Raw genomic sequence first — 72,089 nt, 5'->3', positions numbered from 1 at the left:
ATTGTGTTCAAGTGCCTGCATTTCATCAATCATGGCTTGTCGCCATCCAGGATGACCAAGTGCCTCATGAACATTATTAGGAACCTTAATGGAAGATAAGGAAGAAACAAAAGAGAAATATGGAGGAGACAAACGATGATAACTCAAAAAATTATAAACAGGATAAGGATTACGAGTAGAGCGAATACCTTTCCGAAGGGCAATAGGTCAATTATTATCTGAGTCAAGAGAGGGTGAAGAAGATGAAGGATCCATGGTTTGGGAATCTGATGAAGGAGGATATGAGTCTCGAGGATCTTCAGTGTTTGGAGTTTAAGATTGTGTCCGACGCTGATATGTGAGAAGAGGTGGAGGAACAATGTCATTTACATTTTGAGTTTGAGGTAAAGAAGCAAGAGTAACCAAGGGATCACATGATGGTAGAGGAAACATTTGTTGAACAAATGAGCGGTCCTCCATGGAGGACAAGAAAAAAGGTGTATCTTCAAAGAATGTGACATCAACAGACATATAATACCTCTTGGTTGAGGGAGAATAACATTTATACCCTTTCTGAAGGCGAGAGTATTCCAAAAAGACACACTTAATAGCTTTTGCAGAGAGTTTATCAAGACCCGGAGAAACATTATGAACAAAACAAGTACGCCCAAATATACGAGGAGAGACATGGTAAAGAGGGTCATTTGGAAAAATGATAGAGTGAGGGACTTTATTCTCAAGAGAGGAAGAAGGCATCCTATTGATTAGAAAACAGGCAGTAAGAACTGCATTACCCCAATGATGAACAGGAACATTAGTATTCAACATCAAGGAGCGTGCAGTTTCAATGAGATGCCTATTCTTTCTCTCTGCAATGCCATTTTGTTGTGGAGTGTGGGGACATGTTGACTAGTGTAAAATTCCTTGGGAAGATAAGAATGAAGAAAATGCTGCAGAAAAGTATTCCTTAGCATTATCACTTCTGAGGATTTTAATTGTCTTCCCAGATTGGTTCTTAATTTCATTAAAAAAAGACACAAATATTGCCAAAAGTTCAGATCTCTTTCATTAAATAAACCCAAGTACATCGAGAAAATTCATCAATGAAGGTTACAAAATAATTAAAACCAAAAGAAGTAACACGACTCGGTCCCCAAATATCACAGTGAATATTTGAAAAGGCAAAATTACATCGCGTCTCAGACTTTCTAGGATAGGAAGATCTAACATGTTTTCCTAACTGGCAAGACTCACAATCTAAGACTTGAATGTGTTTGAGACTTGGAACCATCATCTTCAACTTGGATAAGCTTTGGTGACCCAACCGATCATGCAAAAGTTTTGGGGATGAAGTTGCAAAACAGGAAACTGAGGAGTTGGGTTTTAAGAAATAAAGTCCTCGTGACTCATGTCCTTCTCCAATCAGGCGACCCGTACCATGTTCCTGTATAACAAAGGAATTAGCAGAAAAGGTTACCGAACAATTTAAAGAACGATTCAATCGACTTAAAGAGATTAAATTGTAAGGACAATGAGGAATATACAAAACAAAATTCAATTTTAGTGAAGGAGATAGGGAAACTTTGCCAATCCCCTAAGATGCAACTTTGGATCCATTGGCAACAGTAATGAAATGAGGAGTTTTCGAAGAGGACATGGAAGAAAATGAAGGGATGTTACCAGAGATATGATCTGAGGCACCTGAGTCAAGAATCCATGGACTATGACCTTCCACAGATTGAGAGATGCAAGCAGTTGACACATTTGGCATTGAGGAGGATTGGCCAAGATTAGAAGTTTTTCCAGACTTGTACCTCAAAAACTCTTGGTACTCTTCATCAGAAATTCTAGATTCTGAATTATCTGATTTAGACACATGAGCAACTTTGTCTGGAAAGCCATGCAAGGAATAACATTTATCTTGGGTATGACCCATTCTCTTACAATATGAGCATTGAGGACGTCCACTTCGACCACCACGTCCTCCTTGATGGCTCCTACCTCCTCCTCTTCCTCACGGTGTCACCATTGTTGATGTTTCATCAATCCCTTACTCCGTTTGTTTCTATTTAACGGAAGGGACTTCGTTGACGCATTAGTGAGAACACATTTGACACTTTTTTCAAAGGTTGGAGTAAATTTACCATCTAAGACATTTTATATAGGTTTAATGTCTCGGTAGGTCTCTATTTTCGAATAGAATCTCAAATAGGTGCCCTCCTTTTTCGGCGTCTCAATTGGGTCCTTATTTTTGTAAAATTGAATCAAATAGACCCTTACCGTTAAATTGAGAAGTCGCCATTAAGGAGGGTGTTACGTGGCATGCTGATAGTGTCTTTTTGAATGATGTGGCATTAAAAATGTGTGTGAAATGTAATTTTTTAATTAAAAAATGGAGTGCAAAAAGAGGAAATAAAATTTAAATAAAGGAAAAGTGGTCATCTCATTTCATAGAACACATAGAAAGGTCCAAAAGCACTATCAGCACCAAACATTGCTCCTGGAATGCCATCCTTCATATTTTCCAGTAACTAAATCACGCTTCCATGACAGCCACCATAGACAGAACTGCCCAACATTTTCACCACTGCGAGACAAAATCAGAACCTGCAAAAATTCCCAAATCAAAAACCAGAAAAACCCCTAATCACGAAAACTTTATCTCGCACAGATGTTCAACCCCAAATTGGCAGACCTTAATCGCGAGTTTCTCCACTTCGTCGAACCACCACAGCTCCTCCATGTAAGCCACTGTAAACAATGCCTCTCGCACCTTTATCTTCTTCGCACTTCCATGGAAACCTTCAAAACCAAAAACCCAAGATAAACCTGCAGATTCGCACAACCCAAAATCACCTAAATCAACCACCACAAATTTGCCTCAGGATGAACGCGAAGTGGAGAGCAAGATGGCAACCGAGTAATTAGAGTGCAGAATGAGATTATTAGTGTGAAGGCAAAGTGGAGAGGAAAGTAAGAAATGGGAAAGAAGAAACAGAGGGTAGTTGATAAATCTCTATTTTTATACATTTTTCTGTGTTGACAGAGAGCCTCCATCATTTTTGCATCCAACAATTGTAATACGCAATAACAGTCTGAACCCTTGTTTGCTGAAGAAAAACCTTCGAGACCCACACCCCATAAGCTCTTCTTGTTAACTCCACCAAAATAGAAAGAGTTGGGTAAGAAAAAAGAAATACAGAGCAGAAGTTTAACCTCCAGGTCAAAACTTTGAAAAGATGCAGAAGTACCTGTTTAAGCTCAAGAGAACATTTTCGTTCTATATTTATACTATTAAATTTAAGGTTTAATACGTATTTTGGTCCCTCTTTTCGTAGGGTTTGTTCAAAGTGGTCCTCCTTTTTTTCAAAAGTTCACTAACATCCTACTTTTCGCAAAAACGATGCACGTTAGTCCTTTTTGGTTACGGCGTTAAAAAGACTAACGGCACAGCTGCCCAGCTGGCACAAAACTGATGAGCTGTACATTTTTCGTTGAGGTGGCACTGTGAATTGCTTTTTAATTTGGGAAAAACAACCATGAATCCTTTGCCGGTGGAGAAAAAAAGGAAGGCGAGAAATTCATCTTTCCCGGTGGAGGTACTATGTTCCCCAACGGTGTTGGCAAATATGTTGATTTAATGCAAGATCTGATCCCAGAAATGAAAGATGGGACCATTCGAACTGTCATTGATACTGGTTGTGGGGTGAGTTTATTTTTTTGGGTCTTACTATTTAATTGCATGTTCTGCAGACAAGTATGTTTTCAAATCAAATTAATTTTTCCCCAAACCACAAAATTGATTAATTTTAACTGTGCTTGTAAAACAACTACTAAGAGGGTTGACAGTAATAAGAATCAAGAAGGGGAAAAAGGGATTAAAAAACTTACACTGTATTCTTCTTTTATTGTGCATCACTGTTCTTTCTGATACTAAACTAGGCATTTGGTATGGACCAGTAACAAAACTCCTGCAATTTGCTCTGGAGCGTGGTATTCCTGCAATTCTCGGTGTTATTTCTACTCAGAGACTTCCATTCCCTTCAAACTCCTTTGATATGGCTCATTGCTCCAGATGCCTTATACCGTGGACAGAATTTGGTACCTTCTCCCATGCATTTTGAACTTTTAGCATCTAAAAAGAATTTATTTCTGTTTATGCAAGACGCCAATGATCCTCTTGACTTTTGAATTTCAAACTAGGTCCAAATTTGTTTCAGACTGTAAATATCTCCCTAATCTTACTGCTTTGATGATTTGTTATTAGTTTTCTGCTAGTCTCTTTCTGCTTGGAGCTGAGATGTTGGCTTGAATCTAGATTCTCATTCTTTCTTACTGGCTATCTGATTTTAGGTGGAGTTTATCATCAACAACCCTAACTTTGCTTTTTAATTTGGGAAAAACAACCATGAATCCTTTGCTTTCAGGATGAATCACCAATTCACAGTGCCACCTCAACGAAAAATGTACAGCTCATCAGTTTTGTGCCAGCTGGGCAGCTGTGCCGTTAGTCTTTTTAACGCCGTAACCAAAAAGGACTAACGTGCATCGTTTTTGCGAAAAGTAGGATGTTAGTGAACTTTTGAAAAAAAGGAGGACCACTTTGAACAGACCCTACGAAAAGAGGGACCAAAATACGTATTAAACCTAAATTTAAGGAATGTTTTTTATCTGAATGACAGAATCGTAGGAGAGGGAGATGTCTCCGGTGGAACTTTAGGGGAGAAGCCTAACTTGTGAAAGAAGAAGCTCTACGGTGGGTGACGACCCTAACTGTGAGTCTCTCAATTTTTTAATTTTAAAATAATCCAAATCCACATCATTCAGTCACGTCAATTAAAAATATAGTCCACCGTGCCACGTCAAGTATACATTAACGTCGTTAGGTCCAATTTATCGGTAAGGGTCTATTTCATTCAATTTTACAAAAATAAGGACCCAATTGAGATGCCGAAAAAGCAGGAGACCTATGTGAGATTTTGGACGAAAATAGGGACCTACTAAGACATTAAACCTTTTATATATTAATAGCACTAAAAATAAAAATTATGATTAATTTAAAAAAATACTTACTACATCACTTCCTGCCCCAACCAATGCAGTAATTCTGTTCAATTCCTTTTATGCTTGAGGTACCTTACTACATTGTTATTATGCAGTGATTTGTCTAAACAAAATTTTTAGTAATTTTTAATACTACAATGGTTAAAGAATCAACCAATATAGATTATTGAATCTGACATATATTACATGAATTCCTAAAAATTAAAAAAATACTACCATATATATATATAATTGCATTGTATTTCATAAAAAAAAACCTTATTGGAATTATCAATAGTTTTGATATACATATGTTTGAAACATCAATCAAATGATATTAAATATATATTTATGTGAGCAATAGTCACCTCATAAGTATTTGACATGAATAAAATGTAAATATTATGTTTAAGAATGTCAAAAATCATATACTCAAGCTTTATAATAACCAAAATCATATAAAGAGATATATAAAGTGATAAAAAAAAGTCAATAAAAAAGTCCTACCTACTATACCTATGGGACGAAGTGGTCAAAGAACATAATTCTTTCTTTTGCATCATATTGACACGATTATGGAGATCATTTGGACATTACAAAACCCTCATTTGGATCATATCGAGTGTAAGGGCTAGTGTACTCTATGTATCCAAGATCATCTCGAGCTACATACTCGAGATCATCTAAAATTGCATGAATGTTTGTCTAGTATCATCTCATTTTATGTCAACGATGATCGATCTCATATCAGAAGACACCACATCATGTTGGTAAGGACATTTCAGCCAAGGTTGTAAGAATAACTGTAATTAGCAGAGGTTAAGACATAAAACATATTAGTGGAATCCTAATCAAATTAAATGAGGTAATCATCTACTTGATCCAGGTCGAATAAGGTAAAAAACCATAAAAACCTAATATAAATAACATTTTTCATGAAGTAATAAGTTACGTTCATGATTACATAATCTATTACCATTTGATGCACACTCCTAACTTAAGGATTGAAGTGTCTTTTGCATGCATATCTTTCTCAAATTTGAACGATATTCAAAGACTGAAAAATGAAGAAAAGAGTTTATTGTGAATTTTTTATAGTGTGATTTTGGTCATGTAAAAAAACTTACCATTTTAAAGAAATGAAAGTTACGAGTACTTACCTCAATAAATAATATATATATATATATATATATATATATATATATATATATATATATATATATATATATATATATATATATATATATATATGGGTTAAATATGTTTTTAGTTCCTAAACTATCAAGTGAATTTTTTTAGTCTCCTTTTCAAACTAAGCTACATTTTGATCATTTTCCTTAAGAAAACCATAATTTTTCATCCTCCAAAATTAACAGCGTTAAAAATAAGCTAAGGTGGCTAACGGTGGTGTGCCACATCATTTTTTTTCTATCACCAGTTAATCTTTCTCAGCTCCTCTCCCTCCGACTCTACCACAGCCACCTCTGACGCCACCTCGAACACCTTCGCCACTATCAACCGCGAAAACCCTATGCGCAACCATCCTCCGCCACGCTCACCTCCATGGCCAACGTAAAACCTCCATCTCCACTGCCTAGAAAACCCCCAAATCGCATATCAGTTCATCTCCTCCCACCACCATAAAGACCCAATTCAGAAAACTAAAATCACCCAAACCTTCATCGCGATCTCTTCCATCATTAACCCAATTCGCACAAGAATCGCAAACCTGCGAACAGAAACTGGATCGAACCATCATACTCCTCGCGCATCATAAACACATAAATGAAACCACTAAAATCGCCAATGAACCATCATCTCTATCGTGAAACCCATGGAACAACAATCGTGAATCGCATTAGCCATCGCACACCACTGTGTCTTCTCCTCCTTCGTCAATCGCACCAACTTGCATCAAAAATCAGAACCAGAAAACCCAACCACAAACTTCGCATAGCCATGGAAAACCTAGAAACCACCCATCGCAAAGCCTTCCTCGCATAATCCCGAAATCCGTCGACGACGCCTTGGGCCAAGCAAAAGGACCATCGTGGCAACCGACTCAGTTGGGAGAACGAAGGTCACATGTCTTTAGTGTCACCGGCGGCGTCTTCGGCTAGCGGTGGTTGGGGTGCCAAGTTGTTAGGGTTCACGATCGGGAGAGGTCGGTCCGCCATGAAGGGTGCGGGTTCTTCCGTTGGAGGCACCGGTGGCGGCTGGCCTCGTCGGTGGCTGGGAGAATGTGTCCCGTTGAGTGAGGGTGTTTCTCTCTCGCGCACGAGGAGAAGACGCAAAAGGAGGGCTTTCGTGGTCGCCGACGATGAGTCTGTCGACGAGCGACGTCGCCGGCGAAGATTTTGGCCGACCGGAGTGGGGTGCTGACTCGATGGATGTTGTTGTTCTCATGGAGAAAGAAGAAGGGATGACCCCTGTTTTTTCCAGGGAAGAAGAAAGGCAACTAACGTGAAGGAGAAGTTAATGTTTGCATTGAAAAAGATCCAATGTGGTAAACGATAGAAAGAAAAGATGTCATCACACGTGGCTAGACGTTAGCCACGTCAGCTTCTTTTTAACGCTGTTGGTTTTGGAGGACAAAAAATTATAATTTTTTTAAGGAGAAGGATCAAAATGTGGCTTAGTTTGAAAGATGAACTAAAAACAAATTCTTTTGATAGTTTATGGACTAAAAACATATTTAACCCTATATATATAAATAGACGTATAAAATATAGTTAACAATATATTTTATTAATAAAATTAAAAATTAAACATAAAAGCAATGATATTTAAGAATTTAGATTTTGAAAAATTTTCAAAATCAATTAATTAATAAAATATTTTTTAAATTTATATTTATAGATATAATTATTTTAAAGAATGTTAATAATATTTAAAAAATAATTTGGTTAAATAGTTAATTAAAAATAAAATAATAAGAGTTAAATTTGGTAAAATGAAAAAGCAGTAATATATTTTCAATTACTAAATTGGTATAAATTTGTTAAAAACTAATTATGTATTTAAAGATATTTTGAGTTCAAGTTCATTAAAGTAACATTATTATGCTCAAGGTGATGTATTATTTCTTTTAGAGTTTAATAATTTTGTCACAATTTTATCCTAGTCTTGGCATGTTAAAGGAAATATGCATATTAAGAAATTAAAAAGTGAAGATTCATTATCCTTAACCCTTGACTCGGGATTTATGTTCCATTCCAACACATTCAAAAACTTCACATCGTTTGAGTAAAAGTCACTGAGTTATATACACTTTCCTCCTTTAAACAATCAAAACATTTTTTAAATACAAAATTATGACTAAACCATCAAATTCCAAAAGAGAGAATATTTCAAATTTATTAAATCTTGTAACTAATCCTAACCAGACTATTTTAGGATGCTTAGTTTCGAAATAAAATTATGGGAAAATTAAGTGTGCGTATATATTATTCTTTAGAGGAGTGGTGGGTACTTTATTAAGAATTAAATTAAATCTTAATTTGATTTAGAGAAAAAAATAAAATTTGATATTTGTAGATACGAAAATGACTGAAAATAATTATCGATAAATGAAGTTAATTAATACATACTATTGATAAGATGGTAAAAAAGATTTATTTGGTGTTAAAATAAATATGTATTAATAAGAAAAAAAAGATAATTAGGTATTATATGTTGTTTTATTTTCCTTCTGTGGTCCATTATTGTTGAAGTTCCAAACGCGTGGTTTTGGGGTTGGGCTCAATGCAATGCAATTGATGAAAAAACAAGGAGCCGCGCACTCTTTCTTTCTATATTATTTTTACCCACAGTTTCAATTTGGAAACAAACGCCATTAAAAGCTTGAAAAGAAATGCCACAAAAAACATTTAATTTTAAATAAAAGAAAAACTGATGTGTACTCAGAAGATCAATCCATGGTTGAGTACTTCCATTGATCAAATTCAACAACTTCACGTTTTGACAGCTCACATGAATTAACCTCTTCCACCATTAAAATCTCTAATAAACTAAACAATTACTTCAAAGAGTAGCACACATGAATTTTATTAGAACCTTTTTTCTTTTTATAATACTTCTATTTTTATTAAAAAACAACAATCCAATTCAAAAACAACTATAATCAAATACAAAACATTTAATCAAATATTTGTATCTTATTTGTCAAAGACATGAAAAAAATGAAAAAATGTAACATCTTATCAAATTTATAATAATTAAATATGTTTTTAGTCTCTTAATTTTGATGCAAAATTGGAATTAGTTCTTGTCCAAAACTTTAATATATTTTGGTTTCTCAATTTTAAAATTAAATTAATATATTCTTCTTAATCCAACTACATTCAACTTTTTTCATTTGTCAAATGTGTTTTCTAGTAGATATTGAAATGAAAACGTCTCAAATGATATAAACAATCTAAATGCTATCATGAAACGCGTTTGACACAAAATATAATTGGATTAAAAAGGATTATATTAATTCATTTTGAAAGTTTAAGATCAAAATGTATTAAAATTTCGGACATAAATAAATTTTAATTTTGCATCAAAGTTCAGAAATTAAAACCATACTTAACCCTAATTAAAAAAAGTTTATATTAGATTTTAAGTTGTAGCGATAATATACCTATCAAGAATTTATATTTAGTGAAAATGTCTAACTTAAATAAAAGTATATAAAAGAAGAATATTTGTTATTTTTCTTATTAATTGAGAAAACTTTACTTTATTTTGTCACATTTTTACTTCAAGCCAGAACAATGCACTTAAACGAAAATAATAGAAAATATAAAAAAATGAAAAAGTTATGCAAGAAGTTCAAACAAATAAAATTTAACCAAATTTCATATCATTAACAATATTCTTAACAAGTTTAAATTGCAATTCAGACACTTATTTTCATATACTTCCTACTTTAACTATTTCAATCACTAACAATGTGTTCCTTTTCGTGGATGTTACTATTCACATGGATATGTGAAGATGAATGTGCAAGGATTTGAGTTGTTTGTTTGCGCTGATTGTAGAGCGAGTGAGAGTGCGAATTTGAGGGATGTGTGAGGTTTTACAATCCTTCAAAATTGCTTCGATTTGTGTGGATTGGTGAGGAAATTCCGAAATGACCCTGCACCATTACCATATTTACTTCAAAACATATTAGGTTAAACTGTGTAATTGATTCCAAGTGAGGAGGAATCAATTCCACTAACCTTTCTTTGCTGCCAGGATGAGTTCACGTGTATCTTTTCTTTTCCATGAATAATGTTGGTTTTGCTTTGAGCTAGAATGGCAGAAATTTTTGAACGAAGAGGAAAAAGATTCATGAATGTACATTATGGAAAGTTTGAAAAATGTTGACTTGTTGGACTCCTTCACATAACCATTACACACCATTAACTATTGGTAGGTAGCATTGCTGCTTTATAATAAGTGCTTTACTCATATATAAACTCCCTACTATGTTTGGAGTGTGCATCGTGCATATTAAAAGTGTTATTGAGAGTGTTGAAGGAGAAGCTTTGAGTTTCGAAGAACAACCCAAGTCAGTATGTTGGAAGACAACCTAAGGTGAATGTTGTGGGTTTCATTGGAAAAATGCCTTTTTTTTTCTACAAAAGAAGTTGTTTTCCTAAATTTTGTAGTTAGCTTTAAAGGAGTGCAAGTTGATAAAGAAAAAGTCAAGGCCATCAGGGATTGGCCCACTTATAAGAATGTAAATGAGGTGAGAAGTTTTCATCGCTTGGTTGATTTCTATAGGATGTTTGTCAAGGGTTTTAGTACCATAGCAGCCCCATTAAATGAAATTATTAAGAAAGATGTGGGGTTTAAGTGGGGAAAGGAACTAGAGGCTTTTGATAGTCTCAAACACAAACTCATGCATGCACTTATCACTAGTACAAAAACAACGTATAACGTCACGCATTAAATGTCCAACCATTGAAAAGCTAACGTTAAAAATGACCGGTGGCATTTTTGTAAATAAATACAATTATTAGACGTCGTTTAGAACTGTAATTCGACGTCAATTTTTTATAAGACGTCGAATATTGAGATGTTTGACGTCCTACTGGATAAGCTTTGCAAAAATGTTTGGCCCGAAGGTAAAACTATACTTACGTATGACGTTGAATGCCCTAGCGTTAGACGTCAAAAGGTTATAAAACGTCAAATGCCCTAGCGTTAGACGTCAAAATGTTAGTGAATTCAATAACAATTTAAGCGGGAGATTGAAAATTCATTCACTTTATCTTAGCGCGCGAGACCTTTTTCTCTGCTCAAACATTTCTCGAACGAAGTTTGACGACCATCACATGTAATCTTTCCTTCATTTGATACAAACGCAGGTTAAATAACTACTTTAGGTATTATTTTCATTTGTTTTGACTAATTATTTTCGTGTTTTTGTCCTTCATAGGCGCATTCTGCTTTCTCTTTCACGGGTGACAACACTTTATTCTGACGAACACACCTTTTAAAATAGTTTTCGTTTTTGTTTTGAAGAACTTATTTGTTAAACTTGTTTCTTGTTGTTATTTGATTGAACTTGTTTGTTGTGGTTGTTTGGTTGAACTTGCTTGTTGTTATTTGGTTGAACTTATTTGTTGTTGATACTACATTGCACGCTCATAGTTCGTACTTTATAAAATACCAAAAACTGAAATTTGTTGTTTTTCTATTTTTGAGGTCTTCGTAGAGTTGTAAAAAAGTATCACAAAGGATCACAATTAATTAAAAAAAATAAAAAAATTGATTAATGTTGTATATTAACAAGATTTGATGTTAATTAAGGTAACGTCAAATTTTTTAAATTCAACGTCATTTTAACGTTTCCTTATCTGACGTCGGCCTTAATTTCGATGTGAAAGGTCAAAAAACACCGACGTTATATGATATATTTGTACTAGTGTATCTTAGCTTCACCAAATTTTGAAAAATATTTTGAGGTAGAGTGTGATGCTTCAAATGTAAGCACAAGAGGTGTTATCTTGTAAGAAAGACAACCTATAGCCTATTTTAGAAAATGTTGAAAGGATAGTGAGAAACTATTCCACTTATGAAGATTGTGAAAAAGGAACTTTTAATGAATTTTATAATATGACTTTCCTTTTAAGACAACTAAATTATGTGTGCCTAAAGGGTCAATGAGAGAATTATTTGTCAAAGAAGCTCATTAAGGAAGTTAATGAAACACTTTGGGATTCAAAAGACATTGGATATATTACATGATAATTTCTTTTGGCCTTACATGAAACATGATTTGATTTTCTTTTGTAATAAATGCATTACTTATAAGTGTGCTAAATCTAAATTTATGCATCATGGAATATTTATGTCATTACCTATTCTTGACTCTCCTTGGACCAATATTTTTATGGATTTTGTTTTAGGACTTCAAGGATCCAAAGGAGGAAACAATTATGTTTTTGTTGTGGTAGACAGGTTCTCAAAGATGGCTCACTTCATTAACTGCCATAAGAGTGATGACGCCAACCATGTAGCAAATTTATTTTATTCCAAGGAGCATTATGTTAGATAGAAATATAAAACTTATTATCCAATTTTGGAAGGTATTGTGGGGTAAGTTAAGTACAAAACTTCTCTTCTTCACAACGTGTCATCCTCAAACAGATGGACAAACTGAAGTAGTAAATCATAATCTTTCTCAAGTCCTTTGATGCTTTATAAATAAAAATTTGAGAACTTGGGAGGAATGAATACCTCATGTAAAATTTGCTTATAATGGGGTAGTTCATTCTATTACTTGTATGTCTTCATTTAAGGTAGTTTATGGTTTTAACCCTCTAAGTTCCTTAGACTTTTTGTCTTGGCATAATATTGATTTTATGACTAACAAAGATGGTCTTACCAAAGCTACTTTTGTTAGGAACTTGCATAAGGAAGTGACGGAACAAATTGAAAAGAAGATGAAGAAATTGACTTTTAAGGCTAACCAAGGGAAGAAGAATATGAAGTTTGAGCCCGAAGATTGGGTGTGAGTACACCTTAGGAAGGAGAGCTTTCCTTCCAAAAGGAAATCTAAGCTCCTTCCTAGAGGAGATGGACCTTTTCAAGTTCTTAAGAGAATTAATGATAATGCTTACATAGTTGAACCATCTAATGATTATTGGGATGAGTTTTAGTTTCAACATTAATGACTTGTCTCCATTTAATGTAGGTACTAATTTGAGGAAAAATTCACTTCAAAAAGGAGGGAATGATAGAAGACTATCCCCTTATCCTATAGAAGAAGAACTTGAGAAAACATTATTGCAATTCAAAAGACCTATGACAAGGTCAAGGAACAAAGAGTTGGAAGAACAAATCTCCTCGAGACTCATGATGCTCAATAAAGATTGGAATTCAAGGGACATGAAAATCATAACTTTGAGCATAAATATACAATAATTTAGACAATTAAAAATATTTATAATTTTCTTTTAATTACAAATAATTCATTTTTTAAAATTTTCAAGTTATTTTTCGGGCATGATATCCTTAGGCTTTCTTTTAAGATTTCTTAGGTACCTTAAACATTTGTACCTATATATAAGGGCACCAAATATATATTTAGACACTTTTGAGTCATTATATCCATTTGAATTCTTTGAGAGAGGATTCTCTTGGTTCTTGGATTATAACTCTCATTCTTATCAAAAGATTAACATCTTTATAGCGAATCTACACTTAACTTATCATCTACTAGATTGTGGCATCCCTATCTCGGTCTTATTTCACATTCTTCTCTGATTTATATTTGTTGTGCCTTTTAAGGATTCAAATTCAAAAATGACCGTACTCTTTCCTGGGCAGGATTATATCATAATAAAGTCTGGATAATATTGTTAAGAAATCTCTATTCAATACACATCCTAAGCCACACAAGAGAGCACTTCCATGGAAATACTTTATACATATCACATACACAAAACATTTAATATCTTATTATATTCTAGCCACTACCCAAGCTCTACTCAACCTATAACACTTTCTCTCTTTAAAAGAATATCATTTTCCTTCCCAAAATTCCCCTCTTTCGTAAAGCGATCTCTTTAGCTTACCCAACAAGAACAATGGGAAGTTTTCCAAAAAAAAAAAAACAGGGTCACCCATTGACCTCTCTCACTCACCTAATGACTACCTCTAGGAGGTTCACTCACTCAGTGAGACTTTAGGTTGCCTAGCGACTAGTTCCTTGAGAACTCTTTGGATTTTCTAAAATAAATTTTCACTCAACACGGAATGGGTCGTCCAAAAACCATCCATTAGTGACTACTCTCTATATTTTTCAAAATATTTTTCGTCCATCGATAGTTCTTTTCACCAAGCAATTAAGGCTTTACGAGCTCGTTTCACCAAGCAACCAAGGCTCTACGAGCTCGTTTCACTAGGCTCGTCGAACAAGTTATGATTGGCTTAGTGAGTGAAATTTGTCACTGGATTTTAGAATTTTCATTTTCGCTTAACAATGGTTTGGCTAACCCAACGAGTTTGCATAAAACTAGAATTATGTAGAGTATATCAATTTTTCATAACTGATTCCATTAGGTGTTTTTATTTGTTTTACCAACCACAATAGCTATAAATCAATTCAAAATCAATCACCAAGAATCAATTTATTTGAAATTGATGTACCTATTATCACTTTGGTCCTTAATCACATACAACTTATTCCATTCACATCATCAAGACAATAATTTAACATATCACAACACAACCAACATTACTATACTCCTATCATCACACCACTTACATATCATGTATCTTTAATTCAACCAATCATAACATAAAAAATCATATAATAATTTAAATAACTAGCTTCTGTTACCTATATTATAAGTTATTAACACAAAAATTCACCTACTTTTAAATATCTCTACTCATACAAGATGCAATATCTTCACATAAAAAACTTAGATGAATTATCTAAGCACCTCTTAGCAATCCTAATCGAATAAAGATTCATCTTAAGTTTTTGGATGAAACATGCAACAATAAAACATGCCACATTTAGACAAATTCACCAAAGACTAAAAAGAAAGACAAAAGATGAACTTACTATATTTAATATTTTGATAAGATAGGATCGTAGCACTCTTTACCAGTACTCCAATGACAAACTCCAATATTTAAATAGACAAATAAATTGGTAAAAAACTAGAGAATATAAAAGAAAAAAAATACTTTGAGAAATAATAAAATTTATGAAATAAAACTTGATTAATTAATTTTTATTTATAATTCATATAATAAAATAATATAATGTCTTTTATAAAAACTATTTCTAATTTTAAGTATTTTCTAAATGACCTAAATGTTATTTGATAGAATTGTACTGTTAAACTTTTGCTGAAAAATTATCTTATTATTAATAATTTATTTTAGATATTAACTAATTGACCATAGTAATGCTTAAATTAAACCACGAAATTACATTGTATTAAACTTTATTTATTATTTTATAAATTAATATTTTTTATAATAAATTTATGTAATTATATTGGATTTGTGTAATATTTAAAAAAAAAAAAACTTTTAATGCATACGTGATCAACCCAACAACCTAATATTTCAACTAGATCAATGTGATCAATTTTTACAACAATAACACAGTACATGTGTATATATGAATAACAACTAAATTACACGTATGTGAATGACAAACAACTAAATTACTTATAGAAATGAAGAAAGTAAACTTCTTAATTTCTTTAAGAATTTAATTTTTCCACAATTTTAATAATGTTTTGAAATTTTGGCAATTATTGTTAGTTTATGAATCATGTACACCCAGTCCTTTTCACAGTGAATAAAGTGGACACATCACGGATATCCACCTTCTTTTAATAGTGCCACTTAGCTTTTCCTTTATTAATTTTTTATTAAATAATCTTCACCATTATAATTTTCCATTGATGCGATTGGATAGCAAGAATTCATAGTCTTTTTCAGTTTTTCTACACACTTTTCTCTCAACTTTTATTTATGCTCTTCAACTTTTGCAACAATTTGTCTAACCTTTTCTTTACTTTTCAATCTTGCTTTCTACCTACGTGTCTATGTCACGGTTTTTCTAATCCTCCTACTTTTCCTTCTGCCTACTCAAATTATATCTCTTTCTAATTCTTTTTTTCTACTGCTTTTTAAAAGGACATTTTGCTCGAGATTTTATAACATTAGAAATAATAGATTTAAATTATACGAATAAATGTAAATATTATTTACAAACTAATTGTATAAAATTAAATTAGAACTAATGTTCAATTTTCAAGAGATTCATCATCATATGTTATGAGTTCTATATTTAAGAAATCATGACATTATTTTCAAACTATACAAACCTTAAAATTTAATATTTGTAGTTTTTTTCATATACATTATTCAATTTTCTTCTTTATACTTAATATTGGACTTTTAACTCATTTATAACTCTATCAATCTTTTATTCAAATATAATTAGAATTTTGTTACACATTTCCGTCACAATAAAATATTTTACATGATTATAGATTTTCCTCATAACCATACGAATGGCATGCACAACAAATATTAAATTCGTAAAAGTTTTACACTTTCAACTTTAAATAATCTTAAATCATGTAAATCACAGGAGCGGATCCAAGAAGTTTAAGAAATCATTGGCCCATTTTTATCTTTTAAAATAAAAGACAGTGGAGGGGTGGATGGCTCCATATTCTCCTTTTTAACATAAAGAATTAGGAAAAAGGAAAAGTTGTCTTACTAAAAATTGAATAAGTGATGTAAATATTCTTATAAATAGTCCACGAATATTTATTTGTTGTATAATAATGAGTACATGCTTTTGAGAAATGAAATCTATGGTAAGATATATTATGTATTTTTCTATGATGAGTTTTGGTATATAAATATCTAATATCTATGAAAAACAATAAGAGACATAATTGACTTTCTTTTGTTTATTAGGAAAGGTTGATAACCAATTAAACAAGAAGAGGAGTGGAAGATATAACATGATTGGGTTTTAGTCTTAACTTCATTATAAAGAATGTATCTTTCCATCATGCTTCATGGACATTATAGCATAGGAGTGGTGTGCGTCATATATGTAAAATTATAATTTATTTTCGATGTTTTATTCTAAAAGTAGTACATTTTAGAGGTGTTATTATAAGCATAGGGACATAACAAAAAATACATGCGAGTTGGAGTTTTCCCAGGTCTAAGTATTTTTGAAATATCTGTAAATTGTTTGGTAAAATACATGTTTGTGTTAAAGAATATTTAACTAAAGAAGATTAAGAATAACAAAATATCCAATAGTTTTGGAGATTATATTGTACCAACTTTGCCTCTTGCATGCGCTGTTTGATTAGGGTGGGGAGTCACCTATACCTATGCCCTGTAAAAGAGAATGTAACCTCCCACACTACGTACCTTTTCCTTTTATATACTATTATTTTCATTTTCCTATTCACTTAGACCTTCACTAACTTTTAACACTTGTTTCTTTCTTAGATTACTTTGATTGAACATTTCAATAATCGATAAAATGAGTTCATAACACATTCATTACATGTATTGTATAATTTTTTTAAAAATATATGTATAATTGTCTTTTTTTTCACTTGTATAAATATATAAAGAAACTTAATTCACCTTTTAGTCATTATTTATATTCGTTTGGGAAACACTTTCTTTTTTACTTTATTTTCTTATTTATATTATCTTTCTCTTAATTTTTCCTTTGTCAAGGAAATAAATTAGAAAAAAGAATGTCTTACGCCATGTTTGATGTTTCCACCAAAACTTAAATTAGTGTGATTGCTATAAGGTATCCCACTCTGGCTTCTTCATCAATTATGCGAGTACAAGAAACCATTACCCAAAGCCTAATCGACAAAGTCACCATTAAAATTGAATTCTTGTCCCCTATGCATATTCCATCTTTTCCTTCCTTCCACCATGCTTTTTGGCCAAAACTTTCTTCCATAATTTCACATTTAGGCAACACAATGTTCTAGGATTTTTAAAATTGAGGTCAACATCAATGAATAAAAATGGAATTTGAATTCCTTACTCTTTTCTTTTTATTGTTATAGAAACTAATCACAACTTTATTTTTCAGTATTCTACAAGTTTTCTCTTTTTAAGTGTTTTTTTTTTAATTATGAATAGAACAAATTGTGTATGGTCAGAATCAACGACCAATATTCTTAAAAATATAAATATTTTCTTGTTAACGTAATTTATTTCCTAGTTAAAATATCACTATCAAATTCAAAGGCTACCTCTCAATTTATTCCTTATGGGTATGTGTGTTTTGATGTTTGATTATGGGAAATAAAAAAGATATTAAGTGGTTCACGTAATTGTTATTGTACGGTGGAAGTAGATACCACGAGACATCTTAAATTTGCACTATAATTTAAAGTCCAACCACCATAAAGCACCAACCTCATCCGTATTCAGGCTAAAACCTTTAATTGCCATAATTCTATTTCAAGCAACCACCTAACCAAAATAACAATCACCATCTTCAAATACCTCCAAAGATAACTCTTATGCTATTCCTTCGCACCACCAAATTTCTATTAAAACCTTCCACTACTTTGCACAAATTTAATCTTTTAACAAAATTCTGAAATCACGTATTGTATGTCAACAAAATATTGGTTAGGAGAATAAGACTGTCTATTACTTTTAAAAGTTTTAAATTGGAACTAATGCTATATAAATGTTTGTAATTTATTGATGTGCAATCTTTTTTAGGTTTCTTTTCGTAAATAGTATATTTAATGAAAAATTATTTGGTTCACTACTTCAAGAAAACTTTTGGAGGTATAAAATTAATAGTTAAATCTCTAAATTTTGATTTGAAATTAAAATTTATTTATATTTTAAATTTTGATATAATTTGATCTTTAAATTTTAAAAATGTAAATATATAATCTTTTTAATCCAATCATCTTAAAATTTTTGGTGTTAAAAGATGTTTTAGTCTTAAGTTTAAATTATTAATACCATTTAATACATTCAAACTCAAATGTCAACTTGAAACGTCATTTAACCTGGAAAAAAATTAATATCGTTAAAGTAGAATGATTATATTTATTCATTTTTAAAACTTAAAAAAAAATATATTAAAATTTAAAGCAGAAATAAATTTAAAATATATTTAATATTATAATAAAATATTTTTACAATATGAACATAGAAGGAAGAACCTTTTCTTAATAACATATTTTATTTTTGGGAAGAGTAGAAAAGTAAGATACATTGAAATGAAACTTAACTTAAATATGGAGGAAAGTAACAGGCCCATTCGATGGGGAGAGCCCAGTAAGAGTCCAACGGTAACGTGACGTAAAAGGTGACACTTTTGAAAAACCTTGTTTTCTTGGAAGCTTCTTTTTTGTCTGAATCAGCCCATTATCACTGCATGTAACGTTAAGCCGAAACAATTGAAACTTCTTCAATCAAAATATCTGTTACGTGTTGGGCCTCACTACTCAACCCATCATCAAAACCATACTCACATCAACATCATTCTTTTTTCTCTTTTTTTCTTTTTTTTTTATAATTATATTTTTTTACTTCTTCACACTAATTGAATCATTTAACTAATAAGACTTTAATTCAAGTTCTCTCATAGGGTGAGATGTTTTTCTTAGATTTGTTGAGATTTTACATTATGAATACTTCTAAAACAAAGAAAAGTTTTATGTTATAAAACCATTAATAAAGTACTAAGATAGATAAAATATATATCATCTAATAAATCTTATTCAATTAAAAAGATTGCATTAGATAATTAAATTTTCAAAATTTGATATGAAGCTGGACTATCGAATTTTGGTGGTAGAAGAAATGCTCTAGGTCATTATGACAAAATTATAATGCTTCCAAGACTATAAAAATGAACCTAATGAACTTCAAAATATTAATTAATTTAATTGATAAAATTATATTTAGATTAAGATGTAATTATGTTTTGAGTTTCTTATAAATTTGTATGTTTTTGATTAAATTTTTATTAAATATTTTTTGCTTTATTAGAACATTTAAAATGTTTTTTTTTTGTTTAAATATTTGGACGTTTAATGTTATTATCAACGGAATATTATGGTCTTATTATCGTTTTTCTATCTCTAATTTTTCAATTAATTAATTTTTTTATCTCTAATTTTCTCTAACATATCAATCAATTTACTCTTTTTCGAAAAACTGATCTAATTGGAAGATATTAAAGAAAATATAAGCAAGTTTATAGGTTTTGAATTCAAGACGAAAATATAAAAGTAGTTATGTTATGAATAATATACATTTTATATATTATATGAAATGAAAATTTGTAATAATAACTTAATTAAAAATATTTAAATTTACAAAATACTTAAAAATTAATTAAACCATTATAATAGCTAAGTAATATTTATTATAATTAAATCCAAAAAGTGATTAGAAAGAAATGAACTGAATTATATAATAATTTAAGAGAATGACATTATTATGATTTGAGTTAATTAAATTATTTTGAATTACTGTATATTACTTATTCTCCAATTTAGTTTAAACAGATATATTTAATAATAGTTTAATTTTAAAAATAAAATTAATATAACAATTCACTGTAACTCTCGCTAAACAATTTAATATTTTTTATACAATCCAAATATAACATTGAAAAATTTAGGTCCAAACCTGGTAGTCCATTTTCAACGGACATCATTTTAATAGGAAAATAGGAAAACAAACTCTTGCGTGTTACTCCTATCTTCGCTTCTTTTTCTAGGTTTTGACCTCACACACTCTAAAACTACTACTTACAAATTTCTAAAATCAATTAGATTAAAACTCAAAAATTATTATAGGAAGAATATATAATAACTCAACAAGAAATTAAATTAGCTGAAAAACTATCAACATCATTATTAATATTATATATCAATTATTTCTGATAAAGAATAGTTTATATATATATATATATATATATATATATAGGGTTTGCTAACGCGCATAAGCCTGTTTTTCAGTTGGTATATTTTAGCAATGTGTACCGGATTTTAGTAGACAAAAATACCTTTATATATCATGGATTCTAAGTTTTAAGGTTAAGGTTATTTTAATAATTTTCATTCTCAAAAGTAAAAAAAAAAAAAAACTCCCGAAACCCTTACTCACCTCTTTCATTCCCCTCAACCCTTTTTCTTTCATCTCTCACACTCCAACCTTTTCTCGGTCATTCCTACTGTAGCCCAAATTGAAAAAATAAAAAACACTTATCGTTAAACAATTTGCCTTTGTAAAGAGTTGAGTCATTGACATATTCACTTTTAGGCAAAGGTTCATTCAAGATCTCTTCAATTTCATCATCATCTCTAAAAAAACCTTCCAGACCAATTACCAATTCCTTCGGATGTCATTATGCTTGTGAAAATTAGATAAAATTATATACAACAAAAATTATAAAATGAAAACTCATTATAAAATCATTTTTTGTAAGAAATTGTTTAACAACGAGTGTTTCTGATTTTTTTGCAGGTCAATTACCAATTCCTTTGATATTATTATGCTTGTGAAAATTAGATAAGACAAAAATTATAAAATGAAAACTCATTATAAAATAATTTTTTGTAAGAAATTGTTTAACAGGAAATATTTCTGATTTTTTCCATGTCAATTACCAATTCCTTTATGCTTGTGAAAATTGGATAAAATTATATAAGACAAAAATTATAAAATGAAAACTCATTGTAAAATCATTTTTTGTAAGATTGTTTAACGGTCAGTATTTCTGATTTTTTTTTCAGTTGGTGCTACCATAGGATAACAGAGAAAATGTTGGAGTGAAAGAGATGAAAGAGAAAGGGTTGAGAGGAATGAGAGATGTGAGCAAGGGTTTCAGGTTTTTTTTTTTATTTTGAGAATGAAAATTATAAAAATACCCTTGACCATAAAACTTAGAATCCATTATATATAAGGGTTTTTGTCTACTAAAACTCGATACACATCGCTAAAATGTACCAACTGATACGCACATTAGCAAATCCATATATATATATATATATATATATATATATATATATATATATATATATATATTTAAATCTTTTAGAATATATTTTTAAGAATAAAAGACTACGGAGTTTCAAACCTAAAAATTAACCGTACTTTAAATTATTGTGGATTTAAGAGAGAGTTTAAATTTTATATTATATAAAAATAAAAAGTTAAATAACATATATATAAAGATATAATTTATAATTTATTTTTTAAAGTTTTAGATTTGAATGATGTGAATCTTTTATACAAATGTTCATATTTAATGGTATGATCATATTTGTGATATTATACTTCATCTATATTTAGTATTTTATTTTAGTAATACATAGTATATTCTTTAAAAATGAAATTACCAAAATAAAATTTGAGATTTGATGAAAGACAAAAACTAATTGTTATCAAAGTTTCGTTTAGCATTAAACTATTGAGATAATTAATATTAGAAACCTAGTTTGTGGCGAAGAAAATGGGAAAGAAAGACCAAAACTCTTGTATAGACATGTTGGTAGTCTTTTATAATGAAATGAAACACCACAACACTTTCTTTTCTGCCACTAGCTTCTTGAGTTTATCCAATTCCAGCAGTTACTGTTCTTAGCCTATGTCCAAGTATGTTGAATTTGGTTCTCAGTGTTGAAAGACTTTGAAGTGTTGACTGAAGAAAACAATGACTAGTCGATGAAAAAAGCACAATAAAAGATCACAAAAACTTCATTTGATTGGGGAGTTTTGGGCATGAAAAATGACTTAAGTTATGCATTTATGTTATTGAGTTGTCTGTAGTTTTAACAAACATGAGACATGTTAATAGCGAAAGCTTGACCAATTAACCAGATCGTATCAACAACTTTGTCATCACCCATAAATTTTTACTATGAATAATGCTCTTCATTGTGTCCATTTTTGACATTTTAGCATGGGTTTGTCGGCAGAATAGACCTATTCTATTCTTTAATCGATTCCATACTTCTTAAAGTTATCCATACTGAATCAAAGTTTCATTAAAAATAACGTAACAGTATATCTTCATAGCACGAGTTAACATTTGTCATGTGTTAATGGTGAGTGCTGTAAAAATGGATTTGAATTCCGTAAATTAATCTAGCTTATCACAAATTCGATTTGAATTGAGTTTAAAAAAATATTAAAATATTAATATGGATTAATTTTGAATTCAAACTCTTAGAAACTCAGGTTATTTGGATTGAATTCGCAGTGAATTAGATTGCCTTACAAATTCATTAAATTTATTATTTTTAAGTTATATTATTAATATAATTTGGGTTGAATTTTATATATATATTTCAATTAAAAAAATTATCTTTTTTTTAGATTGAAGAAGAAAAAATCTTATAATAAAGTGAAATAATGAATTAATTTATTTAACCCACCAATAATGTGTGGAGAGTTCAAATTTAAAGTTTTTTGAATTGGTTAATAAGTGAACAAAGTTTGATTCACTCATTAAATTATTAATTGTGGTGGGTCGAACTAGATCAGGTGAGTTGATCTATTTCTACAATACTATTAATTATCATGACTCTTTTTTCTTAAAAACTTTTATTTATTTTATTGTAGATTTGTGTTCTATTTCTTAAATGAATATCGGATTTTGACTTCTAGTTGAGACTCTTAGTGTAAGTTGTTTCTAGTGATTTTTGCAACGATGTCAAAATAGACATAGGTTTATGTTACGTGTTAACAAAATACACTTTCTACATAATTCTTTTTATAATTGGTGTTGTATTATTAAATATACTCAACGTATTCTATAAATTATATTTTGATAATGAATATTAATTTCTCCGTAGGATACAATCAATTTAGAAAATTACCTTTTTATTGAATAGACTGTTTTGGGAGTATTTTCAACCTATGAAATAACCAATCTCAAATAGAATATATTTTAAAATTTGAATTCATAAACAAACATGAAAACATAAATAGTTATATTCTACAGTTACATTGTGTACACTTTTAAATAAATTTGAATTGTCTAGTATCATTCTAAGTTAAAATTTTATAAAAGTACTGTATATGTTTATTTTGTTTCAACTTTTGAGATTTTTCTATCCTCATTTATAATATTTTCAATTGTTTTCTTGAAAAACTATTCTTTTCTATAAATACTTATTACATATAATGAATTGAATATAACGTATATATATATATATATATATATATATATATATATATATATATATATATATATATATATATATATATTATCTGATTTTAAAAAATTATAATATTTCATGTCACTATTAACCACATTCCATACGTGTCAAATAACAACACTCATAGTTTTAATATTTTTAATAAACCTAAAATCAATAAAATTACTTATATTCATCAATTCATTATGAATGGATGGTTAGTCTTTGTGTATTTTTCACTTAATATAATACTAATTTTGAAATTACTTTTAACAAATACAAATACTAAATGGTAAAATAATAGTCTAAAAGTTGGTTACGACTGTTAATTCTTTATACTACTTTTTTATGTTGTTATATATTTTTGTACGAGAATGTTGGGAAGGAGAGAGAATAAAAAACAAACCGGAAAATCAAGCACATTTAACACAAGATGACACATCTGAAGCAATAATGTTGATAGCCAAAATAAGCACAAACTAGTTAGATGATGTATCATAGTATCTTGACTGAGGTTGCTCGACCCACGTGATTGGTAAAAAAAGTTGTATGGTTTGTCAAAATCAATTAAGTAACACATGGTAAGATAAGATTTGTTGATGATAGTAGCATAATAGTAGAAGGCACAGAAGAGTGGTGCTAAGACATAATGATAATAGAGAAATCTTGATTGACGAGGTGTTGCATGTACTAGGGTTAAAAACCAATCTATTAAGCCTAGGCCAACTATTGCAGAAAGGTTTTGTGATGACAATTGAGGATAATTATCTTAGCAATGTTGACAAAAATGAAAGGTATTCAAGCTCATTTGTCTCAAAACATAACATTTCGAATTGTCATGAAGGCTTTGAAGCATCAATGCTTTGCCACATCAGAAAGCCAAATAGAATGATTGTGACATCTTCAGTATGGACATTTATATTTCATAGATTTGTATCAATTAGGCCATCGTAACATGGTTGAGGGACTACCTTGTGTAGAAATTCCTAAAGTAGATTGCAAGGAGAGTGTCCAATGCAAACAAACTAGAAGAAGCTTGAACAAATTTTTTCCTCAAAAGATAACAGAAAAATTAGGAGTTGTATATTTAGATGTTTATGGACTTATTCAAGTTGAGACTAGGTAACAAGCACTTCTTGTCCTTTATTCATGATTGGACTAGAAAAGTGTGGATATACTCACTGAGGAGAAAACCTAGCCAACACAACTTCTGGTGACATCAACCCTTGTTAAAGATCTTGTCAGCTCCACTTGCATCAACCAACGATAACTCTACTTCAACAACCAAAGTAGCAATCTAGTCCTAGCCAGGACGCAACCACTATCGAAAGAGTCAGCAACGTTTGCGTTTTCGTCCCCTCCTTTTTTTTTCCTCTGTCCGCGTACAGGGACAAACACGTCACAACCACCACGATTAAAGCAATCGACGAAATGTTCTTAGAGTTGGGCAATTTCTTATGAGGTAAGGGAAGTTAGACCTTGTCTTAGAACTGTATTTATGGTTTGAATTTACTATCTCTAAGTATGATTAGATAAATTAGATGTAATTAAAATGATGATTGTGTAATGTGTATGTTTAAATGATGATAAATGATAGTGTGATGTACATATGATTGGAATGGTGTGAAATTGATGTTCTATATTGCCATGAGTGTGTGTGATGAAGTTGTTTTGGTTATTGGAAATTGAATTCAAGTATTTCGAGTAAGTGGTGGTCAAATTATTGGGTTTTATGCTAAAAAGGAGTTTTGGTAGGTGAGTTTTTGAGAAATTGGTTGATTGAGGGAAACCACAGTTTGAGGTCAGTTGTGAAGTCATTTAGGACTTACGGAAACTTTCAAACCAGTAAAATTTGGTGTAGGAGGTTGTGAATGGTTTGTGAATGAGTTTTTACATGTTTTTGGTTCAAACTTGGGGTTTTGAGTAGTGAAATAGTGAGGGAAGGGTTGTGAACTATTTTGGGAAGTTGGGAGTATACTATTAGACCTATTAGGACTTGTCTAGACTGTTAAATGAATAAAATTTGGTGTAGAACTGTTAGAGGTATTTTATAGAGAGTTCTTAGGTGTTTTAGGCCAAATTAGAGGTTTTGCATGGTGAAAACTTAAAACATAAGGGTTGTGAGTATTATGAGATGTTGTGATGTGCTAACAAGTGGAATGGGACTTGGTTAGGCAATTGGTAAACTGTTATAAGTATTGGAAATGGAAAATTGAGTTTAGGTAGTTTGTAGTAGTGCAATTGGGTTTCAAGCGGTCAATTTGAGTTACAACAGTGGCTTTTATAGTTTTCTTAAGGTCTAAAGGGTTCTATGAGTCTTTAGAAATTGTGGAAAAGTAGGGAAAACAATTTAAAAAGGGTAAGTTTCTTCTAATAGTGCCTGAGCGTCCAAACCAGGCGCTAAGCGCCACCATTCCAGGGGCGCCAGCTTTCTGGCGCTAAACGTCACCATTCCAGTGGCTTTAGTGCTGAGGAGTAGCTTTTGGGCGCTTGCTACTGCACCAATTTTGATTTCTTTTTCAGGTTTTGGAAATACCAAATTCGGGGTTATGGGTATCAATTTTAGACGTTCTTTAGGTCATTTTGGGGGGTTTTGGACCCTTTCGAAGCTGTTGATGAGGGTTTGAAAGTTGTTTTCCTTGCCTAAGTATGAGTTTAAAGGGTTTTTGTGTTGTTTAGTGGTTCTTCTTGGACTGTTCTTGTGTATTAATGTATATGGATGATATGTTATAAATGATATATGACTTGTTTTGTAGTCTAGTTTACCCTTACTTTTGTGTTGTTTGTCTTTGTGTATGTTTTCTCTTTCGTAATCATCACCTTAATTTTGAGCTTAGGGAGACATTCTTTACAGTTGCTCCAACAGAGGTAGGAATGAAACAGTTGAGAAGCTAGATGATTCTATAGGTGTAGATCTTGTCTTTTGTAGTTTTTGTTTTCTTATAATAGTTCCCTTATCATATATGTAATTCATTTTAATAGTATTTTACTATTAAAAATGGGATGTTACACTTACTCTTTGTAATTTTTTGTTCAACGAAACTTGTTAACACTAAGACTGTTTGGTGGTTTGGTGCTTGTGAATGGTGTTAGGTGCTTGTGAATGGTGTTAGGTGATGAGGTTGGAGATTGCGGACACTGGAACTGACCGAGAGAAGGTTATGAGGTTCATAATAGAGAATAGAGAAAGGGGATCGAGTTGGAGGTAAGGGTGTTATGTGTTTGTTCTTGTGGGTAAATATGAAAATAGTTCTGGACATTCCTCTATTAGTTTGATACTAGAAGGTGCATGAATATGGATACTGTATATTAAAAAAGGAAGTGTGTGTTGTGTTCTGATGAAGGTTAAAACTAACTTTGATGGAATGGAAGAATATAGAATTGTAACGTCATTACTTTAATTTTTTTACATGAATTGTAAAAAATTAAAAATATTAAAAATTTGTCATTACTTTAATTTTTTACATGAATTGTTACTTACTAGTATCCATATTCTATTTTTATTTTGTAAAGTAATCTACTTAATTACGGGTTGAATGAAAATCTGATTAATTAATTTGAACATGAAAACTTTTTAGAGAATGAATGAGTCAGAGAAAAGGGCTATAATTGCAGGTAAACTTCACATCTCATCCTCAACATGTAAGATGTTTATGTTGTTTTCTCCAAATATCCAACCACTTCCTTCTTTGCTACATTAACATATAGAAAGCACTTAAATTGACATCTCACTATATATTCATTAATGAATCATTTTCTTTTGCCATTGTTTGCAAGTCACCCCCCACTCATCTTGTTACTACACTTTAGGTCTTTGACTTTACAATTTTCAGATGGGGTCCCCAATACATTGCTAGATGCAACATGCCTTTTCTTTTTCTTTGTTTCTTTAAGTGTTTTTGCATTTTTTTAATGAAATTACAGATTTATTTCCATAGACCGAATAAAAAGTGTCATTAAAGGTTTATTCTAGTAAAGCTACAATTTGAATTGAATAACAACAACCAAAACATCTTAATACCAAATCTAAATTTTGTCATCTTCATTGTGACATCCACTTGCGATGTGGTTATCATGAGTCATGAGAACAACTACTCCCATGAATGAACATAAGACAGCCAACAACTTAAAACTAAGCCCAAGTGTCGTTTGTAATTTATTGTTTTAGTTTCCTAAACCATTTGTTTCATTGCATATGGCAAGTTTTCAATGTTCCTATATACGAAGTAACCAAATCAGAGTGTGACATTTGTTTTGTTTTTTTTGTTTTGGTCAATTCCTTACCTTATATTTTCCCAGACTAAGGTTATTTAACATGGTTTGTATGAGTTATATCTCCTGTTTCATTTCAGAATTAATGAGCCCTGTTGAGAAAGTGATTCACAAAACACATATAGGTCTTGATTTCCTAATGAGAGATTAATTATAAACCCTCTAAACGAGTTTTGAGTCGGTCCTCTATTATTGTTTTTTCGTATTTTGTATTTACATAAAATTTCAAATTATTTATTTTATAAATATGTATTTTTTTATTTTAATCATTATAAACATTATTTATGTCGTCCTTCCAAAATTTTAAATAATTTTTCTAATTCCTGATATTTATTTCAAGATGAATTCATTATATTTATTTCACATATTTTAAGAATTTTTCTTAGATAACATAATATTATGTTATAACATTACTATTTGTCTCTTATAATTATAATTTAATTGCGTAAATTAATTTTAACATGAGAGAAAAGTAATTTATTTATGTCTATATAATACATTATATATATATATATATATATATATATATATATATATATATATATATATATATATTTTTAAAGATTCAGATTAGAAATAAAATTAATTTAAAAAATATATAAGTTGGTGTAAATTTTATTTTACAAACTAATTTTATAAAATTAAATTAAATTTAAAGTTCAACTATATATATATATTCAAAAAAATTTCCTTTCTTTATCCTAATTAATGAATGATTTGTTACGAAACGTACGTTGAACCACATATGTGTATGGAATGAACTTTAAGATGTGATTAGGAACTTCATAATCAAGGGAAGATAGAAAACTAGGAAACTTGTTTTATTTATATAATTTAATTTTTTCTTAGAAAAAAAACCCTAGTAGCATGCCACGTGTATGTTTTGTCGAGGATTTCGAGATTAAACCGTATCCAAATTTTCATTTTCCTTTCTTTTTTTGGGGGTCCATGAAGAAGACTAAGTTACAGTGTTTTTATTTTTTGTTGTTGAATTGTAGTAAGAAGATAGAGCTGAATTCAGTGCAGGAATGAGGATAAGGAGAGAAAGAAAAGCCAATGAAATGCTAACAAGTTTTTGTATATGGCTTCAGTAGGGGCCATTCATCACATGATGAAGAATTATTTGGAAGAGAGTGCCATAACATAACATAACAAAACAAAGACCAGTGTGAATATATGACTAAAATTCAGAGATAATTCACCCAACATCTTCACAAAGAGTTACTTTTTCGACATATTCAATGATTTGATCTTCTTAAATTTAATGTCGGTTTTGAAATTTCATATTCCATAAAAAAGTTAAAACAATCAATAAAAAATAAGAAAATCTCCATAAATATATTTTCTTTAAGTTTTTTATTTATTTAAAGTAGTGTTTTTGTGTTCTTGTATAAGTTTGATTACATTCATCTATATCAAACTTTCCTCATATTTTCTTCATTTCAGACAAATATAATATAGAACGAAAATAATCCTAAATTTATTCAGGGGTCTTCCACCATTGTTAGAAATTTAAAATGCTTGAAATGTTACATTGAAAAATATAAGCAAAAGCTTTTGCAGAAAAAAATGATAGCACTAACATTAATTCGTACTTACTTGAATTATTGTAATTTCTTTTTAACTTCAAAACTATAATTACATGATGACTTTTTTTTTTCTTTTACTTTTTAACATATTTTATTGTGTCTTAAAAATTACACAATTTAGAATTTCACTTTTTCATTTAATGAGTCTCATTATTAATTTTACAGTTCTCGTGATTTTAAGTTAATAGATGATATATATATATATATATATATATATATATATATATATATATATATATATATATATATATGCATGTATGTGTGTGAAATGTTATATTAAAATTAAGTAAGATTTTTTATATTATGCTAACGTAATTTCAATTTTTATAGTATCTAAAACAAAGCATTACTTTAATGGTTAAATTAATAAAAAAATTAAAATTATTTGTAGTTTTATATTTTTTGTTAAAATTTAATTTTACTTCCTAATCAAAATGATTTGGTAATCAAAATTTAGAAAACATGTGAATTTAGAATTTATTTTTTTCAAATTTGTAAGTAAAAAACTGCTAATAAATATAACTTTAAATATAAAAATAATGAATTTCACATATTTATAAATGTTAGAGATTAAAGGATTTATAGAATAAGAACTAATAACATTTTTCTCATTAATAAAAATATTCCCATATTTTAAATTAGAATACACAAATTTTAGTGAAAATAATGTGTAAAATATATCAAATTAATAGTAAAGGCCATTGAACAATTATAATTTTTTAATATTTAACTTTTTTTAATAGCTTTGAAGTTGAATATTCCATATATTCTTATATTTATTATTCATCAATAGCAATGTCATCAGAATTCAAATTTATATTCTTTATGTCTCACTTGTATTTATTTATTCACACTTGCAAATAATTGTGAAAATAATTTCAAGAAAACTGTTTTTAATTTTCATTCTACATTTATTTATTTCTAATGAATGAAAGTGAATTATTTATTAAAATTATTAAATTAAAACAAAACTATCTCGCTTCAAATTACTTTAAAAATAACTTAATTATCCCATTTTTAACCCAAAATAGCAGCTATCATTTTAATTATGATTAAATAGTAACATCACTTAAAAGTTTAAAAATTAAAATTATATGTAATTATTCAAGATCTTTTCTACGATAGGAAGAGTGAATCGGATAAGATACTGTCACGTGCGAAAATTCATCGTTTTCTGTCTTCATTATCCAGTTGGTCCTGCGTGGATTTGGATATGAATAGGATATATAATAATATATCGAGCACCACGAATAAAATGCTTTAATACTCCATCATGCTACATTTGTAGTGATTTAAAGTTTAAGTTACTCTTCGTAAGATAATATTAAATATGAGTAAAATATAAATTATACTCAAATGGAATTTATTCATTTACGTTCAGAGTTAAATATTTTTTACTTCATTTTTTATACGAAATTAAAATTTATCTTTTTATGAAATTTGTTTATGTTTTGATTCTAAATTTTTAAAAATAAATAAACATATATTTTTTAACTAATTATGTTAGTTTTTTTATATATGTTAAATATGTTTTTTCTATTTGACATTGAAATAAAAACTCGTCAAAAATTATAAACTATTTAAATGTCAGTATAAAATAAGTTAAAAAGATCTAATAAAATTTAATTGAAATGGTTATATTTATTTATTTTTAAAATTTTAGAATTAAAATTTATTGAAATTTTGAATATAGATGTCTCAATTTTTCGTCAAAATTTAAAACTAGAAACAAAATTATTTCTAAATTATCAAAACAATTCTAATTTACTTTTTATTATTTATTTTAATTATTTACTTAACTTTTGTTTCATTTTATTTTTATTAAAAAAAATTTACACAAATTTTCAATATTTATCTTAATTCTTTGACTTATTCAATATTAGTAAAGTTTATTTCTATTTTTTTTAAATACTTTTTATCATAATCTTAATTACACTTTCTTGGTATAATTCCATTCAATGATATAGTGCGAATTAGAAAAAATAAATCTCAATAATATTAAACTAGATAGTTTTAAGATACATGTTTTATAATTTATGTTCTTTTTTTAATATTAATTTTTTTTAATCTTTTATATGGTTGCGAAAATACTTATAAATCTATAATATCATTTCTCTTTTGTATAAATATAATTATAATAGTCATCAAACATAAAAAAATAAAAAATTCAAGCATAAACTAACATAAATTATATAAATCACAATTCACAATTTTCACACACATGAAATAAATGTGATAATATTAATTCTTACCATTATCTAAGCATCATTTTAATATCAAAATTAACTTTTTTTAGCTTGTAACTTACTTAATCTTCTTTTTATCTTAGTTTTATGATTAGTTGTGTTTTGGGCTACTTTGATGTAATTTCATCTATAATCCATTTATTTTGTAGCTAATAATGTGCTTGGAAGAATCTCCAGCAATGTATAGAACTGAATCAACCACAAAAGCGAGCAGACATGCACAAAAATGAGAAAAAGAAGCAATGTAGTAGAACCGCGCCCAGGCGCCCTTTTTCCATGGGTGCTTGAGCGCCAGTGCACCACGACTGACGCGTGCCCGGGCACCCACTCTTTAGGGGCGCTTGACCGCCATTTTTGCTGACATGGCATATTTGCTCTATTTAACTCATAAACGCGAAGAGCTTTAGGTCTTTGATTCTACTGTTGGACCTCATGGAGGGCGCGAAGAGCTTGTGGGAACATCTCTTCCTCTTCCTTTGGGTCTCCTTCTTCTTCCACCCACCATGTTTGTAAGCTTTAGGGTTTTCCATGGAAGTGGAGAACCAAATTCATCTTGTTAGGGATTGTTGTAGCCTATGAATTCTTGTGTAATGGATGATTGATTCATATTTATATATGCCTTTTTTTTTATCAATTGCTAGTATTGTTGTTTTCAATCTTAAAGCTTTCATGTAATAGAAATGTTCATTACTTGAATTTGGGGTTTCATGGATTATGGGAACGTAAGATGGAACCTAGAATTGAAACAAGATCCTAGCTCATTAATGCGAGTTTGCTTGTTAGATTTTTCAAGGGATTGGAGTTTAATAGGGAAAACCTAGGCTCTTTCACCTAAGGGATTAGGGCTAGAGTGTTTTTGTGAATTGACTTTAGTAAATTGATGGAGAGAAAATGAAATTGGGTAAGCACAAGAGTAAAATAGGAGAAAACCAACCTTATCAATGTCATTTCATACCATTTCTAGTCTAGTCCATTTCTAAGTTCCTTCAATACCAAAGTCCAACATTGTAATTATTTGTGAATTTATCTTTTTGCACATATTCATAAATGATGAGTTTTTATTGAGTCTATATAAGTTACTAATCGTGCAATTAACTAGTATTACACGAGTCTCTTAGAAAACGGTACTTGGTCTTATTATTTATATTACTTGAACGATTTGGTACACTTGCCAATGAGTTAACAATATGCATTCACTAAACTTCATTTTCACAACAGTAAAAGACATTAAAACATTCATTGTTAAATCTAAGGACGAAAGGACTATAACACCTTTCAAAACAGTTGTATTAAGTAAGTCTTACTAGAAACTAAGACTCAACTCATATTAAAGCCTACTATGACACAATAGCTCAATGCAACAAAGGTAGTTCATTATGTCTTCCCAACAAGGCATAATATCACAACCTCATTTACATTCTCACCACTTATTATCTTAATCTATATGATTTAAATTATTAGTGAGATTCTTTATATCTCCTTTCACATATAGACTCACCACTCAAAACCACAAAATATATCTAAGAAGTATATCATTTCAAGTAGTTGTAATTTCTCATATAAATCAGTAACCACAACATTCAATCATACTTATTCATTATATACACATTTGACGACAAAAATATTTATTACAAATGGAAAAAATGAAATCTATGACGACTTATTATGACAGGTGTAGTTCACATGTCATGGTAAGTTGATCGATGACATTTTCGTAAAAAGGTAAAAATTATTATGACCGGTAAAATGTGACCTATAATAATAAGTTGGTTGATGATATTTTTGTTATAAAAGTAACACTTATTATGACTGGTAAAAAGGGACCGATCATAATAAGTGAAAAGGGAAAACTTATTATGACAAATGTAGTGAACCAGTCATAGTAAGTGGAGCGTGGTAACAAAATTAAAATTATGTTCAAAACTTTAGCATGACTGATAGTTCAACACCTGTTATAGTATGTCAAAATTCCTAATTTTTGTCTTGTTTCAGCATCACTCCATGCAATCCTCTTTTGTTTCTCCTGAGGCATAGTCACATGTACACTATTTCTCGTCGTCCATAACACATTGCCTTCCCATGACATTGATGTCAGACGTTGTTGCCTCCCCACGCCACCGACAAAAGGTGTCATTGTCTTCCACACGCCATCAACGCAAGGCGTTGTTCTGTTCAGTATGATGTCTGCCTTCTTTATTGTCGAAGTCTCTCCCAAAATCAACCACATTTTTGGACCATTGGAGCTCACCAAGTCGTCTCTAGTGAGACCACTATTGACTAAGATTGAAACCCTACCATTATCGTTCCGATGATTTTGCTATCATTTGAACAATCAAGTTTTGTCTCTTTCCTCCACTTAGTTGTTTGATATGTTGTGTTTGAGTTTGGGTACTTGAGGTTTTTTTTTATGATTGATTTAGTTTTCTTTGGGTTTAAATCAATTTGAGTTGAATCAAATTGGATTTTCTTTGGACACTACTTCAAAGAGCTAGGAGAAATTTGCATGTGTAAATAGTTTAATGGAAACCCCGTCTTAAACAAATTTGAAATAAATGTTATTAAAATTATTGAAATCTTTTAATGAAAACCATCCCATAAAAAAATAATGTTAACAATAAAATGAAGATGACTTGTACAAACGTTGTAGTTGACTGATACCTTATATGAGCTTAAATGAACAAAATGTAGTAAGATAAGCTTTTATATGACTAACCCAATTATATAAAAAGTTCATAGAGATTGTTTTAGTAAAATTATTTTACTAAATAATATGTTTGTTATTGTTCTTAATAATATGAAGCTATTATAGGATGAAGGTAATAGCATTACATAAATATCGTCTCATAAAATTTTAACTTAGGAAAGTCTTGTTAATTGCAAGAACTTTGATTTCCAACATACTAAAATATATATTATGTTTTCCATTAAATATGGCTAAGCACTCTATTATTATTCATTTGTTATTTGCTTTTGTAGCAGAGCAACTATCATGAATTCTTGAAGCTGAAAGGAATATTTGAATCTCTTTAGAGTACTCAACGGTGAATTTCATGAGAAAGTATTTTGAAAAAATCCTTTCAAATTTAGTACTAAAAAAATCTATAACTTGGTCTTTTACTATTTTAACTTTTAACTTTTATGTTCTATAGAATGGTAAACTTAGGACATGTTATTCATATGGTTGGAAAAGCTAATTAAAGAGTATGATGTTCCCTTATGGAAGTAAATTACTAGTTTTCTGACACTATATATCTGGAACATTACTTTACATACTCAATTCATGCTAGACTAGTTATATGATCTTCAAAATAAGGTATATAGTGTTAACATAGTCACAGTAAAAACAAAATTTATGTTTAGCTAACACTTTCAAGTTATTGTTTGCATACAAGAACACATGTTAGTAGAAGCAAAGACAGCTTTGACCATTAAGCTAACATTAAACATTATCCATAAAGTACATCTTATAATAAGCAATAATAAAAACCTTATCAATGATTGTTATTCTATCGCATAATGTGATTGTTCACTTGTTTTTAATACTTTACAATATAGATAGTAAGCTAGAATTACAATGAATGTTCGCATAATGATTTTTTAATCACTTGTTTTCATGTCATTTGTTTTTAATGCTTGTTAATCGTATACATGCCATAGTAAGTCAACTTGACTATGATATGTTTTCACAATGTTATAAAAAGAGTGAACTTTTTATGACTGCTACAACTATGACATAGAAATCTTTGTCATAATAGATTTGTTTTACCTGTCATAAAAATTCTTATTTATAATAGTGTATACAATATATCACCTATTAATTGTTATGTCAATAAGCATATCAATTACTTAAATATAAAATTTTTAAAATATAGAAGAGTCTCTTGAGCGAGATATCCAACTTAAATAAGTTTTTTTTTTCAAAGAGAGAATCAACATTGAATGCCCCTCTCTCAAGTTGGAGCATGAGAAGATATGCGACATTCCTTTAAAGGAGAGAGAATCAACAACAAATTTTTTTTCTCACACTTAAATCCCTAACTAGAACTTAAGTGAGCACACTCCAAAAGAGTGTTAAAATACCACTACTTAATTTGAAAAAGAGAAAAAGGTTAAAACACAAGAAGGAAAAGTTGAATTATGTCTAAAAGACTCTAACATAAAAAGTTATACTTGCTAGACAATTTTTTAATAATTGTTTTGAAAAATTATGGTTAATGAAAGGTCATCAAACACAACTTCAAGTTGAGAGATAGACTATCTAAAAAGATTTTGGTTGTGTTCGTTTAAGAAGACAGATTTGAGAGATAAATGATGGATGAATTTGAGGGAATTTGAGAGTGAATTGATAGAATTGGAAGAGTGAATTTGTTTTTTAGAAAGGATTTGGAGGTGAGGGAGAGTGAATTTGAAAGTAAAGTTTGTGAAAATTAATCTAAGATACAACCGATTTGATATATAAAAAATGATTTAATTGATAGAAATTAAAGATTACTATAATACCCTTCTTCTTTTTCTTCCCGCTCTTCTTCTTTCTCTTCCCTTTGCTCTTATGCTATGAGCCATTACCACCATCTCTTCTTTCTCTTTACAGGTAGTAAGCTGTTAGCAACCATCTCCAAGAGCACTAGAAGCCACCATAGAAAACGTGCAACAACCACTAACAAATCCCCTTTGCAGCATCAAGCGCAATCTTTGGTCTTCTTTAAACATCGCGCCATCCTCGCAGCACTGTGAATCGACAATGGTGACATGGGCTAGGATTTGATGTTTTCTCTTAGGTGCTTAATGTGTTAAAAATGGTGAATGTGTAGTATGAAAAAACCCCCTAAAGTTGAATCTAAAAAACCCTAAAAGAAAAAGAAGAAGAAGCAGAGCGGGGAAGAAGATGAACCAGATCGAGATATTTATCGACGATTTATCGATGGATTTTGAAAATTTGTAATTATCGAGGGGTTTACCGATGGAAAAATCCTCTGATAATTATCGACAGAATAAAAAATCCTTCGGTAAAATTTACCAACTGACACTTTTTATTGTAGTAATATGCAAATATGGTTAAATATTTTAAGTAAAAAAATAAGTCGGTTTGTTAGTTATAAATTAAAGGATTTATTTTCCACGAAATAAGATTTAATGAATAATTATTCAACTAGAAAAAATATTACTAGATATTGTTACAAATTAAAATACATTATGAGATATTGTTAGATATTATAAGATATTCTTATATATTATTGCTAGACAATAATAATTGGGAATAAAATATTGTTTATTCCTTAGAGGTATTAAACTTATAAATATAAGGAAGAACAATGTTTAGAGGGAGAATTTAAATAGAAATGGTGGCAATTCAAGGAAGAAGGAAGAAAGAAGAAGTAAAGAGTAAGAGATAAGAGATCTAACAATTTAACTGTTTAGCTGTTTTAACTATTTTAATTGCTTTAATTTGTTTAAAACTTGTTTTTTTTGTCTTATTTGTGAATGAATTTTGGCGATGTATTGATGTTGTGTAGGAAAACATATTTAGGCAGAGTATGATTATTGATATGTTTGTGTGTGTGTTCTCAGCAAGATGTGACATCTTGGGTTCTTGGTAACTTTGTGCGATGGGTTAACTAGTGAACTTCGCCTATTGAGTCTCTTAGAGAGTGCACTTGGGAGTAGTTAGGAATTTTGACTTTAGTGGTGAGCGAATGGCTAGTAAACTACATGCATGAGTTGTAGTTGAGAACCTGTAAGATGAAATCTTTGCATTGGATACAACACGTGTGTTTTATATGGTGTGTTACTAAAGTTTTTTATTTTTTATTGAAAATTTATATATATATATATATATATATTTAAAATGTCTCAGGTTTTAAACATTAAATAAGTTTATTTTCAAAATTGATGTTTTTGCTTGATGATGTTAGTTTACCTTTTTATTTTGGTGGTTGAGAATTCCAACTGCAATAATCATATTTTATATAAGAGCATATGGTAGTACAAGTGTTGAGGAAGATACACAACATTAGAGAAAGAGGGTGGTTAATATGGAAGATATTTGGACAATTTTTTAGTCTTAGGTTTTTTCTTTTAAATAAAATTTGTTTGTAAAAAAATATTTTTTTATTAAGATTTTTAATAAAATAGGAATGTAGTTTTATTTTAAATTATGTGATTTTTTAATTATAGATTTTAGGAAGCGAAAAAATGGATGTTACATAAGTTGTTATCCTAAAACTCTCCTTCTTAGATCAATCACAATTAAATAACTAGTAATAAAAAAAAGGTTAGGAAACTCTTGGTGTTTTTATACTAGGTCATTTGTATACACCTAATTACATCTAGTTCTCAGTCAACTTGAGTAAGTTCCATTAATTAAACTATCTCTTAAAATACAAGCAAGGATTATTTGAACAACAACTCCTAGTTAAAATAATTCGAAGTATCATTTGGATACACAATCACTCTTTGACTAAGATCAGGATCGTAATTATTCTTGCCTAAACTAACGTGTTATTTGAAAAACAACCACTCTTGGTTAAAACTTAGTATTGTTTGGATTGTTGTCACTCTTACCTAAAATGTAATCAGTCTTTTACCAAAGACCGAGTATTGTTTAGATTTTAACTTCTTCTAACTAGACCTAAGTGTTATTTGAAACATAATTAATTCTAACTAAACCTAATTATTATTTGAAACACAAACTAATCATAGCTAGAAAAAAAAGGTTTAAATAAATTAATTTAAAAAATCACTCCATTGTTTACCTAAAAAAAAGGTAACATCTCATAACACATAATATAGAAAACATTCTTCTAAATAATTAACAATACGAATAATGTTTTCCTTAGAAAAACAAAGACTAAAAATATTCTAAGACTAAAAATGCTTAACATTAAAGTTTGTTCTTGTTACATGAGTTTCGTCACTCTTTTTTTTTCACGTTGATCTTCATGTAAAACTAGTGAAAAATCTAATTAAATACTTATTTAAGGACATATTACATTAGTCTTTATTATCTAAAAAGTTCAATATATTATGTCATTCAACAACTTGTTTACAAGACACATATTATATCCATTTTTGTTATAATTATTGTAATATTTTTTCGATTTTGCATCGATTCAATAAACTTATTATATACATTTAAAGAAAAAATTTGCTCTAATTAAAAATTGGATAAATTGATACAATTTTGATAACTGTGGCAAGTCACGTTTAAAGAAAATAAAATGAAAACTAAAAGAAGTAATAAAAAATAAATAAGTTTAGAGATTTTTTATATAAATTACAATTTTTACAAACCACAATTTTCTTCTTCCATAGAAAATTACATTCTGTTAAACATTTACTGAAAATAATACTCAACTCGAATTTTGTTTCAAACAATACCAAATGGCTAAGAACTTCCAAAGTGTGCCCTCATAATATCATCTTAAACTCTGTCAGATTGGACAGCTTTATTAAATATCATTTATTTTTTGCAACATAAACATTTTTTCCCTCACTAAAATTATAATATATCACCTTTACATTTTCTGATGCGTCAATTTTTTTATTTGGCTGTATTTGGGTGTCTGAGTACGATGTTTCTCGATCTAGCTAGTGGAGACATCTTTATGACAATCCCTCGTTTTCTTTATGTTCTTTGGTTTCTTCATGGATGTTTCCCTACTTACATTATAGAACAAGAGAAACAAATCTAATGTTGCTGTAAAAAAATCTAACGTCTTATTCATATATAGCATGTAGGTCTAGCTCGTGCCAAAGAAAGTTTGTACCTTTGCTTTTTTGGAATAATTTTAATAATCTTTAAGAGTTTTTATCAAGAAAAACACGTCCCTAATTACCAAGAGAGGAAAATGACATTATTTATAAAATATTTCGCACTCTTTTAGACAGGAAATTATCTCCAAAAGAGGTTTCAATCACATTGCCTAATACTATAATTTATTAATATTTAGGTATTACCTTTGTCCCGGTTAATATAATAACATAAATTGAATAATTATTCTAAATATCTAGTGAATGTGATACTAACATAATTTAAAAGTCACTATATATTGCTCATATGCTCATGCATACGCCTTTGATACCTTGTAATATTATTTAATCATCCTTTATATATGATATAATTATTTAATAATCATATTTAAAGTGAAATCTAATCAATTCATTATCTAAAACTCTTTATACTAATAATATATGAAAATTAAACTCAAAGAAAATACTATTACTTTAACATATTCGATGCAAGAGAAGCCTAACCATTTAATAAAGCATTTGTTAGTTGTAAAAGTTTTAATATATATTATTTACTGTTTTTGTTGTGAAGTTTTAGTCATATATTAAATAAAATTAAAAATGTTTGAGCAGAAATTTATTATTTTTAAGGTTTAAGATAATAAATTGTGTTCTAATATTTTATATATGAGTTTATTTAAATTTTTTTGGCGTGGAATCTATTTGGTATATCCTGTTGAATGATTATATAGTCAAATTTTGTGTGGTTTCTTTTCTTTGTATCTTTTTTATTGCTTTGTTCCTATTACTATAAACTATTAGATACTCTGCCTATGTTAACCCAAACTTGTAAAAGGAATAATATTCTTTTTAATTTTCAAATTGAATGGAATAATTAATTTTGATAAGTAATAACTATACTAAATCTCACTTGCTATTTTGTCTCTTCTACTTTTCTCATCTGCATACGTACTAAATTATTATTTTCTAATTGATGAAATAAATAATTGCACACTCATGAATCAAGGAAGATCTTTGGTCTATCTTTTCCATAAAATAAAACAATAAAAGGTAACTCCAACATATGATTATCAGAGATTGTTACAATTATTGTCCCAGTCACTGTCTTCTTCGGGATGCATGAAAAACGGGTAGCTCGTGCCTTTTAGTTTATAATCAAGAGAAAAAAAAATTGAATCCTAGGTCAAGGAATAAGATCAGTACCAAGAAGGTTGATGGTGTTACATGACAGCATTTTAATTCATAATTTTAAGAAAATAAATTGGTATGTTACTTATGTTACCCTTTGTTTAATGAAAAACTATAACACGTACTTAACTCATGCTAAGATTTATCGTGGCTATAAAATTATATGGTGGTTGTGTTGTGTGATTTTTTCATAATATTAGAGCGTTGTTAACGTTGGCCGAGTATAAACTATAGTTTGTCAATATAGACCATGGATGAACTTCTAGGTTTTCTATTTTTTTTCTCTCCCAAAATGTGAACCTACTTATAAATAATTATAAGTTGTGTAGATTTATAAGAAGTATTATTAAAAGGGAATTTAAATTTAATTTATCCTCGTAATAAATCACAAGTGCAGAAAAGGCCTTTGACGTCACCGTTTAGATGTCCGACCCCCAAATATCCAACGTAAAAAATAACCGGTTGCATTTTTGTAATTAAAAGGAGTATTTAGACATCCGATAGGGGGGGGGGGGGGGGGGGGTTCTGATGTCTATAGTCTATTTAGACATTAGAAAGCTCCGTTGGACGCCAAAAAGATACGTAAAAGTAAAAAAAAAATGAATTTTTTATTCCTATTAGACGTCCGGGTTGGGGGAGGGGGGGGGGGGGGTGTCTAACATCTATAGTCTATTTAAACATCAGACAGCTCCATTTGACGCCAAAATGCAGAATCTCAAAAGTCATTTTTTTTCATCATTTAGACGTCCGACCCCGCCACCCGGACGTCTAAATACGAATTAGACGTCTGAGCCCCTATGTCGGACGCCAAATGGCCTACAGAAGTAGGTAAAAAGTGATTGTTCCATTGCCCTTAAACGTCAACTAGACAACCCCGACTTCTAAATGGACCTTAGACGTCGGGGCCCCTTATGTTGGACACCTAAAGGCTCCGTCAAATTTTCTATTTTCAAATGCTTTAAACGTCGGCTTGGGAGGGGCCCCGACGTTTCAATGCATATAGACGTTTTCTTGGGAGGGGCCCCGACGTCTAAATGTTTTTTATTACCGCAACGCGAACTCGCGGGCAGTTACGCATTGTTCATCATCTTCCTCCTCTCGTTTAAAAGTTTTTGTCTATGCATGTTATTGGCTTTTCGGTATGCATGTTTTTGGCATTTGGATATGCATGTTATTGGCTTTTGGATTTACATGTTGTTGGCTTTTGGATGTATACATGTTATTGACTTTTGTGTATGCATGTTATTGACTTTTGCGTATGCATGTTATTGGCTTTTGAATATGCATGTGATAAAGTTTTGTTGTGTTATTATGGTTGGTATGTTAGATTAGTAGTATCAAATTGAGTGAAACTTAGTTTCCGTTTGAAATTTAACACAAACGATTAATCTTTTAATCATTTGTATTAAATTTTGAATTGTTCGATTGAACAAATTGGGAAAATTATTTTTCATAATTTGTTATAAAATATACGTTGGAGTTTATGGATAAGATTGATAAAATTTCGGTTCAGATTATTTGTGTTGTTCTCCAGATGTATATTTGATTGTGTTCATCCTTGATTACTCTCATTTCGTGTATTTCGGAGACCAATGTGAAATGTTGTCGAAATCTTATCAAATTTATCATGTTAGACATCTTTGCACGTGTCTTAGCAAATTATGAAAAATAATTTTTCTGAATGGGTAGGGCGTGAGAGTTAAAAAATTTAAACTGATGAAGTATGTTACGAAGTTAGTATAGATCGAAGCTGGATGAATGAACGTCGCATCAGTGAAGAATATGAGAAGGGTGTTTCAGAGTTTTTGCAATATGTTGAACAAAATGAAAAGTTTGTGAACGGGACATATTTTTGTCCTTGTGTTCGTTGTCTCAATCAAACACTCCAAGACTTAGGCAATATGCGTGACCATCTATTCATGTTCGGCATAATGAGAACTTATAACATTTGGACTTGACATGGAGAAGTACTGGACTAGCCTACCACGTCACGAGGAACGAATTATGTGGAAGAATGGTTGAGTGATCATTTAGAGGACATGATACGTGATGTTGGTGAAGATAATTTTGGAAGAGCTAATTTGTATGATTCTCTTATACATGATTCAGAGCAATCGTTGTTCCCAGGATGCTCCAACTTTACACGTATGTCTGCAACTTTGGAGTTGTTTAGTTTAAAACAAAGGAATGAATGGACTGAAAAGAAGTTTCAAAGATTTGTTGGAGTTGTTGAGTCAAATATTTGCAAACATGGATGACTGAGTCAAATAGAGAAGTATACCTTGTATGAAAAAAGTATGCCTTGTGTCATACATTGATGAGTATGGGTTGTTTTATGTAAAACTTAATTAGTTTACTAACTATTTATGATTCATGATAGGTCTCACTAGCAACTAATGGTCATCATTCCTAGACAATGTACAATTACATGGTTTTGTTCGCTGCACACGAAGATGAAAACTGACTTGAGAAACATGCTTCAAGGGTAAGTGTTTCTCTTTTTATATTTCAAATTCATGTTGACCTTCAATTTTTATGATAAATATAGTTATATTAATATTACCTTGTGTTTTCAATGTAAATAGAGTTATGGGTAAATCCCAAGGTTAGCTAGTTCAAATCCTGTATCCAAAGGTTGTAAGTCATTTATAGTTGTAATTCATTTTCTATGTTATTGAATGATCTAAATGCTTGACTATTTAGTTTGTCATTTTAGTGTAACAAACAGCTAGATTCATGGGAATGTGGCTACTATGTGATGTCTTGGATTAAGACCATCATTCGAGCTGCCATTATAGATGACTGGAATGAGGTAATGATGTTTACCTTCAATACATTACAAATCAAATTCATCTTTGAACATATATGAAAACATAATGAATCTTTCTTCATTTTCCAAGAGTACATCTCTTATACCAGAGGACGCAATTAAGCATATAAGACATGAGTGAACAACTTATCTTCTTATGCAAAGGTGGACCTAGGAAGACTTCTATTTGTTGTTGAACATTAATTACATTTAGTTTAAGTTTAACTTTTGATAGTTTATGTTTTGGATTGTTTCTTAAATTATTTAGAACTTTGTTTAGTTGAAACGCATATATATTATGGTTTTATTGTAAGAATAAATAATTTAAAAAAAAAAAACACTCGGCAGATGTCTGTTAATGTCATGTCAGATGTTTATATATGTTTGTCAGTGCACACACAGACGTCCAATGGATTGTAGAAGCTGAGCTCGCGCCAGGGTCTTAGACGTCTACTGCCACCCCCAATCAGACGTCTATATAGACGTCGATCTGGGATCCAACGTCCCATCAACGTCACCTGAATAGACGTCAGGTCGGGATCAGACGTAAAAAGCCCAAAATAACAGACGTTAAAAGCTTTTTTTGCACTAGTGAATATTTGTAGATAATCCAATTGTAGTATGACAAATGATACAACATGTTTAATAAATAATAAAGGTTTAAACCCTCGGATGGTCCTCGTATTTGTATGGGAATCTCAAGTGGGTCCTCATATTTCCAATTGTCTCAATTGGGTCTATATATTTGCAAAATATCTCAATTGGGTCCAAATATTTGTAAAATTGAGCCAATTTTGCCCTAACCGTTAAGTTGTCACAAACGACATTAAAATGTGCTGAGGTGGATATGCTGAGGTGGATATTTTATTAAAAAAATATGCTGCCAGTGATGACATGGAATTTAATAAATTAAAAAAAATAGAAAAGTTATGCAAAAGGGGAATCATATACCTGTGAGTGTTTTTTGAGGACCTTTGAAGGTAAAGTTTCAGAAATGCAGAATCAGAGACAAGTTGGTTCCACCCCTTTGAAACGCACTTGAATCGCAGGAGATCTTTCACCGGAAGCCACGACAAAATTTCCATGATTATATCTTGGTAAAGAATGCACTAGTCTGGGAAGAAGACATTGATGAAGAAGGGGAAAACCTATTTTACACAAAGGTGTCACAGAGAAGAAAGTTGAGACAATCTCACTTTCACCTCTCCTATCTCTAGATCTATCTATCTGTTGCTTCCTTGCACAAAATCGGGATCTGGGTTTCCATTTCAATTTTCCTGCAAACAAACAAATCCATTCATTGTTTGTGTCTTTCATTTGAATACCACTAAATAGACACAATGTTCATGATGTTGTTTTTTTGTTAATGAAAGTTTATTTCTCAATTTACACAGAAGGTTGTGGTCACTGTTGGAAGCCACTTGTGTGATTGGTTATTTTATTTCCATTGACCACTTATTTCTCAGTTTTTGGACTTAAGAATTGGAAGAGAAGAACCAAACCAAATTCAGAAAGGAAAAACAATACAAGGATCAGGGCGACAATTTCGTCCCCCAACAACAATGCAGTGTCGTCTTTTTGCAAAAATAGTAGAAAGTTTTTTTAAGGTGACAGCGAAGAAGACGAAATGGGTCAACAAGGAAGAAACTCAGACTCTCCAAAACACAATCAGCTTTTCTAGAAGGCAGCTTCAAAGAACACACCACTCTCAATCCCATTAGTAACTCTCACTTTCCTTCTTTCATGGGAAAGGGTTTTGCAAAGGGGATGACGGCGAGGATCATGAGGCAGTGGCGATTTGGGGTTCGAAGGGTTTTCCAAATTGGTTCTTTGTGGTTTTTCTGAGTGCAGGCCATTCCCCCCCCCCCCCCCCCCCCCCCCCCCCCCCCCCTTGTGACAACTTAACGGTTAGGGAAAAATTGGCTCAATTTTACAAATATTTGGACCCAATTGAGATATTTTGCAAATATATAGACCCAATTGGGACAGTTGGAAATATGAGGACCTACTTGAGATTCCCATACAAATACGAGGACCATCCGAGGGTTTAAACCAATAATAAATATTATAATAAATCTTAATATGTTAAGTTTAATTTATATCATTTTAATATTTGAATCCATATATATATATATATATATATATATATATATATTGTCAAGGGTGTTAAGAAATAGGAAGAAATTATTTAAGATAGTAAGAGTTAATATAAAACCAAAGGCTAGTGAATTAATTTATGTATAATCAATCAAAGATCAAGTCTTATGTCACTCAATCGATCAAAAGTCAAACCTTATGAAGGATGAGAAACAAAGGGTCACAACGTATAATATTTTACAAAGATGATGTAAGTGAAGGGTAATAACACCTTCAAGTATATCAAGGATTTGTTTCTTGCTTTCCAAACTTCACTAGTTGAAAACTAGAGATGATTATAATCTATAGAGATGGGTGTGTGAGAGTCAATTTAATGAAATGTTTGTTTATGAGATGGATGTCATAAGACGAGCATGTAACTCATTAGAAGCCAACTATTTACCTCGGTTAGGGAATTGAAGAGTATTATTTACGCCCGATTAGGGAATCAAAGCAAGTTATTTACTCTATGTTAGAACGTTGATCAAGGGGGAAAGAAAATCATAGGACAATAATCGATCGAAACCAAGAAGTAGATCGATGAGACAAATAAAACAACAATTACGAACAAAGCAACAACTACTCGAAAAACTTACTGGATATCATCTACTCAAGTCACGTGGACTCCAAAATTGCTAAGGGTAGATTTAGGACAATTATAGGGTTAGCATGTAACTTGTTCAAATTTTGAATTCAAATCTTGTTGTTGTCCATGGAGAGTTAGAAAATATAAAACATTTATTTTGTACATGAGTGACATTGTGAAACAATACACATATTCTGAGAAATGCAACAAACAGAAAAAATGATTAATCCAATCTTGATTGTTGCAATTTAGGTCATTACTTTCGTTGAATCATGTTACAAATTCCTTTACTTTCCTTGATAATTTACCTTTCACAATTAGTGTTCTTGTAATTTTATTACAATTTCTCCTATCATCACATTTAGCCCTTTGAGTTTTACCATCTTTACATTACACTTCATCCATTGTTACTTTGTTTCCATGTCCATCAATATAAAAAAACTAAAAGAAAAAAAATATGAACTTGTTATGCACGAGATTCTCATTGAAACCAAAGTATAAAAGAGATCAAATTCATTAAGTAATTGGGTGAAATTAGTTCAAAAAATTAATAACTTTTACGTCAAATTAATCCATTTCATCAACACTAAAATATGAAAATCCAAGTTAAATTGAAAAAAATGAGAGTTTGTTAATGCTTTGAAAAAGAACTTACATCAAATCAATTTAATCGTGAACAACAATAAAAAATTAACTAATACTAAATCCTCGAGAAAAAAACACACAAAATATATATGTATATATATTATAAATTTTTTAATCCATCTCCAACAAATATTGTTATCCTATTTTAAGGTATTTTAAAGTTATAGAATATTAAAAGTTTAATTATACGATATTTCTGGTGATTTTTCTCAAATTGATTCCTTACTTATTTTTTTGTTTCAATTGAGTCTCTAATTGTGAAAAAAAGTTGATGCAATTAGACTTCTGCCATTAAATTGGTTGAAGGACGTTAAATTTATGTTGACGTGGCATGTTGACATGACTTATTTAAATGATGTGGCTTCAGATGTGTGTCGTCTTTGTGGTGCAAGATTGCTCCGCTTTTGGTGGTGTGATGAATATGTATTTTACTACAGGTGAGTTTGTGCGAGGAGGCCTGTGGTGGTTGACGATATTGTGATGGTTTCAATGGTTACCTACGGTTTGATTCTGATAAAGAAAATGGAGCTGAGGATGATGGTGACGTGTCATCATGTGTCCCACCTAAAATTATTCTTACTATGTCACGTCATTTAAATAAACCACATCAACATGTCACGTGACTATAAATTTAATTTAACATTGTTTCGCTAATTTAATGGCAAGAGTCTAATTACATCTATTTTTCATAATTAAAAATCGAATTAAGATAAAAATAAGTAAAAAGCTATTTTTTGAAAAAAAGTCACCAAATATCAATAAATCAGATATCAATAAATCAATATTTAATTTGTATTTGGCCATTCAAACTAAAATAGCCGAGCTAATGGGTGGAATCATATAATCTTTCTTAGAGGTGTAACATCTAAGTCCTTGTACCACTCAAACTAAGATGCAGCATTTTGAGAAAGTAATTCCATGTGTGTTTCTTTGAAAAGTTTTGGCGGTTGTGTTGAATGAATACTAGAGTTGTACGTTTTTGTTTGGGTTGTGTGGTCACTATTCTATAAAAAGACTCTGCCTTTTCACATCTTCACATGTGCTCCTCTGTAAAAAAAAATTGTTTATTTTTTATACAATTACATTCATTAATGCATATTATACTTTATATATATATATATATATATATATATATATATATATGTAATAACAATAATGTAGCGCTAGAATTTAGGATTATATATGTTATTCAATCTCTTTGTCTCTATATCAAACTAGTGCATTTCATACTCTTAAAAAAGAATTAATTTAACTTTACAAAAATATTTTTCTTAAGTTAACTCAAAGTTGATATTTTTAACATTAATCTATGCAGAGAACTGCACATTTTAGATAGAAGATTAAACAAAATTTAATAGCTAAAGACACGATTATCAATAAATTTATTATAAGATTTTAAAAAATTATATTATCTTAATAACGTAAATTTTATGTTTCATTCTATTTCATAAATAATTTATACAGTAAACATTTAAAAAAGTATTATAATATATTAGTAAATAAATTATTATTTTAGTTACTTTTGTATGTCTTCTTGTTCAAAGTTTTTTCTATTTAATAATATTGTTGTTTTTTCTAGGTTTAATATTTTAGTTGGTTCAGTTTAATTTAAGTCACAAATCGTCTTAATTTTTTTTTATCTAATATCTATTTTTGAAAAATTAAAATATGTCTTTTTTATTTTCGTTAATAGAGTATTAACACTCTTAAATAAATATTGCGTATAGGTGGTTTTTTAATTTTTTAAATATTTTTTAATTATTATTTTTTATTTTTTAATAAAATGAAAGACAAAAAAGGATAATTAAAAAATATTTAAAGAAAAAATTACAAACTAGTGGTATTTTATTTAACTGTGTTAATGTTAATGAAAAGAATCTAATTGTTTGAAGTTTTCAAAAATAAAAACTTAATTAAGATAAAAAAATTAAGAGATCGATATATGATTAAAAAAAAATAACCGAATGATCAATTTTTTTTTTCTAAAATTAACAAGGGCTGTTCATATTGAAATATATTTCTTCACAAAATTTTGTGATATCAATTTTTAGGAAAATATTTTACATTTAAAATATAATGGGTAAATTAAAATTTTAAAAGTTTTTTTTTTCGAACAATATAGATTAACATGTTTTAACGGCTGGAGTTTATTATATATGGCAATAGCTAAAGTTTTAGCAAAGGAAACAAAATTAAATACGCACCCCTTATTTGGTATAAACCCTTTAGTTGTCCCAATTTATGTGAGGTTTTCCCATTTTGATTCCCTTCTTATTAGAATCTCCAATTGAGTTCTTATAAGTGGTAATTTGCATCAAATAAGTCTCTGCCGTTAAATTTCGTTAACGGGGTTAAGTTTTTGCACAGGTGGGAGGATGACGTGTTTTTTTCTTGAAACGTGGCTTGTTCAGAGTTTAAACGTGGCATTATTCATGGTTATTAAATTAAAATAATCTAATTTGTGAAATATATAGGATTTAGGGTTCTTTACCTTACGCGAAGTCATTTGGGTTCTTTTTTTTTTTAGGATTGGGAAGCAGTTGAAGTTTGGACAGTGGGGAGTGCGAAAGTAGAAGACGCAACAATGTCGATGGGTCATTTGTGTTCCTCTTCCACTTGCAATGAGTGCGGAACAAAGCATTTGCGGTCTGCGAGCTCTCGTGGAGATGGAGGGTGGAACAGGAATGATGGTTCGCTGATCTGCCATTGTGGAGAGAAGTCTGTGTTGAGGACTGCGAAAACCAATAAGAATCGTGGCAAACAATTCTGGGGTTGCCCTAGGTATAAGGTTGGAAGTGAAAATGGGGGATGCAACTACTTCAGGTGGTTTAGTGATTGGGGAATTGAAGAAAGTGTTAGCTGTGAGGTGCTGGAAGCAAATGATGAGAGGTTGGTGAAAAGTTTTGAAAATGAAAGTGATAAGAAGATAGTTGGTGTGTAGAAAGCTGTGATGGGTCTTCAAAGTTGGATGAAATTTTTGGTTGGGGTTGTCAGTGTTCTATGTGTGATGAACATCATTATAATTGCAATGTTGATGGGAAGACCTTGATAATTTAGGCCTGTTTTGGTATTAGTAGTAGGGTTGATAATTTTAGTGTAGTTCTGTTTAATGTATTTATGCTTTCTGCAATGAAGATGTATTAGTTTCAGATCTTGAATGAAATGATAATTTGAGAAAAATCAATTTTATTGTTGTCTCTGTTTTGATTTCATTTTGTTGTCAGCAGTTTCTCTATGTATAACATAACATGTGCATAGAAACTGTAAAACAGTTCTCAATAAAGGCTGAGTAAACAGTTCTGAATAAAACATACAACCTGTAAAACAGTTCTGAATAAAACTACAAAATATTGTATTCTTGGGACCTGAGTAAACAGAACTTTAAGAGGAATTGAACTAAGGGCACAACGATGATAAATAATAAAGTTCAATATCAGGAGAATAAAGAAAATGCATAGGCTTCGAACCGAACATTTGTATATTAATACGATTGAATAGTCATCCATTGTTCATACAAGTAGCAATATGTAGGATACTTTAGGCTATTACATACTGAAACATTAAAGCATTGTTTAGAAGACATGTCTGTAAGATGATAAACATCAAACTTTGCCCTATTACATTTGGTACTACTAAAACAAATAACAATCTTCAACTCAGAAGTGGTTCTTGTCCATCTGCTTCACCCTCAGGCAATGAACTGGGTTGTTGTCCCTCTTCCTGCACCTGGTTTCTCTTGGGGCAGTTTTTTTTGTTGTGGCCCACTTCCCTACAAATGCCACATCTTTTCAGTAATCCCCCTTTTGACATTCTGGTGCTACTTTTCTTCAACTCCCATTGCTCTAACCTCCTTTTCTTCTTAGGATGACTAGACATCTATCTTGTTGATGGAGGCATGACATGTGGACTTTGGGTTACCTCCCAGAGGTTGTTTCCATTAATGGGATATATAATGGAGGAATAAATTTCTTCATATGTAGACATTTTAAAGCACACAGGTATGTAGTCCTCTAGATCTATGTTGAGAAACCTCATTGCTGCCAGTGCATGTACACAAGGTATGCCACTGATGCTCCATTTCCTGCAGGAGCATGAATATTGATCTACATCCACCACAAACTTTTCCCCACTTTGGGACACATGTCTGACTTCAAATAGCTTTTGTGTAGACCAGCTGTCAATCAATAGGTAACATTAGTTTTTTACTATCTCGGATAACATAAACAAAGATATACATATGTCATAAATTTTGGATACCTGAGAATCCAATTCTTTGTTAGTAGTCCCTCCTTTTGTAGTCTACTTAGTATTTTTGGACAAATTGATGACTTAAATGACGTTACCCTTGACCTATTAGTGGCCCATCTCTTCATCATGTATAATTTGATTTCCTCCAACATTGTAATAATTGGTTTTGTCCTCATATTTACCAGCATACTGTTAAAGGCTTCTGACATGTTATTAACTAAAGTATCACATTGAGTTGTGGTTATGAACTTTGATCTGGACCAAAACCTTCAATAAAGATGTATGTCACACAATAAATATGTTGAGTAACAAGAAAGTAAAAGTTAAGTAAAAGTTATGTAAACCGAGAGTGTCAAACCTTGGAGGAATAACTAACAAGTGTTGAAAAGCATCTTGGTTGACCTCTTTGATACATCTCATCTCGTTCTCCCATTTTTGTGGGTGGGTTGCTAAAGCTGCCCTCCACATAAGTTTTTTCAGGTTCTTTCTAGGGAATTTCTTCCTGAAGTTGGCATATAAATGCCTTACACAAAATCTTTGTGCAACTCCAGGAACAACATCTTGTACTGCTTGTAACAAACCCTGTGAATGAAGAATAAAAATGGTGAGATGGTATTGATTTGAATAAATTTGTATATGATAGAAGTCAATAATTATAACGGAAGTTACCTTCTATTGATCTGATATGATTGTAAGTGAAGAACACACCTCAGGTCCACCAAGGTCTTCAATTAATAGCTCCATAAACCAAGTCCAAGTCTCCTTGTCTCAACTTCTACGATTGCGTACGCCAATGGCAACATTTGGTCTTTTGCATCACGAGCCACAGCAGTTAATAGCTCACCATGATGTCTGCCTTTCAAAAAGGCTCCATCAAGGCCAATGATTGGCCTGCATGAGACAAAGCTATCTTTGCATGCCTTTAGGCATGCGTAAAACCTCTTGAAGATTGATTTCCCATCATATGACTCAACTTTCACCTTGATTGTGGACCCATGATTTTTTCCTAATAACTCATGAGCATAATCATTAATTCTATTATACTGCTTACTGAAGAACCCAACCACTTCGTCTGATGCATAGGCTTTGACCCTGTAAGCCATGTTCTTCGAAATTGCTATATTCCATTTCCTAGTAATTTTATCTCTAATATCAACTCCCTTTACATTAGGATTCTCAATCAGTGTTTTTTCCAATTTTCTACTAAGCCATTTTGCATTGAATACTCGCAACTTGTGTTCCCTACTGCATGTATGCCTGTCAACCACAGTCCTCGGTTGCCATGACTTTAATGCATCCATGAAACCAAAATATGCCCTCCACGGAAATTCTCCTTTTGATCCCAAACATTTAACCCTAATTTTTTTTTATCATTTTTAACAAGTTTCAAATTTTTCCCATTGTCTACTGCATAACTTTTGATGGCATCAAGGATGTCTTGTTTATCCACGAAATATGTTCCCACTTCCCAGTTGAAATCAATCATTTTTTTGGGCATAATAAACGTAGAAAAATGCCCATACCCTTCTTCATCGTCACTGTCCTCATCACTAATATCAGGAGAAGTTAAGTCCTCAGATTGCCATTTGTCATTGAAGCAAATGGAATCATTAATATCATCTTCTTCCATATCTGACTCAGACCCAAGTAAAACAGGTTCAACCTTAACCTCCAAATTACCAGAACTGTCACTTACATCACACTGCACATTTATGTCTACTAACCCATCCTCACTATGCATCTCACCATCATCATCATCACTTGATGTACTCCAATCACAGACTTCTACTTCTATATCCTCCAAGTCTTGTACTTCTATTCTGTAAGCCTGACCATCTAACCTATGACCCTCACCATCATGTGCTTCTATCCTCTCAGCCTCAACATCAACTTCCTCAACCTGTATCATTTCTTCATGCACTTCATCTGCTGCTGTCCTCTCAGCATCACCTTCCTCAACCTCTGTCCTCTCACCCTCATCTTCCATCACTTCATCTGTTGTTGTCCTCTCACCATCAGCTTCCTCAACCTCTATCCTCTCAACCTCAACTTGAACTTCATCTACTTCTCTACTCTCAGCCTCAACATCAGGTTGTTGTCCCTCTATCATCTCTTCTGCACTTCATCTGCTGCTGTCCTCTCACCATCAGCTTCCTCAACCTCTATCCTCTCAGCCTCAACTTGAACTTCATCTACTTCTCTACTCTCAGCCTCAACATCAGGTTGTTGTCCCTCTATCCTCTCTTCCTGCACTTCATCTACTACTGTCCTCTCACCATCATCTTCCTCAACCTCTATCCTCTCTTCCTGAACTACATCTGCTTCTGTCCTTTCACCTTCAACATCACCTTCCTCAACCTCTATCCTCTCTTCCTGAACTACATATGCTTCTGTCCTCTCAACATCTCCTTCATCAACCTCTATCCTCTCACCCTCATCTTCAGCTGCTTCTGTCATCTCAGCATGACTAACATCCTGTGCTTCTATCCTCTCACCATCACCACCTACCCCCTCATCCAACAGTTGCCTCAAACCATCATCTACACCCTCAGCAAATTGTGCAACCTCACCACCCTCATTAACCTGAGGTGCAACTTCCACACCACCCTCATCAATGTTGTATTCAATCATGTGAATCACATCAGGTTGAGAGATAGTGTGCACAACATATAAATGAACTTGTCCATTTAAGTGAGCTAAATTGACCATATGCATGGCACTTACGTCATCACACAATGCTTCTAGCTTATCATCTAATACAGGACCACATCCAACAGAAAACCACAAACCCTTAAAATCGTCGTACCCAAGACTTTTCACTACACTAACTACAACAAAATAACTCCATAAGTCAGGATCAAAATACATTGTCTCACTTTCCCCTTCATATTTCAGGCACCCGTCATTCACGAACTTTCCCCATGGTGAATAACAACCTCTATATCATCCATCACACACAACACAATGAACAATATTCTACACCTACAAATAACCCTAAAACGACAAAAAAATACCGCTTATTAAAGTGATAATGACAGAACAAACAAAGGGTTTAAAGATGGGGGACGTGGGGACATGGGGGACCACAACCGCAATATGCAAACACCACATTTTCAGACAACCCCAACCCCACATTCAAAAAAGCATCCCCAGATAACAACAGAAACAACCAAATATTAAATTGACATGTATGTAAAGTACACACACTAACCTTCCAGTAAATTCCACTTCACGCACACCTACAACGACTTCACGTTTGAAGTCCAAACTCTAATCACGAGCCTCCAAAGCCCTAGTCAAGTCTGTATCCTCTCCACTAAACACTTCGCTCAAGCTTCGGATACACTCTCCTCTTAGATTTCTAATCCCAAATTCAATTTCTTTGAACCCTAAATCTCATTTCAGATTTCTCTAATTTTATATTATTACGTTTAAAATAATTCCACGAATAATGCCACGTTTAAACTCTGAACAAGCCACGTTTCAAGAAAAAAAACACGTCATCCTCCCACCTATGCAAAAACTTAACCCCGTTAACGAAATTTAACGGCATGAGCTTATTTGATGCAAATTACCACTCACTACAAGAAAAAGGGTTATTATCCACCGATAATTACATACGGATTTTGATTCGTATATAACATGAATATTACATACAGATATTATATACGGATCCTACAAAAGGAGTTATATACAGATTTTATATACGGATATATCCATATATAAAATCCGTATATACTTTTCGTGCGTGGTGGCGGGAGAGTTTTCTTGGATAACATCCGTATGTTAGTGCTATAATCCGTACGTAAGTAAAAACAAGTATTGTCTTACTGGAAATTAATTATTTTAAAAAAAATTGAAATTATATTTCATTAATTCGAAGCTGGTTTGGTAAAACACTCAGAGGTGTGTTCTCTCAAATCTCTCTCAAGCCCTGACTCTACACTCTCAGATCTCTCTGCAACCCTAACTTTAACTCTCCACTCTCCTTCTCTATTTTCACTTTCATATACAAAACCACTTCCGAATCTTAGGGTTTCATCCTCCTCTTCACTTTTCCTTCATTTTTAACCGATTAAAACCACTTTTCTACTGATTAAAACCCTTTCTGCCGTTTGTTCTTCGATTTCCACTGATTAAACCTCCATTTGCGCCGTTTAAACACTTTTGTACCGATCAATCTTGTGTTTGAACCGATTAATCGGTTCATTTTAAGTTTCTCCCCATTTTTAGGGTTCCTTCGGTCCATATTAGGGTACTTCCTCCATTTTGGAGTTTTCCCCCAATCGTTCTAGCTTCTATTAATTCGTTTAAGGTTTTTTAACATTTTCTTCCAATCATTCTCCGTTTCGCTCTCAATCTCGAGTTCGTCTCATTATTTTGCTGCGTTTGCTCATCAAGGAAGCTTCGAAGGAGTTCGAGTCGAGTTCGCGTCGCTCTTTTGGTCATCTCCTCGGAGTCTCTTCCGTCAAGTGGCCGCAAAATCAATCACTTGGAAGCATAATAAACATGTTGACTACAGTTTTTATTTGTTTTTGATAGGCCATTGAACAACCTTTTGACGTCTTTGAAGAAGATTTTCACAATACACTATTCTCGCCTCTGGTTAGGGTGGAGAAAATGCTTCAATTATTGCAATACGAACTTCCAGGGGTTCCATAATTTCTTTTTTGTCTTCTTCCTGAGAGGAATTCTGAACTATATGGTAACGTATATGATTCATCCTTAAATGTAATTGTTCAAGTTTCATTATTGATTAGAATTAATTGAATCTCGAAGGTTCGTGGAAAAAGAGGAATCTAGCTGATTTTGGGGTTGTTACACAGTGTATAGTGCCCCAAAGGTCAATGATCAGTATTTGACCAATGTTTTATTGAAGATCAATGCCAAGGTATGGTATTTTGCACTGTATTTATGCTCAACATCTTGTATTTCGTTTGTTATCACTGATTTTTGTTCATTGTGCAGCTTGGTGGCTTGAATTCTATTTTAGGAGCTGAACATGCTCCTTCTATCCCAGTTGTTTCCAGAGCTCCTACCATCATTATTGGCATGGACGTGTCTCATGGCTCCCCAGGGCAAACCGATATTCCTTCAATTGCAGCGGTAATTGTTCAGGAATCGTGTGTGTTGTTATGATGCGTATTTATTTCAAACCAATAATTATTTAACATTGCACAAGTAATATGTTGATGTTTAGGTGGTTAGCTCTATGGAGTGGCCTCTAATAGAGCATGTGTCCGAACCCAGTCTCCGAGGGTTGAAATGATTGACAATTTGTTTAAGAAAGTCTCCGATGGGGTGGATGAAGGCATAATTAGGTAAACGTATATTTGTTTGTAATTCGTGAATTTGTCTATTGATGACATCTATTTTATTAAAATTTGGTTTATTGATAGACGTAATATATATAGTTCTTTTATAGCCATTGCAGCTATATATGTATACAGTTTTTTATTGTCTTTAATACACTTGTGGTTACTTTTCTAAGTTCATCCGTAGCTATTAAAGTATTTCTTGCATTATATTATGAAGTCAATTCCAGTTATGACAGCTATTGGAATTATGCTTTTAACAAGGTATATGTTATATGGAGCTATACATTATTTATTATTTTATTTTATATTTGCAGGGAATTACTTCTTGACTTCTATACAAGTTCTGGGAATAAAAAGCCTCAGAATATAATCATATTCAGGTTAACATTTTCCCAAATTTTAAATTGCGTTTGTACTAATTTTTATTGTTTTGATGTTTTATTAAATTTTTTGTTCTAGGTCTATGTATGGCTTCATTAAATTATTTCCCTTTTTTAATTGAATGATTAATTTTAGAATTATGCTATGAAATTACGTTGATGGGGGTATACTCTGCAAACCTTTATTTTTGTAGTTGTTATTTTTATTATTTTGTGAATATTTGTAAAAATGTTGTATATTTTATTCTTTTAGTACTTTCTATATTTTTTTTTCTCTATTTAGGAATGGAGTCATTGAGTCCCAGTTCAATCAAGTTTTAAACATCGAGCTCCATCAAATTATAGAGGTGCGTATTCGATGGCCTGATCAAACAATATTTTAACTATGCGTTTGTTTATTCTGTGGTTAATTACTTTTTTAAATTAGGCTTGCAAGTTTTTAGATGAGAAATGGAATCCCAAATTTTTGGTTATTGTGGCTCAAAAGAACCACCATACTAGATTCTTTCAATTAGATGTTCCCAACAATGTGTAGTGCTGCTAAAAAGATATTGTCTTTGCTATTGTAATTGACAGTGTTGTGTTATGGATGTTGTCTTTGGGTTTGTTGGCAATTATAGTTGTTGCAGACATATACATTTTTGTTTTATTCAATTTTGCTCTATTCTGCGGGGAGCGAAAAATGAGAACTTGAATGTGGGATTATGTTTGACTGTTCTTCAATTTCCATATATTTTTTATTTTACATTGCTTGGGTCCATTTTCTAGGTCACCTGAAGTTTGAGGTTTGTGTCCATTTTACATGTCCCGCTCTTGTGTGTATTTCAAAATCATCGGCAATCAATCATTCTTTCACAATTTATTTTGAAATTCCAAACTCTGAACATATTTTGGTGTTAATAAGGTTGATTGGGTTGCTTGTTTTGTTGGCAGTGGGCACTTTGTTGCAGAGGACAAGCTCTTGGTCTGAGTGAATGATCCGATGTTGGTCTTGGCATGCTACTGGAGTGATCTCAAGGCATAATTCCACCTGCACACCCCCAGTTGATCCTTCAAGGCCTCCACTGCCCCAATGCTGGATGTAACAATCCAAGCTCTGGTTGCTGCACTCATGATAACTGCTATGAATTTTTGATGAAAAATTGGTATGTGTTTTTTGGATGTGTTGATTGAGTGGTTTGTTCGTTTCTATATATATGTGGGTGATTGAGTGATTTTCAGGAAGGTGGTTAATGCCAAACCACAGGCTTGATCGTTTCTATATATATTTCTGTCAATCAATGTACTTAAGTTATTTATAATGTATTAAATTTAGGAACTTAACTTTGACTGTAAAATTAAGGTAAATGTGTGGTCTATGTAAAATGCAGTTTAATCTTTTATAGCTTTTTGTTTTGCTCTGATGACTATGATTTTTTCGGCTCAATGAAGACTATCTTTGTATCATTCTTCACTCTGCTAATTGTGTTTGTCTTCACAGTTACTGCCACAAAGTCATCAAAAGGCTTAACTTGTGAGCAGGAAAAAGCCTTAGCGAAGCAATGCTTAGATTATCTAACCAAGAAAAGTGATGCCCCTTCAACTTCTTACTGCTATGGGATGAAACAAATCATATTTTCATCACCTATGAAGGAAGAAAAACGTGTTGCTTGTAAGTGTCTAAAGGAATCAGGCTCTCAGGTTCCTAACCTAGATAAAGACAAAGACAATAATCTTTGCAAAGAGTGCAAAATCATGTCCAATGACTTGAATTGCCAAAAGTAAGACTTCTTTTTACGTATACAATTAATGTTAATAGCTTTCACTCATTTGTTTTTTCCTGACATTGCTTTTCCTTTCTTTTCTTTTTTTTCAGACTTGATTAAGCTAGGAACTGTGGATTATGTTGGGAATTTTCTATTTCTGTTGAACTTCTCTCAAACATTTTTTTTTCAGACTTGATTAAGCTAGGAAATGTGGATTATGTTGAGAATTTTTTATTTCTCTTCAACTTCTGTCAAACATTATGTTGGGAAATGTGGATTATGTTGGATTATGCTTTGTAGTTTTATTTTATTTTTATCAGTATATGAAACTATTAGTTATTGGGTATAAATGTGAGATCATCTAATTTTTTTTTAAAAAATTATAGTTATATACGGATTTATCCATATGTAATTTACATACGAATTTTATATACGAATTTTTCCTTATGTAATTTATATACGGATTTTACATACGGATTTATCCGTATGTAATTTACATACGGATTTTATATACGGATTTTTCCGTATATAATTTACATACGGATATATCCATATATAATTTATATACGGATATATCCGTATATAAAGTAGTTACGACAGTTTTATATACGGATTTTTGTCCGTATGTAAATCGTATGTAATCAAGTGTTATATACGGATTTTGGGTCTTATATACGGATTTTGGTTGTATGTAATTCAATTTTTTCTTGTAGTGACTTATAAGGACTCAATTGGGGATTCTAATAAGAAGGGGATCAAAATGGGAAAACCTCACATAAATTGGGACAACTAAAGGGTTTAAACCCCCTTATTTTGTCTTATTTTGATTCTATTTTTTCTCTTTTATCATTCAACACATGTATTATTGTTTTATGTTCTATATCTCTTTTCCACCTTTAATTCCTCAATGAATGTGATAAGTATGTGTTTGGATTTACGTGGAATGTGACAAAATTAGGTAATATAATTACGCACTATTAACTAAATCTTTCGATATTATTGCAACTACATTTTTAGTGAAGAAGAATAAGTTAAAGATGATAAAAATGTGTTATTAACAACTAAAACTTAAATTTTTCATTTTTTATGTTAGAAAATTAAGTGGCACGGAAATCGAAGAGTGAACACGTGGTTGAATTGATATGGGAAGAGGTCCCTGCGGATTAATTGCGGGACCCTTATTCATTAGGTGTCGCCAAGAGAGGTAGCAACGTGCAGACTTTTTATCTGAATTTCAGTATAATATAATTCTTTCAGGTATATTACTAATATAGAGAAAAAATAATTATAATAGCAGAAAAATAAGATATAATAATATATAAAAATAAACAAACCTAATAGATAACTCACTTTTCTTGAATGTTAAAATAAAAAATAAATATTATTTAGTTTGATTTTTATATAAATAAATAGATTAAAGAACGGCAAAAAAATAAAAATAATGAATTGAGTTTTTGTAGTATTGTGAGTGAAAAAAGGATATGGGATAGAGGCTGTGACTTAATAATGACTACGGTGATTATTTTAAGTCAAGTATATGTGGTGCTTTTTTTTTAATATTACACTACTATTTAGTTTTTAGTATTTATTTATTTATTGTTGATGATGAAATAGGGTGGATGAAAGTAGTTTGATTTTATTTATTGATGTATAGTGATGGAAAAGAGGAGAAATTGGATTTATTCACCTCGATCTGAGTAGAGCGCAAAGGTAACACATTGTGGTCATAGATGCAACCTTCAATTCCAAACCACAACCACGAAAAATTATGAGGGAGTAAGATTCATATTGAGATATTCTTATTATAATTATTTATTTTATTATATTATCAATTGATAGATATTATTTGATGTACATTTTTAATTAATATAATATTGTCTTATTTTAGGTATAGGAAACTTATAATAAATATTTATGTATATTGATGGTTTAAAGATTAATGATTTTCTTTCTTTTAAAATTTATTATGCATATGTAAAATCTCATATTTTAGAAGTGATGATAGTTTAAAAATAGTGAAATTCAGTTATTTTAATATTAAATGGTTTATTTATAAATAGTTTTGTTATAAACGAGTTTAATTATTTTAAAACGTATCATTTCTCTAAAAAAAATACTTCTTTAGAGTTCTATACCTTCTCTCTAAGAGTTCTAACATCTGAGTCATCTCTTTTCCGATCAGGAGGTGTCTAATCGACCACGGCGTCGAGGTCTACATTCGTATCTGATCAGTTTCTACAATAGAACAAGTTTCAGCTTCTCTTTTTCTCTTCGCTCTTTAATCGAGTCAATGCATGGAAGTTTCCATTGCATGTGTGTCTTGTGTTGTTTTTGAGATTCTTGGTAAATCTAAGGTCCTAAGGACTTTTTCCTTTTTCAATTTGGTGATTTGTAGGTGTTTCTAGAAATTTCTTGTGCAAGAAGTAATCAGGGCGTTCTTAGAGCTTTGTATCGTCGGTGTAAGGTAAGGGAAGCTAGGTTTACTTGATTTGTTTGATAGACGAGTTCTAATTAATGTTTGTATGGTGAATTATTGATTGAATTGTGAAATTGTTTGGGATTGAGAAATTTAGTATGTTCAGTTGTTTGTATATGTTGTGTATTGATGTGAAAATTGATGAATGATGAGGTGAAGTGTGATTTATGATGTAAATGTTGTATGTGATGAATTGAGATACTAAATTGGATGAAATATGAGTTGTCAAGATACTAAATTCATAAGTTTTGTTTTGTATTTAGTAGAAGATATAGGTAGTTTTTAGGCTAGAAAGGGGATTTTGATAGGTGAAAAGTTAAGGGAAGGGTTATTTTGGTTAAACTGTGTTTTGACAGGGGTCTAAAGGTTGATTAAGATTTGTTTGAGTATTATGACAATAATATTCTGTTGTAGAACTAGTTGGCCTTCTTTTGGAGGTGTCATGTATAGTTTTTAGTTAATTTTAGGGGTTTTCACTAGTGATATTTTGATTTAGAAGGTCTACACATAATGTGAGGTTTTGGGGGCTATCATTAAGTCTATTAAGACTTGTGTAAGCTGTTAGTTGCAGAGAATTGATGTTGAAAGGTATAAAATGAATTTTGATTGATGTTAAATTGTTAAGTGAGGTTGAGATAACTAATTTGAGTTAGGAAAGTGTTTTTCAATGTTGCTCAATGCATAAGAGGTCTTAAGGAACATTAGAATGTGTGGGGAAAGTGTCCAAGTTTAGATTTAAAGTGTATCTATGAGAGGTTAGTAACTACTCTGGAAAATTCTACTACTCATGAAAAAATCCACAATTTGCTTGTGCTCTTCTCTGTTTTAAATTTTACACTTTCTAAAGTAAATCTACAAGTTATGAAAAAAGCCACAACTCAGTTGTTGAACTTGTTGGTTTTCAATTTGTTTCTCTCGAGACAAATCCACAGATTGTGAAAACGTTCACAGCTAGGTTGTGGAACTTTCTGGTTTTAACTCTGCATCTTGAACATCAATTCTTCCCAACTTGTAATTTTAACACTTATAAACACAATCTACAAGAAAAACACAAAGTCCAAATGTATGATCTGAAACAAAGATAATGCAATTATGTATGCAAATGGCCTAAACTAAGATATGAATGCAATTACACTTTATTCGCACATCAGCCACTCGGTGTACTTTTATGTTTGTGATTTAAGTACTTTTTGATAACTTACTAGATTGTTTATGGTATATTAATGCATGATTAATGATGTTATATGTTGGTATTCAATGAGAAAAGTGTATTGGTATGAGTATGGTTTCAATAGATTCAATGTAAAGATGAAGTGATATCAATGGTTTCAAAGTTGTGAAAATGAGTTTCAAGGAGGAACTACTTGGTGGTGGTTTCAAGTATTGATAGTATGAATAATCAAAGTTAAGCTTGGTCAAAGTCAAGTAGAGAGTGATGAGTCATGTCGTGAGAATAGTAGGAGGTTCGAGCCTGAAGGACCTTTCTCCATTTGACAAAAGGGCGTTTGAGGACTAACCTTGTGTGTGGCAGGGGGAAACCCCTTTGGTAAGAGCTCTGCAGAACAGTAGAGGCCGCCACAAGTGCAGGAATCTATGTAACTCGACATTTCATACAATATCTGGATAGTCAGTCTAGGTCTTTGCATATTAAGATGTTTGGGTTGATGTATGTGATATAAATGATTTATGTATGCTATGTTAAAGGTGATAAGATTTGTCTTGTATCTAGCTTACCCTTGCTTTTGTGTTGTTTGTCTTTGTGTATGTTTTCTCTTTTGCGATGATCACCTTAATGGTGTGAGCTTAGGGAGACATTCTTTACACTTGCTCCAACGAGAGGTGAGCGTGAAATAGTTGGGAAGTCAGATGATTCTATAGGTGTAGATTTTGTCTTTTGTAGGTTTGTTTTCTTATAGTAGTTCCATTATCATGTATGTAATATTCATTTTAGTAGTATTTTACTATTAAAAATGGGATGTTACAACAACTATGAATTTTTTTTTAGAAAATTATTTATTTATTTTCAAAATCATAAGAAATTGTGATGCATGTTCTATTAAATTCACATGAGTTAACATAAATATTCAGGATCACTTCAATATAGTGATAGAAACTTGATATTTTGAATATTTCTAAAATCAAGGATAATTTTCACGATAAAAATGACAATTCTTAGATTATTGATATGAGAGCCTCATCATGTGACAATAAATTTATCTTGTATGATAAATATGAAAAAGATTACATACATACTAGTATGATTATCAAATGGGATATATATACCACAATTACAAAGGAGGGCATAATTATTTTGGATGGTGGTTTGCAACTTGATACATGTATTTTTTAATATATGTATCACAATTAATTGATGTCTCCAATTGTATAGTTCAATTATAATCATACATTGTATGTAATACAAGATCGGAAGATTAGAGTAGGTGAACACTAATAGACTTTTTTTTGGGTATTCCAATGGTGCATGCATTAACGTTTGACAAGGATTTGTCAATTGATCTATAACAGATATTTGGGTCACCCGCCAAACAAGGTGTTAAAATTCATCCCCCATGTGACTTAATTTAGTAAAGGAAAAATAATATAATGGTTTAATATCCTCTTTGGTCCCTACTTTCGTTGGATAATGTCAATTAAGTCCCTATTTTTAAAAGTGTTTGGAATATGTCCAGAGTTAGTAAAATTTGCATCTAATTTGTCCCTTCCGTTAATGATAACCAAACAGAGTTAATGCGTTGATGATCTAGCACCAGTTATTGGCAACATGTCAATATATTGTTTTGTGCGTGCTGACGTGTAACTGACATACAGAAAATATGGTGTTTTATTAAGATAGGGTGTTTTAATTTCGGGAAAATGTGATTTAGGGTTGATTTGAATTATCCGAGATTAGAGCAATTGGAATTGTGCGAGAGAAGATAGAGTAGTTGTCGCACTTCACCCACATTGCGAACACACAGATCTTGTATAGATCGTTCTACGGTAGATTTTTGGTTCTCTTCCTTCACGGCCAAACCCAATTTTGGGTTCTTCTCCTTTTTTTTTCATTCTTTCTCTCGGACAAAAGTCAATCCTAAGGCTCTTCGTCTCACACGAGAAGCGGATTAGGGGAGCACGAGCACCCACCTTCATCTTCTCTTCACTCGGTTTCTACTTCGTTTTGTAGGAGGGAGACAATTATCTCTTTTTCTTTTGTTCTTGTTCTGGTTTGTGTCGCAAGGGGAAAAGGCTTCATTTCTCTTCTCTTTCTTGGTTCTGGGTGGGGTTTTTCTTATGTTGGGGATGTGAGTTCAGGTGGCTAGGATGCGAACTCCTTTCTCGCAGCGTAGTGAGTCTTGCAGCAGCGACGCCTCCGTGATGGCTCGATTCCTAACATATTCGTGGTGCCAGAGTCCCTATTTAATGGCGTCGTCGTGAAGAGAGGACCGACGTTTCGTGTTGTGGTGGTCTTCGTTTTCAAGTGTTTCTGCGACAACAAGGCTTGGGTGGGGATGCATCGCAGTTTTGAGGATGCATACGGTCATTTCTGGTTTGCGATTTGGGGTTGTTCCTGTGGTTCTATTATTCTCTGCAGGATGGCGACACAAAGTTGAGGATTTTGATCTTGTAATTTGGGGGTTTGGTTTTAGGGTTTCTGTGTTTGGAAATTTTCCTTTAAAGTTTTGTTCTTGATTTTCTTGATTTTTCTGATGTTGCGATTGAAGGAGTTGGGAATTTTGTTTTCAATTTGGATTATGGGGTTTTCCTGTCCTTGCTTTCTCATTTTGGAGTTAAGGTTCCTACATTAAGGGTTTCTAATTCTCACGTTTTTGGGTTCTGGTTGACGGTGGTGATGCAAGTTTGCGGTAATGGGTAGCTGATGGTTGATTCAAAATTTGGACCCTATCTTAATAAAACACCATATCTTCTGTAAGTCAGTTACACGTCAACACGCACAAAACAATATATTGACACGTTGCCAATAACTGGTATCAGATCATCAACACACTAACTCCATTTGGTTATATTTAACGGAAGGAACAAATTAGACGCAAATTTTATTAACTGTGGACATATTCCAAACACTTTTAAAAATGGGGACTGAATTGACATTATCCAACGAAAGTAGGGACCAAAGAGGGTACTAAACCTAATAGAATCTATGACTTTTGTCCTCGAGTTAAACAATAAAGGAATTTTTTCCCACTAAGTGAGGATAATATAATCTAACTTTTGTCCTCGAGTTAAACAATAAAGGAACTTTTTTTCACTAAGTAAGCATATCGTATGTAGTTTTTTTAAATTAGTTCATTGTGACTTATTTGGACCTTATTGCACTCCTTTATCTTGTGGGACATGATATTACTTAACTATTGTTGATGATTATTCAGCATAGTTTGAGTTTATTTGTTATGTAGTAAAAGTGAAGTTATGTTTGTGTTTATGAACTTTGTTATCCTTGTTAATATGATATGAAAATAAAGAAAGTATCAAGTGACAACAACACTGGGTTTAATTGTTTGCATGACTTTTCTTTAAAGAATAAGACTGAATTTGAGACATCTTGTGTTGGTACTTCATAAAAAGATGGGAGAGTGGAAGGAAAACATCAACATACAATAAATGTGGCACGTGCTATCAAATTCAACCGTTATTTACTAATGCAATTTTGGGATGAATGTGTGTTACGGACATGTTATTTAATTAATCATGCACCGTTCAATGTGCATAATTATTTGACATCTTATGAAAAATTATTTGGTAAACTACCTAATTTTGATAACATGAAAGTTTTTTATTGCTTATGCTATGTGCATCGTAAACATCATGATGGGGATAAATTTGAAAGTAGAAGTCAAAAGTGTATATTTGTGGGGTATCCTTATGGAAATTGTATGATTTGGAATCCCATGAATACTTTGTCTCTAAAGATGTGAAATTTTATGTACATGAATTTTCTTTTGTCGAATCATAGGACAACACTCTTTATACTCCTCAAATTAATTAAGATTTTGAGTATATGATTGATATTATTGGAGGGAGAATTATGATTCAATGGAGGGTGCGTCTATGGCCTTGCAAGGTGAAGATCAATCTCAACTTCAAAAGAGGTTGTGTGGAGACTACCATGAAACTACTGTGATAGTTAATGAAGGATTAAGTACGAGTGGTGTGGTTGAAATTGATGATGTTATGCTAGTGCAAGAAGAAAATATGGTGACAAAAATGGGAAGATGGATGAGAAACAAAATTCCATTTACAATGTATAAGAATTTTATCAGTCATGTCATTACAAAAGTAAAGTTCTCGAAAAGTTCATATGCTTAACAACATGCCTTAGGTACTCCTTATACTATTACTTACTTTGTAAATAGTGAATGATTTTTTGCTATACATCAAAATTATGTTGCAGATTTGATAGTTGGGAAAGACTTTAAGAATTTTAAAAAAGCCATAAAACATTCTAGTTGGTGTGTTGTAATAGCTGATGAGATACAAGCCTTAAAAGAGAATAAAACATGGGTTTTGCATAAACTACTGTCTAGAAAGAAATTTCTCAAAAGTAAGTGGGTATATAAAATAAAACAACATTCAAATGGGAGCATAAAGTGTTGAAAAGTGAGACTTTTTATATTAAGACATTATCAAAGAGAGGGAATAAACTATGATGAAACATTTGTCCTAGTGGAAAAAATGGTGACCATACATACCTTATTAACAGTGGAGACAACTAAAAAAATGGCACGTTCACCAAATGGATATATATAACACGTTTCTCCATGGATGTGCATTTAAAAACTCAACACATTATGACCGACAGCTCCATGCAAAAGTTGGTCTATACTGGGTAGTAGGGTAGACATCCTTCGGGCAAACCTTGTTAAGGTCCATGTAGTCTACTCATATTTATCACTTTCCACTTTCATTCTTCACCAACATAACATTGGTTAACCGTGTTGTATAACTTGCTTCTTCCAATAGAGTATATCTACTGAAATGCCTTGCTCTACCAAGATCTTCTTGACAACAAAGGGTGAGCTACCACTGAGATGACCATAGGGTCATTTTGCTTAGGATCTACACCCTGGAAGTCAGCATCCATGGAGGCATCCTCTTCCTCCTAAAGGTTTTGGACATAACATTGGCATATTGCACCACTCAAACGTGCTTTTTCCTAGTTGATGTCGACAAGCCTTCTTTAGCAAACCCTCCTGATATGGTGTTAATGTTCCCCTACATAAGGGCTTTTTATCGGCACACTTCTCTTCATGACATGTCAAATCCTTTGTACTCCTTTCGTCCTTATCATCCCTCTCTTAGTCTCAACGACCCTATTTCCTATCACCATACATCCTTAGTTTAGAGCATGAGCTACTATTGTCATCCCTTCTCACAAATCATATGAGGTGGCCAACTTGGATAAGCTCGTTGATCTTATCCTTAAGGGTTGCATACTCATCGTTTGTTTGCTTGTATTTGCACTGATATTGCATTGCTTATTCATGTTAGTGTTTTAGGGTGTTTGGGCCTTTCCAGGTGGTGATAGCAGGTTAACTTGTAGAGCTTCTTCTATAACTACCTAAGGGCGTTAAGAAGAGTGTATCTTGAAAATAGAATAGGTTTGGGCCCCCTTTGCTTAGAGCTATTCTTGCTTCCACCCTCTCGGTCGGAAGGCTTCTTTTCGATTAGCATGGTCTTGACTTTCATCTTGTTTCTAAACTCCCTTAGTTCTTTTAACTGTATAAACTTTGTAGCTATTTGCCTCAACTTGTTTAGGTTGGCAGTTGGCATCATGCACAAATCATCGAAAAAGGTTTAGGCCTCAGTGTCGTGACCTTATGATGCAAAACTAACTCATGATTGAAATTCTTGATGTTAAGGGTGAACTTGCCAAACCATTCCATGAAAGCACGTAAAGATTATCCCTTCTTTCATCTTATATTCACAATAGTCAAAGAGGTGAGGTAATGAGGGTGACTTATTTCAATGTCGCTCCCTCAGAGTTTGGAAAACTCTGCACATGATTGAGTCATCTGTTATATATAGGCTTACCTGTGTAACATAGACGTCCTCATGCTCATCAATGTTACCATCATACCAATCTATAATAAGGGACTTCCAATCACTTGGGAGGGGAACCTCCATCATGCCGTATATGAAAGGATGACGCCAACTTCCTCCCATCACAAACAAGGTGCTCATTGTGCCTCACGTTTGGGTATTATTATATTGTTGCTTCCCTCCTTGGTCTTTTGCGCGACCTTTTTCATAGAAATCATGTTTTCTAGATTATCCTTCTCCTTTCTTTTGTTGACAACATCCACATTCCTTCTCAACTTTTCATTCTCTTGGTTGAGGGCATCCATCTCCTCAACACTTCTTTTTTTGAATTTTGCAAACTCCTATTGCATTTTCATTTATGCCTCTAGCATAGTGGCTATGTTAGTCGAAGATGGTCCAACTTCTTTTACTCCAACCATTTTGTTTCTTGTAGACACCATATAACCTTCTTCTTCACAAAATATATACCACTCCCATTATGGATGACAAATGTTTTTATAGAGTTAAATTTATCCTACAAAGACTCAAGCTTCAAGCACTCGTAGCTCTAACTTCACACTATTAAATTGAAATGTCTAGGTATTTATTTTCTCTAAGTTAAATAGGGTGTGTCCCTACACTAGACACTCAAACACTCAAGTCATTCAAGTGTGTTATATGGTAGTAAAAGCAATAATTATTGAACATAATTAATTTACTTCATGCAACATGCTATTTATACTATGTTTATGGATCCTTAAAATAACAAGAATACTAAAGTATATTGTAGAAAATAAATTACTAAAGAAAATAAAAAAAAAACTTATAATATAAATAAATGAAAGCATTCACCCAAATTATAACAATAAAAAATAATGGACTATCAATTTTTTTTTTTGATTTAGAATGAATGAATTGTTCCACAATTTAATATAAAATAAACCTATTTATATTTTCTAACAATTTCTCGAAGAATTACAATATTTGAATTTAAACTTAATTAAATTAAAAGTAACTATCTTATAACTACTCTTAGGGATTTAGAAGTCCACATGACTTGAGCGGTCAACATCTATTAAGTTTCCAGAAAAATTGTTGTTTTCCTTTTCTTGATTTTGTCGATAATTATTCTCGATTTGTGTTTTGCTTCGATCAACGTTTAACAATGAAAAATAGTTCGCTTCTAAGGAGTTACATGCCTAATATATGACATCTATCTCATAAAGAAGTACTTGGTAAAATTGTCCTTCAATTACAATGCCCATATAGAATATAATCCTCCCTGGTTTGCAACCAAGAGGTCTAGAAAGTATGAGAAAACTCCCAAGTAGCTTTGGAAGACAATTTTTTCCTTCATTGACACCATTCCATGGGGTTTTGGGTGTTATGAGCTTTCGTTTCTTAGCCTTCACAAAGCTAGGCTTTCGATTGATTGACCAACGTAAGTTTGACTTTTGATTTTGATTGACCAACGTAAGTTTGACTTTTGATTGTCCTTATATAATTTTTAATCTTCACTCTCACAACGATCCTATATCTCTTAAATTATTTCTTTCTACTTCTCTATGTCCTTAACATTAACAGGTGAAACTAACTTGGATTAGAGTCAACGAGAAATAAATTTGGACCAAATCAACTTATAAATATGTCAAAATAATTTAATTATAAACTACTAAAGTTACTTTTCAAATACAACTACAATTTTATTATGATTCTCTTTATATTTTTTTTCTTTCTCTTCACTATTACTTGTTAAAATGTAGATTTTAAGCCTAACAAAACTCCATAAAATCAACTTGTAAAATGAGGTTTGCACCCACTTATATTACTTATATGTAAATTGACCTAGTTAACGTGAGACTTCTAACACACTTCTTCACGATTCATGATTTTAATATCATGTTAAAAAGTAAACTTTAAACCTAACTCAACCTTACAAAATTTTATTATAAAATAAAATTTGGACTTATATACTTTAACTCGTCTTATCCATAATTGATATAAGATCTCCTATATAAGAACTACAAATTTCTATTATAATAGATTATTATAAAATTAGTTTTATTTTCATAAGAAAATATAATCTATTATAATAAAAGTTTTAATAAAAAATTTCATAATAATTTTAAATTTATTTTGATGCTGGCCATATGATATAAACCTTCAAATAGCATGAGTTTATTAGAAAAACAGTAAATTATATTTTTTTTTTCTAAAATCCCCTTAAACCCGAAAACCAACAAGTTTTGATTATAAACCAGAATTGAGAAAAAGAAAGTGACATTAAACTTGGTAGATTTTAAGATATTTTGTCTAGTTGTGCATAGCAAATCTCTCACTTTTATTTATCAAGTCCTGGTCAATTTTGACACTTTTCTTTTGTTTGTTCGCGCACTCACAATTTTTTATTATGCGTGGTCATACTTCTATTTTTTTAAACTCAAAAAAATTGTGTCAGACATGCCATTTTCTCGTTTTTATGCCACAAATATATATATTTTTTCTAACAAAACATACGGCTATCTATTACTTGCAGTTTGTTTTCATGAAAATAATTAATTAAAGTCGTTTCATATGACAAAAAAAATAATCTTTAAAATTTCATGTCTTCTCTTTTAAAAAGGTAATTATTTCCGAATAATTAATCTAAAATGTCACGGTGAAAATTAATTGTGCATTCAACTTTGGAATTAAAGATAATTAGCAGACGAATTCTTGATAAAACATGATTACCTAGAAAATGAGAAAGAAAAAGCTGAGTATATAATCTGAGACAAAGAGAGAAAGAAGCATGAATTTGAGAAATGGTACAGATTTGGTGTTTGTGTGTGTGACGCGGTAAAGGAAAATGCTCATATATATCTATTCTACATTTCCAGTTCTTCACATTTCATCATAAATTCGCACTTTCTAGAAACCAAACCAAGTCCCTTCTTCTTTGCTTCTGTTTCTTCGGATATTTCTGAACCAAACCATTTTCTTTCTGTGTTTTTTTTCTACCTTCCTCCATCCTCTTCCCATACCTCTGACTCCTTCTTTCTGTTCACTTTTCTTTCTTCCACCTTTTCACTTCTTCTCAGACAAAACAAACACGGGTTTCTCTTCAAGACTTTTTTTTCCCCTTAAAATAAGAAAATATTCCCTCAGTTTCGTTTCTTTCAATCTAGCGTGTCTTTGTGTGTTGCTGTTCTTGGCCTTCTTGGTTTAAGGTTAAAGCGTCAGCTTGTTGTCTTTCCTTAAATGTCCAACAAAGAAGGCTTGCCTTGAGTTTTCTTCAAGACTTGGTTTATCAAACTACGAAAGAGAGAAAGAGTTGCGATTGTTTGTTTACGTAACTTTGTGCTGAATTGGAGACGTTTCTATTGGCCAAGTCACTGCTCGTTAAAACAGGGAAATTGTTAAAGCAGATTAAAAAGACAGCTAGATTGAGATTTTTGCGGGCA

The 72,089-nt window shown here is 31.3% G+C and overlaps 2 protein-coding genes and 1 pseudogene across 2 annotated transcripts in view; all 3 read left to right on the top strand.

Moving 5' to 3' along the window:
• The first annotated feature begins 53,547 nt into the window (after nt 1–53,547).
• LOC128196711 (protein argonaute 9-like) lies at nt 53,548–57,922 on the top strand (annotated as a pseudogene).
• An 890-nt stretch (nt 57,923–58,812) lies between these two features.
• Nucleotides 58,813–59,151, top strand: LOC128196710 (non-specific lipid-transfer protein A-like). Its single transcript, XM_052878220.1, has one exon. The coding sequence runs from the start codon at nt 58,813–58,815 to the stop codon at nt 59,149–59,151; it is 339 nt and encodes a 112-aa protein (XP_052734180.1).
• A 12,316-nt stretch (nt 59,152–71,467) lies between these two features.
• LOC108340812 (uncharacterized) overlaps nt 71,468–72,089 on the top strand; it is a 3,947-nt gene continuing 3,325 nt past the window's right edge. Inside the window, exon 1 of the mRNA XM_017578402.2 lies at nt 71,468–72,089. This exon is cut by the window's right edge and continues 284 nt beyond it. The gene's annotated coding sequence lies outside the window, so the exon portion shown is untranslated.

The sequence above is a fragment of the Vigna angularis genome, chromosome 5, assembly GCF_016808095.1.
Source record: "Vigna angularis cultivar LongXiaoDou No.4 chromosome 5, ASM1680809v1, whole genome shotgun sequence".
In the NCBI taxonomy this organism is placed as follows: Eukaryota; Viridiplantae; Streptophyta; class Magnoliopsida; order Fabales; family Fabaceae; genus Vigna; species Vigna angularis.
Note: the sequence above shows the minus strand (reverse complement) of the source record. Positions and strands in the feature narration are given on the sequence as shown.

Bases quoted from the DNA above. Each gene is read 5' to 3' on its own strand.
- LOC128196710 (XM_052878220.1), top strand. From the start codon at position 58,813: ATGAAGACTATCTTTGTATCATTCTTCACTCTGCTAATTGTGTTTGTC.